At 44.5% G+C, this 72,089-nt stretch overlaps 1 protein-coding gene across 1 annotated transcript; it reads left to right on the top strand.

Moving 5' to 3' along the window:
• The first annotated feature begins 599 nt into the window (after positions 1 to 599).
• Positions 600 to 22,215, top strand: SARAF (store-operated calcium entry associated regulatory factor). Its single transcript, XM_056116793.1, has 6 exons — positions 600 to 731; positions 13,041 to 13,219; positions 17,065 to 17,482; positions 18,556 to 18,685; positions 19,282 to 19,424; positions 20,808 to 22,215. The coding sequence occupies exons 1-6, from the start codon at positions 638 to 640 to the stop codon at positions 20,831 to 20,833; spliced, it is 990 nt and encodes a 329-aa protein (XP_055972768.1). The 5' UTR covers positions 600 to 637; the 3' UTR covers positions 20,834 to 22,215.
• The last annotated feature ends 49,874 nt before the right edge of the window (positions 22,216 to 72,089 follow it).

The raw sequence follows: 72,089 nt of genomic DNA on the forward strand, positions 1-72,089 counted from the left end.
CATTAAGTTTCCCCGGAAGGCTAGTGAGAGGTTGGAAATACCATATAACTTGTTTCCATTTATTAGACACCTTTTCTGGTTTCTATGGTTTCCCTGCACGGTCTCCACGGCTGGTTTCATTGTCTCCGCCCACCGCATCTTCACGGTGTTTCTTTGTAGCGAGACTCGCGGTCCTCCCGCCCACCTCGAGGCCCCGCCCTGGCCCCGCCCTTGTCCCCGCCCTTGTCCCCGCCCTCAGCCCCTCCTCCCAGGGAGCTCCCGCCCTTGGCCCCGCCTCCCAGGGAGCGCCCGCCCTCTTCCCCGCCCCCGCTCCGCCCTTGGCCCCGCCTCCCAGGGAGCTCCCGCCCTCTTCCCCGCCCCCGCTCCGCCCTTGGCCCCGCCTCCCACGGGAGCGCCCGCCCTCTGCCCCGCCCCCGCTGCGCCCTCATTCGCTGAGCCGCGGGGGGCGGGGCCGGCAGCGTCCACTCCCGTTCCCCGACGCGCGCGCCGGGCCCCAGACCTCGCCCGCGGCTGCCGTTGGCCGGCCGCCCTCCCTCCCTCCCTCCGTCCCTCGCCCCAGCCGCGGCCGCTGCTCCGCCGCCCGCGCACTTCCGCAGGCCGCTTCCGGCCGCCGCGCATCCCCGGCCGACGAGCGACCATGGTCCGTCCCTGGGCTGCCGGGCGAGGCCCCGTCCTCGGGCTCCTTTGGCTGGCGCTGGCGACGGGCCCTGCCGTGGGCTGGAACGACCCGGGTGAGTGAGTGCGGCTCTCGCTGTCCCCTCCGCGCCGTCTCCGGCCCCTCTGCGGCCCCCTGCCGCCGTCTCTTCTCTCCGTGCCCAGCTCCAGAGGGGCCCGGGGGAGGGGGCCGCGGTGCCCAGCCCGGGGTCTCTTGGCTCCCACGAGGCCCCGCGGAGCAGCGGGAGTCGGAGCGGACCGCGATCCCGGAGCCGGGGGTCGTGTAGATGAGCGGGGCCGGCGACGGCCACGCTGCATCTTAGGGCAGAAATTCTTATTTATTTATTTATTTATTTATTTATTTTTTGCTTTTGGGGTCACTCCCGGCGATGCACAGGGGCTATTCCTGGTTCATGCACTCAGGGCTGACTCCTGGCGGTGCTCAGGGGGACCGGATGGGACGCTGGGAGTCGAACCCGGGTCGGCCGCGTGCCAGGCAAACGCCCTCCCCGCTGTGCTCTCGCTCCAGCCCCAAGGGCAGAAATTTTTCAAGGCCGATTCCTGTGTTGGGGAAGGCGGGGGGTGGGGGTCCTCTCTCAAAATACTCCCTTCTCCCCCCCAGTGGAACAGATGCCAATTTGCCCCGGGAGCACTGCAGCCGGCCTCCAGCCCTGCGTGTGGCTCCCGGGTCCGGCGTTAAAACGCAGCTGGCAATGGGAACGGTTGTGACTGCTGCGGAAAAGCTTCTATTTTTTTTTGGTGTCTTTTATGTGTTTGTGTGTGTGTGTGGGGGGGAGGGCGGATGCAATCCCGGGGCCGCAGCCTGCGGTGTGCGGCGAGGCCTACCAGCTGCCTGGGTTCTTCTTGGTTTCCGCCCCTCCCCGGAGGGCTCACCCCCCCCCCCCCCCCCCCGCCCCGGGCACCCAATCTCTCCCCCGGGCACCCGGGCACCTGCCTTGTTGCCGTGGTGGAGGCTGATGTCATCGTTGCGGCCTGTTGCGGGCACCTGCTGCGAGCCAGCGGGAGCCTCTGAGTCACTGGGCGGACTGGGCACGGTGTGTGTGTGTGTGTGTGTGTGTGTGTAGATGCAAATGGGACTAGCACCTTCCCCCCATTGCTGTTGTTTGTTTATTTTTACTGCGCATGATTTTAAAGATATGGTGGTTTACTTGTGTGTGTGTGTGTGTGTGTGTGTAAGAAAGAGACAGACACAGAAATGCGGAGCAATTTCTAGGGAAAAGAAATTGTAATGATTTCTAATATTTTCTAATATTTTCTAATGTGGTCTGAAGGATTTCAGTGGCCGGAGCGATAGGGCAGCGGGTAGGGTGCTTGCTTTGCGCACAGCCAACCGGGCCCAGGTTCCATCCCTGCTGTCCAATATGGTCCCCGTGACCCCCCCACGCCAGGAGTGGTCCCTAAGTGTGGGTCCAGGAGTAAGCCCTGAGCATCTCTGGCAAAAGAATTGTCTGAAGAATTTTTATAAGATGGATGTTTGTGCTGTTGTTGTACCTGAGTGTATAGGTACACATAACACAGACTTGCACTGCTGATGATAGGAAAGGCCTAAATTTATCAACATAAGCCAAAGGTTTATTTCTGTAATGGTCTTATTGAGTGTGGAGGTGAGGGAAAAGGTGTTATTTGCACATACCTTGAGCATCCCATTTAATTTGGCTGTTTTACTGCTAATAAAAAACATTTGTCCACCCATTTTCCTTCAGTATTCTTTGAAAGTTGTATATAAAGAAGAGACTGATTGGAATTGTAATTAAAAGACTGGAATGAAATATTAATTAAATATTAATTCCTTTTAATTAAAAGGAATTAAAAGGGTTAGGGTTAGGGCTGGAGCGATAGCACAGCGGGTAGGGCGTTCGCCTTACAAGCCTTACATGTTGGCCGACCCGAGTTCGATTCCTCCGCCCCTCTCGGAGAGCCCGGCAAGCTACCGAGAGTATTCGATATGCCAGACACAGTAACAACAAAGTCTCCAATGGAGACGTTACTGGGCCTGCTCGAGCAAATCGACGATCAACGGGAGGGCCTTTTTTTAATTAAAAAAAGGAAATTTATAGATGAATAATTAGGGTAACTTTGTATGTAAAAAAAGGAAGTAGTACTTTTGCAAACCACAACATCCAATAAGAGAGAGAGAACAAAAGGGAATGCCCTGCCACAGAGGCAGGGTGGGATGGGGGGATGGGGGGTGGGAGGGACACTGGGACCCGAGGTGGTGGGAAATGGGCACTGGTGGGGGGATGGGAATTTGATCATTGTATAATTGAAACCCAAGCACAAAAATGTGTAAGTCTGCAACTCTACCTCATGATGTCTCACTATTGAAAATTAAAACAAACAAAAAAGGAAGTAGTGGGGCTGGAGAGAGAGTACAGCGGATAAGGTGTTTGACTTGTACGAAGTCAATACAGGTTTGATCCCTCGCACTCCATTCTGATTCCAGAGTACTGGACAGGAGTGATTCCCCGAGCACAGCTGTGTGTGGCCCCAAAAAACAATAAGAACCAATTTTGAATTAACGATGAACTATTTATTTGTAGTTCTTTGTCCACTTACTGCACCAAGCCATTTTGCAGAGTAAATTATTGTAGATTTCTGTAGATCCTGTTTTTCTTTAACATTACGCTGAGGAACTATTTTATGAAGGCGTTTTATTGAGTTAATGTTCATTATGTTCTTTAGTAAAGCAATAACCATGCCTTAAATTTTCTTTTGTTTGATTTGAATGCACCTTTGTCTTTTGCTAACTTGGATCAATAATTTGTCGAAAAAAAATAGTTCTACAGAGATTACTTAAAAATCTTCAGAATTTTTAATTGAATTGTATATTTAAGGCATACATTGAGTGATGGCTTCGGGAAAAGAGTGTCATATTACTTGTAAGGAATTTACATCTGCTGAGGAGAGAAAGCTAATAAATACTGAAGATAAAAATAACCTCTCATATGTCAAAAGTGCCATGGGCAGGCAGAAGAGAATTTCACAGTAGTCATTGTTTAGGGAAGTAGTGTTCAGGTGACATTTGATCGAAGCCTGGAGTGAGTAGAGAAAATAACCCGCTCGGACCTAAATTGTAAAGGCCCATTATGTGTTCTCTGTGGAACGGTTTGTGGGTGTAGGGAGGAGGCGAGGAGGTTACTGAAGAGGCTTCTGTAAGGTAAGTTCCAAGAATGGCCTTCATTTGGCCCTGTTGGCTGTGTAGTTGATGAGAGTGCTTGAATTCTCTTCTCACCTATTCTTTTTTTTTTCTTTTTAACTTTTTGGGTTTTTGGATCACACCCTGCTTACTCCTTACTGTGTATTCAAGAAACAAATACAAAATCTGTGGCGGCTCTCTCTCACTGCCTGCATTTGGTGGTCTTGGGCCGCTTTCCCCACCCTGGGGTGGCCGATGGCAGTGGGTGGACAAAGGAGGATATGAGGGCCAGGCTGGTTGGTATCAGTCGCAGTTTATTCCAGTCTCGTCTCCATTCCTTTTCCTGATCCTCTTCCTCTATCCCCTTCATCCTCCTCTTGGATCCCGCTCCTTCATACTTCTCCTGGATTCTCCTTGATTCACCTTCACTCTCCCCCTCCCCCCCCCCCTTACAGCCTTAGTTATAGTCCAAATCATGAGGATTACACATAGGTGTGGGTGGAGCGATTGCACACCGGTAGGGCGTTTGCCTTGCACACAGCCGGCCAAGAGCAGCCAGGTTTGATTCCTCCACCCCTCTCTGAGAGCCCGGCAAGCTACCGAGAGTATCTCCCCCGTACAGCAAAGCCTGGCAAGCTACCTGTGACGTATGCAATATGCCAAACACAGTATCAACAAGTCTCACGATGGAGATGTTTCTGGGCCCACTCGAGCAAATCGATGAACAACTGGAGGACAGTGCTACAGTGCTACACGTAGATGTGGTCATACAATCAACAGAGGTAAAGTCCTTCCCTCAGGGGAAGCTTCTTCTGGACAAATTCTCATTCTGCCCAAGGGTGAAATACCATCTATGGGTGTGTTTCTCCTTTCTTTAGTCCAACAAACATAAACATTCATAATATTAGTCATTTTGTATGGACACGGTAGCACTGTAGCACTGTCCTCCAATAACATCTCACAACAAATTGTGAGACTTCGTTACTGTTTTTGGCATATTGAATTCCTCATGGGTAGCTTGCCAGGCTTTGCCATGTGGGTGAGATACTCTCGTATCTTGCCGGGCTCTCCGAGAGGGACGGAGGAATCAAACCTGGGCCAGCCGCGTGCAAGGCAGACGCCCTACCTGCTGTGCTATCGCTCCAGCCCATGGACACAGTAAGAGATACATAGAGCTTATAGGATGCCTCTTCTGGGGACATCTTGCTATAGATCTCAGACTACAGTGCTCGGGCCAAGTTAGTCTTTTCCTAACCCTAGCAGGGTCCTAATCTAGTTGTTACTTTTTGGATCATGACAGAATCTGTCCATGATCATGCTCTTAATTTACAGTTAAGTACTATGGTGCTTTGGCCTGGCCCAGTTGGCCAGGTTAGCTCACAGCTTGCCCTGGGTCCATCCAGTCCCTCTTCGGGACCCTGCTTTTGGGATGCTAGGAAGTAAGGGTGGCTGAGGCTTAAGTTGAGAAAACAGAAGCCCAGGAGTGAATATTATTCAGAGTCATTTAACTTCCAAGTTACAAAAGCATAGCATTAACTGTCTTCCTGTGTCTATACAAAAAGGACATTACTCTGAATTAATGCAAAGGACTTAAGGAGAAGAGAAAAGCAATATTTCACTTATGAATACAAGTCCAGTGTCCTTTGAAGGATCTGACCTTACAAGTTAACAGAGTTTGATTAGGAGAAGAAGGTGATTGACCAGTTGTGGAAGCAGAGCACAAAGAAAGAGGTTACAGATAAACAAAGGAATGGGAGTTTTTTGGGAGCACTGTGATGGGTGCAACCTGATAAACCTAAGCTCCCGGTGACGAGGGAGAAAAGACAAACTAATGTTATTCTACACTTACTCAGGGCTTACTTCTGGCTCTGCGCACAGCCATCATTCCTGAAGCCCTGGGGGACCATATGGAGTGCTGGGGATTGAACCTGGGTCAACTGCATGCGTGGCAAGTTGCCTTGCCTGCTATACTCACTCTGGTCCTCTTGCCCATTTCGAATGTGATCTGACATGGTATTGCGGGTGGGTTAGACTGTAGGGATGACAGAAGCAGAGAAGGCAAAGAGGATTTCAAGGTTTTTGGCTTAAGTGGTTACGAGTGTGCCTTAGTTATTATTTTCCTGCTGTGTGTATGGTTGTGGGAGAATCAGGTTTGGGGAGTATGGGTTTATTCATCTTAAATTTGAGACCTACAAGTGTTTTTTTTTTCTTTCTGGGTCACACCCAGTGATGCATAGGGGTTATTCCTGGCTCATACACTCAGGAATCACTCCTGGCGGTGCTCGGGGGACCATATGGGATGCTGGGAACTGAACCCGGGTCGGCTGCGTGCAAGGCAAACACCCTACCCGCTGTGCTATCGCTCCAGCCCCTACAAGTGGATTTTGATTTGTGAGTTTGGACTTAAGTGAACTCCATGGGTTCCTCCAAAATCTAACCAGTAAGATATGGCTGTAACCTATTTAAGAAGAAATGATTCATTTTTGGTGGTGGGGAGGGGCTGGGCTGCACAGCAGTGCTCAGAGGCTATTCCTGCTCAGGGGCAGCGCCTCAGGATTCCCTGAGCACAAATGTTATAAACGACAGGTGCCCAGGCTGGGGATTTGAACCAGAGCGCATGCAATAGACCTCCTTGCTATCTCCCTGGCCTGCATTTTTTTCTGAACTGACAACTTACAATAGGTTTAATTTTTGCTTTTTGAAATAAAAGCTTGCTCTTAAACCCTCCTATCAAATCCTATTTCATTAAGGTTTTATTCAGTGCAGTCCAAATAGATTTAACTATTAGAAAAAGGAGATTCACAGTGTTCATAAATGCCCAGGAATATAGTTTTTCAGCAGAGCAATTGTCTTCCTCTGGTACTGCAATAAAATAAGTAAATATTCGTTAGAGAAACAGTAAATAAAGATATCTTCCACACTTGTGTGTATGTCCTGCAAGGGGGCTGGAGCAATAGCACAGTGGGTAGGGCGTTCGCCTTGCACGCAGCCAACAGGGCCGACCCAAGTTCGATTCCTCCGCCCCTCTTGGAGAGCCCGGCAAGCTACCGAGAGTATCTCGCCCGCACGGCAGAGCCTGACAAGCTACCCATGATGTATTCGATATGCCAAACACAGTAACAACAGAGTCTCCAATGGAAATGTTACTGGGCCCGCTCGAGCAAATCGATGAACAACGGGAGAACCGTACTACAGTGCAGTCCTGCAAGAAATAATTGATCGTCCTAACTGTAATTTGTCTTTTCTGTTACTTATCAGCTTACTGAGGTTTTCTACATCAGAAACAATGAAAACTCTCCCCTACTGTAGCAGACGTTTTGTTCCAGTTGACTTCCACTAAAGTATAGTAACATATAGACAGAAAATATCACAGACTCTCAGGACTCAGTGGCTTTTCACAAAGTGGACAGTCTGTATGCAACATCTGGAGAGCATGGTCATGGCCCTGGTGCCTGTGTCCTGCCCTTCACCCCTCTCTTGCCTGGCCTCTCACTGCACGGATGACTGTATCTTATTTTTATTTATATTAATGGACAGCACTTCATTTCTTTTTCTCTCTTTTTGGTATGCATGTTGGGGTGGGGGGGGTCATTCCAGCAGTGGTGGCCTACTACACCTGGCCATGCTCCGGAGGTCTTGTGGTACCAGGGATTGAACGCAGGACCAGTGCATGCCAGTCAGATGCTCTTGCCCTTTGAGCTATCTGGCTCCGGCAGTTTATTCTTTTTTAATAATCCTTTTGGGTCCCACCTGGCGATGCCTAGGGCTTTCTCCTGACTCTGCACTTAGGAATTACCCCTGGCAGTGCTTGGGGGAGCATATGGGATGCTGGGACTGAAACCCAGGTCAGCCGTGTGCAAGGCAAACACCCTGTCCGCTGTACTGTCGCTCCTGTCCCATTTTATTCTTTAAGATGAATAAAATTGATAGACTTCCCGGGAAAGCTGAACAGATTAAAAAGGAAAGCAAATTACAAAAGCAATCAAAGTCAAGAATGAGAAAAACAACATGACTATCTAGTCCAAAATAAACATGATAAGGGGTCAGAGCTATAGTAAAAGCCTGTGGGAGAACCCAGTTCAATCCCGAGTACCAGTGATTCTCAGAGCACTCTTAAGAGCAACTCCTGAGCACAGAATTAGGAATAGCCTCTGAATACTGCTTGTGTGACCCCCAATATAAAAATATTTCTTTAGAAAAGGTCATAAATGTTTATTCGTATAATCCTTAGTGCAGAGGCATGGCCAATCAATTAGAAGAATAGTCTTAAATTATATATATATTTTGCTTTTTGGGTCACACCTGGCGATGCACAGGGGTTACTCCTGGCTCTGCACTCAGGAATTACTCCTGGCAGTGCTCAGGGGACCAGATGGGATGCTGGGAATCGAACCCCGGTCGGCAGTGTGCAAGGCAAACAGCCCTACCTGCTGTGCTATTATTCCAGCCTCAAAAATATTTTAAAGAAAAACAAATTGTTACCATAAAAAAAGAGGTGATATCTAATTACTTACCCATTGTTTTTTATTTAATAAATAGATTCGATATGCCAGACACAGTAACAACAAAGTCTCCAATGGAGACGTTACTGGGCCCGCTCGAGCAAATCGATGATCAACGGGAGGGCCTTTAGTTAGTTTAGTTAAATAGATTGTTGACTTTTGTGCTACACCTGGTGATGTTCAGGGCTTACTACTGGCTCTGTGCTCAGGGATCACCCTGATGAGGCTCAGGGGACTGTTTGGGGTGCCAGGGATTGAACCTGGGATAGCCATGTGCAAAGCAAGTGCCCTACCCACTGTACTATATTTCTGGGCCCCGATTTACGTACCCTTTCCCCACCCACACATAGAACCTGAAAACTCAGAATAAAATATATTTGAGAATTCCAGTCCAAAATCCAGCAAAAGCGTAGAATGTGACCCATTCTCAAAAGAAAATCAGTGTATAAACCCATTCCTGATTTGAGCCTAATGATAAGTTGAGCAAAATATATCAAGCATCTTTATATTTGTATTAAATAATGGAATGGAAGATTTGCTAGTCATAAATGAATAGGTGAAATCTCAGTGGAGAGATAAGGTCTATTTCATGAAAACCAAATACACATTTTAAAACTGAAAAATACGATATCTGAAATTCACAGTCCCCTAAACTTAGCAGAATGGTGATAGCAAGTATCACCATAACAAGGATCAACTTGAAGCAGAGTCCCACATTTTCTATTGTTTAGGAATTTTACAGTTTCTGAATGGGGTTTCTTTTCCTTTTATAGAAGCTGTGTACAGATTTTAGGTAGGGCTGGTTTGGTTTGGTAGTGATGAATTTTTTTTGGGGGGGGGGTCACACCTGGGGCAATGCACAGGAGTTACTCCTGGTTCATGCACTCAGGAATTGCTCCTGGCGGTGCTGGGGGACCATATGGGATGCTGGGAATCGAACCTCGGTCGGCTGCATGCAAGGCAAACGCCCTACCCGCTGTGCTATTGCTCCAGCCCTGATGAGTTCTTTTAACTGCTATTTTTGTCTGAAAAGTGCTTTGTTCTCCTTAGATTCTGAACTCTAACCTTTCTGGGAAGAATGTGTTTGGCCATAGTCTTTTCATTCAGTGCTTTGTATGTATCAGGTTATTCCCTTTGGATCTGTGGAGTCTCGGGAGAATTATGGTAGTTTTGTTTTGTTTTGTTTTTGTGTCACACCTGGTGATGCTCAGGGGTTATCCCTGGCTCTGCACTCAGAAGTTACTCCGGTGGTGCTTGGGGGACCATTTGCGATGCCAGGGATTGAACCTGGGTTGGCCTCATGCAAGGCAAATGCCCTACTTGCTGTACTATCGTTCTGGCCCAAATTTTGATAGCTCTATGTAGGTCCCTTATGTGTGACTTTTTTTTGCTTTTAGGATTCTCTGTTTATCTTTCATGTTTGCCAGTTAAATGGTAATGTGTCTTTTGTCTGTCTGCCTGTGGTTATATTGTTTGGAAGCCTTGAGATTCCTGGATCTAGGTGTCTTGACTCCTCAGCTTGGGGAAGTTCTAGGCTATTATTTTATTAAATAAGAATTCTGCCCCTTCAAAAAAACAGTGGAGAGGGTGAAGAGATAGTATAGTGAGGCCTTGCATGTGGCCCACCCAGGTTTGATCCCCATCACTGCATACGGTCCTCCAAGTACTGTCAGGAGTGGTCCCTTACACAGAGCCAGGAGTAAACCCTGAACACAGGTGGGTGTGACCTAAAACAAACAAAAATTTTTTTTGCCTTTACTGCCTTCTGGAGCCCAGGGTATGCGAATGCTGTCGTTTTGGTGTGGTCCTATGCAACTTTAACGTTGTCATTGTTTTTGCTTATTATTTTTTGTCTTTTTGGATGATTCTTACATTTTTACCCTTGAATTCTTGATTTTGGGGCTTCTTTCATTTTGCTGTTAAAACTCAGTGTCGTATTTTTTCCCGTTTTAGTTCAGCTAGTGTATTCTTTAATTTTTTTTTTTTTCTTTTTGGGTCTCACCTGGCGATGCAGAGGTTACTCCCGACTCTGCACTCAGGAGTTACTCCTGGCGGTGCTCAGGGGACTATCTGGGATGCTGGGAATTGAACTCGCTTTGGCTGCGTGCAAGGCAAACGCCCTACCCATTGTGCTGTTGCTCCAGCCCCTTCTTTAATTTTTTAAAGAATCATATTCCTTCCCTTAAAGAACAGCTCTATAATTTCTTTTCAGATTTTTCCTTGAGCTTTATTTCATTGATCTTTTTTGTATCTCCATCGATCTTTTGTCTTAATAATTCGGTATCCTTAGGATACTTCTTCAGGAGGCTTGCATAACTCTGTCGGGTAAGGAGTTCTTTGTGGATGTTGTCTGGAGTCATCAATGTGGGTGAGTTCTTCTGTCTCCCCACTAGGTCTGGTGTCCCACATGAGCCTGGATGGCGGCTGGGGCCTGTGTCTGACGGAACCTGGTGTGTAGCCGCGAGTGCCGGGCTGCGCGGTATACAAGGTTGAGAGGGCCTGTGCAGTGACCAGGAATCCAAGGCTGCCCGTGTCCAGCAGCCAAGAGGCTGCCTTGGTTCCTCAGCCATGGATGGAGGCTAGTGAGCTCATGCCAGGGTGAGATTAGTGGAGGCCGAGGTCACAGTTCTGGCTGTGGCAGAGTTTACTCGGGGGCTGGTGGCGACCACAGCAGACAGTAAGGACCCCTGACTAACTGGCTGCTTTTGGAGGTCCACAGTGTGCTTCCAGAATCTGTAGGTATGTGTGTGACCTTTTGGTCTACACCTGGCAGTGGTCAGGGATCAAACCCAGATCAGCTGCATGCCAGCTGCGTGCCTTTATCCCTGACACCCAGGGCTGTGGCTTTCTTGCCTGCATTCAGGTCTGCAGGATGGCCGCTAAGTTAGGATCTGTTTGGCTGTCCGGAGAAAGCACTTTTGATGATCACCTTTCTGCCTCCAGGGTCCCGAGCGCTCCTCAGGAGGTGTGCCCGCAGGTTATGTTACTGTGGAGAGTTATGAGTGAGAGCCTCATCCCTGATCTCTCGCCTCTTTGTCTGCAAGCAAGATGGAGCCTGTTAAGACCCTGTCTTTTTTTGCCTTTCCTTTCCAGTGTTGTAGGTTTGTGGCACGCTTGGTACACATCTCCTCCCTCCCTTTCCCTGTGTCTTCAGTCCCTGTGGGAGCTCCTCTGTCCCTGATGTGAGAGCTTAGATCATTGGGGTTTCAGGTTGGCTCACGTGTGCAGAGGTTCCCAAATTTATTTTTCCTGCTGCCTTTTCAGGAAAATATTTCTTACTGCCTCCTGGAAATCGACCTTTTTGTAAGTGAATAGAGACACTCCCCACCCCAGCTTTGTACTGAGAACACTACTGTCCCCTGGGGTCATTTCATTTCAGCTCGCCCTGAGGCCCACTCTGGGAAACTGGGTATAGATGAATCCCAGTTTTGGTGTAGATTTGTTGTAGCCTGGAGGAGGTGCCTCTGGCCGTCTTGTTCCTGTCTGAGCTGGGGCTGCTTTGACAAAATAGCAGAGGCCAGAAGGCTTGCCCGGCAACTTGCTGCGCAGAGTTCTGAAAGTGAGTAAGTTCACTTTACTAATTCACTTTTGAATTAGAAGAATATTCTAATTTACGGTACGGGCTTCTGTCTGCAGGTGACTGTCTTCTGATGTCCGCACATGACAGATGGGGAGGGCAGCCTCTGGTCACTTCCTCATAAGGGCACTAATGCCGGTATGGAATATCTCTCCCCTCACTTCCTCTAAAACTCATCCCCTTCCAAAGGGACTGTTTTTGGTAATACCATCAAAGTGGAAAATTCGGGCTTCAGCTTGGATATCGTGTTCCATTCAAAGTGTAGTGATCTCTAGGACCTGGCAGAGGAAAAATACTGAGTTATGCAAGATATTCCTATGAGTTTATGGTTCTGTAGTGGCTCAGTAATAATTTTTGTACTTTGTTGTTTTGAGCCACACGTGGGGTGCGTGGGGGTGTTCTTCTGGCTCGTTGCTCAGGGGTTTCTCCCCAGCAGGAACCATGGTCTTCAGATCAAACCCCGAGTCTCTGCATACAAAACATGTGCCTATGTAACGATTTCTTCAGCTCCACATTTTAACAAGCTGTGAAATATTCCACTGTATTAATGGACCAAAATTTATACATTCTGTCTACCTGTTGACAAACATTTGTCATTAAACGTACTTACGGACTATTCATGTGCATTTTTTACTGTTTCATTTCACTGTTCATCTTGTCATATAGTGTTTTAGGTAAATGAACTTTTTGATTCCGGGTTTTCAAAACAATACGTAGAACTTATGTTACACAAACAGTTTGGGACACACTTCCTTGAAATGATAGGAGGCTTTAAAGGTATAACCGCCTGAATTTTGTACAGATGGTTTGGATGTTGTTGGACTAGCTCTTTTTTTGGTTTGCTTTTGGTGGTGGGTTGGATGCAGCACACACAGTGTGCTCAGAAATTACTCCTCATTCTGCCCATGGGTCACTTCCTATTCACAAATGAGAAACCATTTGTGGTGCTGGGTCTGAATCAGGGTTGGCTATGTGCAGGGCAAGTGTTTTACCCTTTGTACTATTTCTCCAGTCCTGGAATAGCTTAGGGAAAGTGTTTTAAATTACCCTTGCTTTTGAAAGTATTTTCTGTGACAGGAGTTTTATTAGAATGAATCTTTATATTTGACAGGATATTTACTACCTGCTGCCTCTGTTCTTACTGTTTCAGACAGAATATTACTGCGGGATATTAAAGCTCTTACTCTCCACGATGATCGCTATACCACCTCCCGTCGGCTGGATCCTATCCCACAGCTGAAATGTGTGGGGGGCACTGCTGGATGTGATTCTTACACCCCAAAAGTTGTACAGTGTCAGAACAAAGGCTGGGATGGTTATGATGTACAGGTAATATCTGTTGTATCAATGACAGTCTAAATGGAATTGTTATTCATTAAGGTTTTTACTGAAATATTATCAAGTATTTTGTTGGAACACATACAGAAAATCTCAGGTTAACCTAAAATTATACATATAAGTCGGTTGTTCTTTCTCTGGAAGAAGCACATCTTCCAAAATAAATGATTTTGGTGGGGCATTTGGTGGGCTGCTCAGGACTTATTCCTGGCTCTGTGCTAAGGGGTAACTCCTAGTGGGGTTCAGGGAACTGTATAGGGCACCAGGGATTAAACCCGGATCAGTCACATGTAAGGCAAGCATCTTATTTGCACCAGTTCAAAAATGAACTGATTTTAAAGCCTCAAAATAATCATTGTGATTTTTTATTGTAATTTCTTTGTCATAAATTTCTCCTAAGACATTAAAGGATTTTCGAAAACTTACACATTGAATGGGTGTAGTAGTGGTAGACAATCTCTGCTGCTTTCCTTTTTCCTTTCTTTTCCTCAAAGAATAAAAACCTACCCTTGAGAAAAGTTAGAATAAAGGGTTGTTGAGAATTAAGTATTGGAATACATCTATCCCATTGATCTTTTTTTTCTTTCTTTCTTTCTTTCTTTCTTTCTTTCTTTCTTTCTTTCTTTTTTTTTTAAATTGAATCACTGTGTGTAACTGATAAAACAACTGCCGTGTAACCCCATCCACAGCCAGGATCCAGAGACTATAAGACCAAGCTCCCTCAATGCCCTGCCACAGAGGCAGGGTGGGATGGGGGGAAGAGGGGTGGGAGGGATACTGGGTTCAGTGGTGGTGGGAAACGGGCACTGGTAGAGGGATGGGTCCTCGAACATTGTATAATTGAAACCCAAACACAACAATTTGTAAGTCTGCAACTGTACCTTATGGTGTTTCACTAATAAAAATTAAAAAACCAAACCAAACCAAAAAACCAAGCTCCCTCAAGACTATAAAACCAAGCATTCGCGGCTGCACAACCTCTTATTCTCTAGTTCTCACTCTCAGAGAACCCAGCAGGCTACTGAGAATATCATGCCCGCATATGTGCCCGACTGGGAATACCTGTAAAGGTGATTAGAGGCTGCCCCAAAAGCCTTCATCCCTCTTGGTGAGCCCGTTAAGCTACCGACACGGCAGAGCTGGCAAGCTACCCATGGCGTACTCGATATGCCAAAAACACTAACAATGATGGTTCTCATTCCCCTGACCCTGAAAGATACCCCAGTATGCCATCGGGCTACACTGGCATGTGACAGGGATGAATGGAGACGTTACTGGCGCCCGCCTGAGCAAATCAATGAACAACGGGGTGATAATGATAGTGATAGAATCACTGTGAGATCCAGGTACAAAGCTTTCATGTTTGAGCTTCAGCTGTACAATGATTGGACACCCATCCCTCCACCAGCATACATTTTCCGCCACCGATGTCCCCAGTATTCCCTCCCCCCATCCCAGTCCTCCCCCTGCCTCTATGGAAGACAGTTTCCTCCATACTGTCTCTCTACTTTTGGACGTTATAGTTTGCCAGAATTTCCCCTCTGCTATTCAGGTCTGCCTGCCAGGGACAGGCGCTAGATAATTTATTTTCTGTTGCTGACTTTGAATATCGTGGGAGCTTTTGCAGCCGCTCACTTCTGGAATTCTAAAAGTGTAAATGGTTGGGGTCCAGAGACCGCTCTGGAGGGCGCTAATCCATCTTGGGATTCAGTCGGGAGTCTCTGGACCAGGGCCTCTGGTGCGCTGAGATGGCACCTGGAGGCAGATTGTGGATGTGACAGCCAGGACCCCAAGTGGGCGAGGAACGGGGGAGGGTAGGCCCAACTCCTTTGCTGCTGCTGTGCGGCCTGGAGTCTTAATCCTGGAACCCACATACCTGGGCCTTGCTTCTGGGACCTCGTGGTCGCCGGAGTTGCATCTGCTGCGGGCAGGGAGAGCGCCCCTGCTCCATCTGAAGTGCCTGGGTGGAATTGGCTCGGAACGAGGTCTGGAGAGTCCCGTTGATCTTTGGACACTTGACTTGATTGGAAAAATGATTTTGGCCAAACCGGTGGTGTTCAGGATTTACTCCTGGCTCTGTGCTCAGGAATTACTCCCCACGGGTATTATGTGGGGGCCACAGGGGGTGGCCTAGGATTGAACCTGGGTTGACCGTGTGTTAGTCAGCCCTATCAGCTGTTCTGTTGATCAGGCCCCTGACACTTTATAATGTTTAAGCATTGGCTCTGCAAAATAAAACAAAAACAAATCCCCCAAATACTATTTTACAACTGAAGATTTACTTCTGATGAGGGCATTTCAGTGAGCTTGGTATATTTGGGACTAACATTTCAAACTTAGGGCAAAATACCTCTCGAAACTCCAGAATTTATTTTGCTTTGGAAATGAAATAAATTTTATTAAATGAATTCAGTTTAAATGACTGCCAAACTATTTTTATTTAGTATTTTTTAAAAGATGATTTAAGTAGCTAGTTACTAGGCAAAAACCTTGTGCTGCTGATTTCTTCTCCCATCTGAAGAGTGTTCCTGTTGACTAACCCGTATACATAGTCGGTGAAATTCTGAGAGAGGTCGTGGTTACTGAGTTGATAACTATTTTGACACTATTTTCTTTCTGCTACCCCATCTCAGTGTTGTTCATTGAATTATAGAATCTTCAGGTTAGGAGTAGGAGTCTCCCACTTTGAAAATACATGTTTAGTTTTTTTTGGTTTTTTTTTTTCTTCTTTTTTGGGTCACACCCAGCGATGCACAGGGGTTACTCCTGGCTCTGCACTCAGGAATTACCCCTGGCAGTGCTCAGGGGACCATACGGGATGCTGGGAATCGATGCTGGATGTTGGCCACGTGCCAGGCAAACGCCCTATCCACTGCACTATTGCTCCAGCGCACATGTTTAATTTTGATAGAAAAAGATATTGATGGTGAAATCATTCATTAAACATATGAAATGGTATATAAAAACAAATAATATGGCATCGAAATCTCTGTCTAGTAGATAAGATAAAACAATCATGGAATATATGTAGGTGCCAACAAACTAGTATCCTTCCAGGTGGGAAAATTGACAGTGGTCAAACTGACATTAGGAAAATTGGCTACAGGGGCTGGCGTGACACGATAGCACAGCGGGTGGTGTGTGGCCGACATCCAGCATCGATTCCCAGCATTCCATATGTCCCCTGCCAGGAGTAATACCTGAGTGCAGAGCCAGGAGTAACCCCTGCACATCGCTGGGTGTGACCCAAAAAGCCAAAAAAAAAAAAGAAAAAGAAAAACCTGCTACAAATTATAGATTATGGGAGCTGGAGTGGTGGTAGAGGAATTAAGGCTCTTGCTTTGCATCCCACCAACCCTGCTCTTAATGCCTGGAGCCACATCGGGCTGCCCAGGCCCCTCCAAGGGTTGGGAATAGTCCCTGAGCACCACCAGATAAGACTCACTCCCCACCCTCAAAAAAAAAAAAACACCAAAAAACTACCCTCAAACTAAGTGTGTGTGTGTGTGTGTGTGTGTATGTGTGTGTGTGTATACATATGTATATTATGAAATATTGCATGCAACATGTACTTGTTTATGAAAGGAGTAGGGATAAAATGAACCCTTATAATACCAGCCTAGATTCAGAAACACAACATTAATATCATCAACATCTTTAAAGGTCATGATTTGCTTCCCCCATATAGAACAAACTGCTCATTGTTCTGAATTTTTATCTGATGGTCTCGTACTTTATTTTGCAGTTTCGTGACAACTCTAATGACTCAACTGATACGTATCAAATGGAAAAAAGTCTGTTGATTCTAATAGCCTGTTTCTCCTCCTCTCCAACAGTGGGAATGTAAGACTGATCTCGACATTGCTTACAAATTTGGAAAAACCGTGGTGAGCTGTGAGGGCTACGAGTCCGCTGAAGACCAGTATGTCCTGAGAGGTTCCTGTGGCCTGGAGTACCAGTTGGATTACACAGAACATGGCATGAAGAAAATGAGAGAGTCTGGGAAAGGCTACGGCTTTAGCTCTTTCTCCAATTATTATAATAAGTTGTCCTCCCCAGGTTCCAGTGGGGTCAGTGGGCTGATTACTGTGGTGGTGTTGCTTGCTATTGCCTATGGCGTTTATAGGTTGTTCCTAAGCGACAGTCAAGACCCTCCTCCGCCGTACTCTGAGCATCCTCCGTATTCCCACCGTTTCCAGAGATTCACCAGCTCAGCCGGCCCTGCTCCTGCAGGCTTTAAGTCCGAGTTCACAGGTGTGTTTCCCTAGACCATGCAGAGAGTAGGAGGGACGTTAGTTGCTACTTTCTGGAAAAGGAAATAGTTGCATTGGGAGACGAAAGCAGAGTGGGCTTCTTTTTCACTTTTTTTCTTTTTTTTTCTAAAAATTTTTGCTTTTTGGGTCACACCCGGCAATGCACAGGGGTTACTCCTGGTTCTCCTGGCTCATGCACTCCGGTATTACTCCTGGCGGTGCTTGGGGGATCATATGGGATGCTGGGAATCGAACCCGGGTTGGCTGCGTGCAAGGCAAACACCCTACCAGCTGTGCCATCACTCCAGCCCCTATTTTTTATTTTCAACTTTGACCTCTTCTGATTCTCTGTAAAGATAATTATGAAGACTGTGTAAGGCTGCCTGATTAGATTGTAAATGAAATTTGGTCATTCCCATGCGCCTTGAACTCTTTCTCATGCGATCCACAAAATTTACTCAGAATGTATTAATAGATGTCAACCTAAAGAATAAAACAGTGGGCCACCACTGAACAGTCAGGAGCAGAGGGGGGGGGAGGGGAGGGGAGGAGATCATTAACACTTTCTGACGAAAGCGTAGGAAGATATTTTTCATCAGTTGGGATAGGCAGTTTTGTTGCTGTTTGTTTTGGCCCATACCCAGCAGTGTTCAGTTCTTATTTTTGGCCCCAAGTACAGGGATCACTCCTGGCAGAGCTGGTGGGGGGAGGGTTGAGGTGGGAGGGGGTGATATGGGATACCAGGGATTGAACCCAGGTACCCATGTCAGCTGCTTACAAGGCAAATACCCTACATGCTCATTGGCACTTTGACCTCTTTCAACTTATTTTTAAATCGAATTCTAATGAGAATGAGGATGAGGATGAGTGTGGCGGGGTTTTGTGATGCCAGTGAGCAGGGCTGCTCACAGGGGAGGCATGTGTTTTGCCACCGAGGGCTTTCCTGCGTTGCTGGCCTGAGCACTGTTAGTAATGAGTGCAGATGAAATGACTGGAATGTTTTGCTGTCTTGCTTTTGTCTGCGAAGCTTTGTGTGAGAACACCCAATAACTCTCAAATTGTTTTTCTTTCTAGGGCCGCAGGCTCCACCTTACGGTTTTGGCAGTGCTTTCACGGGCCAGCAGGGATACAGCAATTCAGGACCAGGATTCTGGACTGGCTTGGGAACTGGAGGATTATTAGGATATTTGTTTGGAAGCAATAGGTAGCTTTGGCCTTCATCTCTCTCTTTCATTCCATGTTTTCCTTAAATGGTTCTTTCGCTTACAGTTTGACTGACATTGGTTTTGTTAAGGAGAATAAGTTACGGGGACAACACCCTATAAGGTCAAGAGTCTCTAGGCATCACTGTTGCATGTATTCATTGTACTTTGGCTTTCTGCACCGGCTATTGTGGCTGTCAATGAGATTTGGGAAAAGACTAGTCACCAGACATTGGAAAAATGCGAAAGCTCCCATTTGGGGAATAGCATCTTGCTTACTAGAAGAGGGATGAAGCAAGATTGCAAAGAGTTTGGGGTCAGAGTTCGCAGTGTCTTTGGGATTATTGATACTTTGTGGCTTTATTTGAATGTGAATTCCGAAAGAAAGAGCCTTTATTTCTTTCTTCCTATGTGGCAAAGGCCTTACCAGTATCAGGAACATGAAACATGAATTAACCTTCATGTACCTGCACACTGGGAAAAAACACCCAATAGAGATGTTCCTGGTCAGAAAAAAAAAGTATGTTTCTGGTTGTTCAGGGCAGGGAGAGAATAACAGTCGCCAGCAGAATGCCTGATATGGTTTCTTGTTTTACAGAGCCGCAACGCCCTTTTCAGACTCCTGGTACTACCCGTCCAATCCTCCCCTGGGCTCATGGAATAGCCGGGCGTACTCGCCACCTGGAGCAGGCTCAGGTGGCTCATATTCACACTCAGAGACCAGAACCAGAACAGCATCGGGTAAGAGTGGAGGGGTGGGAGTTCCTATTACAAAGTAGGAGAGAACAGAAGTAGTTTGTGAACTGAAGATGATTGCATATTTAGCAGTCTTGGTTGTGTTTGAAATATTAATATTTCAACCTAGAAATATTATTCCAACCCCTAGAAATATTAATAGCGTGAATACCACGTTATAATATAATTCAGATTTAGTATTTGTTTTTACTTCTGAACATCCTACTTTTTCTGATTTTTGGGCTACTCCGAACTGTGCCCAGGGCTTACTCCGGGCACTGCACTTAGGCATCTTAGCAGGGCTTGGGGGACCATATGTGCCACTGGGGATTAAATGGGGATCAAAGCTGGGTTCAAGGTAAGCACCTTACCTGCTGTAGTGCTCCTCACACACTCCCTGAACTTTCTTTTTTTGCTTTCGGGGTCACACCCGACGATGCACAGGGGTTACTTCTAGCTCCACACTCAGGAATTAGATGAGATTAGATTCCAACTGGAAGAAACCCACTTACTCGTCAGCAGTAAAATGTATCAGTGGACTGAGTAGATTCATACTGTGAGATATTGCCCAGCAATGAGAATGAATAAACAGTCGTATGCAATGGTGTTTACCAAATGCAAAGAAAGTGAGATACAGCATATGTGCAGTATGGTATTAGTATTTTAGAATCTGCATATTTGAAAACAAGCCAGCAGAAGTAACCTATTGGTGTTAAATGATATTCCAGTAGTGGTTGCTTTCAGGGAGAAGAGAGAGTGGGAGGATTTATTAAGAATATGACAACGCAGGGCGTAACGTTGGTCAGAAGAAACCGCACTCGTGGAAATGGAGTATTAAAAAATCATAAATAGTGTATCTAACAGTGATACAATAAGTCAGATGTCAAGTAAAATTGTGAAGCATTATGAAATAATCTAAGGGAAAATGAGACAAAAATGAGACTTTCCAGGTGGGAGCACTTGTTCTCTGTTAGCGTGTGTGTATCGTGTGTGTTTGCTCACTAACATTTGCTGTTGGAAGTCCAGCCCACATCACTTCTACTTATAAACTGAGGCGTTAGTGAGCAGTAGGCATGGTGGAGGCTCTGTGGGTCTCTGCTTTTTTCCCGTAGATTGAGTATTACCTGTAGCATGGTTAGTTCTCTCCCAGCTCTTTCACAGCAGGTATCTGAGACTTTAGTAGGCTGGGTGAGGGTTAGATTTGGGGGAGGCTCTTGTGGATAAATGATGCTCTTTGTCTTGAGTAGTCCTGGTCCACTTAAATGGCCCTTAATCTCCTTACCGTTTTCTTACCCCCATGCCAACAGTGGACACAGATGACTGGTAATTTTATGAGAAATCTTTAACATATTTTAAAAAAATATACAAACTTTACTCTTCTCATTCTAGGGTATGGTGGTACCAGAAGACGATAAAGATCAAAGATGGAAGTCAAATACTGGATGCAGACTTTCTGATTTTTCATCACTGTCTCTTAAAAATAAAGTGCCACGTGCTTATGACTGGGGAAAAGGGATATTCAAAAGTGCTTTGGTGTTTTGTCCTGTGTAGTTTTCTGTGTTCTGAAGCTAAGAGCTAATATATGACAAAATACTTATGTAATGAATTGTATATTAATGTAAAGATGCAGCTGTACATTACAGATTTTGAAAGTGATGGAATGGAATGCTGGAAATGTGTTACTTAATTTTTCAAAGCTGTGATGCCCTAAAAAACATTAAGAGTAAAGTCATTATACCAGTAGACCCAAGTATAGAAATTTCAGTGGTAGGTGGCTTTAGTGGATGAGTCATGATATCACAGAAGCAATTATCTCTCTGGTCTCTACAATTTGGTGTTTGTTCTTGTTGTCAAACCTTTAAACTAAGCTTAGACTGTGAATCTTACTGAAGTGTGGGTCTGGGTTGCTTCTGAGCACAGGGCTTGGGGTCCTTCAGTGACTGGGATCCCGGGAAGAATTACTTTATGCTAGGAAAAGGCAGGAAACATAAATCTAGATAGAATGTAGTTGTAGATGGTTGTGTACTGACAAAAATGCTTGAATGACCTTATTTCATTTCGTTAGATGTTTCAACAAAGGTCTTTTATTCACAAAAGCATGCAGTTCTCTGTGGACTTTATTGTGCAGTGTCTTCCAACCTTCAATTAAAGTGAGAAGAAAGATAAAAAGAGGTTATGTTTTCATTCTTTCTGCCTTCTTTTAGCAAAAGTTGTTGTTACTGTTTTTTCACCCTCTCCCCCACAAAAAGTGATTAATCATGGGGCAATTTTTTTCTCGAAATAATACTTCCTCTTGATAGCCTTGTCTTGCTACCAGTTGGCAAGTAAATGGTTTTTTTAAAAATATATATAGTATGGAAACAAGTCTCTGCTAAAAAAATTGACTTCAAAGAAAATAACTAAATTTCCAGGCCTCTCATCCTCGAGGTTTGCACATTCTCCTCAGTGAAGTTTTGTCATCCCAAGAGTCACATTTTTTCGTTTTAGAAACCATTTAAAAATAAATCCTTTCAACTGTACTCATTTGTGGAGTATAAAACAACATAATATGAGGCTGACACCTAAGGATAGTAGATACACGGGACAGATAGATTGCTCCATAGCTGGAAGCCTGCCTCATGAACAAAGGGAAGAAGGCAGCTGGAATAGAGAAGGGATCGCTAAGAAAAAGATAGAGGAATTGGTCAGGATGGGAGATATGTGCAGAAAGTAGATAAAGGATCAAACATGATAACCTCTCAAGGTCTGTATTGCAAACCATAATGCCCCAAAGTAGAGAAAGATTATGGGGAATCATGTCTGCCATGGAGGTGGGGGTGGGGGGGGAAAGGGGATATACTGGGGATATTGGTGGTGGGGAATGTGCACTGGTGGAGGGATGGGTGTTTGATCATTGTGGGATTGTAACCCAAACATGAAAGCTTGTAACTATCTCATGGTGATTCAATAAATTAAAAATAAAAACAAATCCTTCTTTAGGCATTTTAGTGTGATTTAGAGAGTTGTTGGAAGGGTATTGTGAATAGAATCATTTCTTATGAGTAAAATTTGGTAGAAAATTTTAATTTATATTAAGAGGAAACATTTTCCTCTTTTTTTTTCGTCATTTATGTTTTACAAAGTCATTCATGATGAATTGTTACATTCAATATTCCAACACCAGTTCCACCACTATTGCACCTTCCTATTATATCCAATTTTCCCAACCACCCCTTAAGCCTACCCCCATGGCACGCCCTCAATAATTTATTTTATGTTGCTTGTTATAGTTTGCAAAAAGAGTGATCAGAAAATATTTCTTTAGAAGAAAGTTAGTGAAGATTGTTGTATCTCACCATGGAGCCAGTGACCGTATAAGAGATTACTAAAATGTTGGAAACATTTTCTTTAGTTGCATTATATTAAATCCTTACTCTATTTCTCCATAATAGAAAGGGACAGTATAAAATAGAATCTAGTTTATGCCGTTCCCCCTCATCTGCTTGTTTGGGGTTTTATTTTTTTGTTATGAGTTAAAAATCTTGCATGAAGTATGTTTTACTTGGAGAACAGAAATTGTTGATTTAAAATGAATGTAGATTGGGCTTAGTGATAGTGACATACACATTAAATTTATTCAACTTTTTTTTTACCGCAACATTGGATAATCTAGTTAATTCTACCAAGCTTTCAAAGATGACCTATAACTTATTCTCAAATTCTTCCCAAAAACCGAAGAAAAGGGAGTTTTCCAAAGACATTTTATGAGGCCAGTATTACCTGCTATTGAAGTCAGATGGGGCAGCACACACAAGGGACAACTAGACCAGTGTCCCTGATGAAGGCAGATGGAAAGACCTCCCACAAAATTTTAGCTGAATTTAGCACTTAGAGTCATATATCACGACCAAGTGGGGTTTATACTAGGAATCACTTGGTCACTTGACTTCCCGTTACTCACCAATTTGCTGGAGCTGCTGCCAGTAACGTCTCCATCCCTATCGCGTGCTAGTGTAGCCCAATGGCGTCTGTTCGTTCTAGGAACATGAAGAGTCTCAAATCGATAGTTCAGGGTCTTGACGAAGAAGTCTGACCATCTTGTAGGTGGGCGGCCATGTGGTCTTTTGACGTCCCATGGAATCCGGTCAGTAACAGCTCTAGTCCAGCGGTCGTCTCCAAATCTAATTACGTCTCCAGCCCATCTGATTTTTGATGCCTTGGCAAATGAGACAGCGTCCCTGATTCTTGACTGTCGATGGAGGTTGGAACTCCAGATTCTTTCATTTGAGTGAAACGTGATACTCCAAGCATAGCTCTTTCAATTCCTCTTTAGGAGACCCGAATAGCGTTCTCATCCTGTTTTCTTAGGGCCCAGGTCTCTGAGGCGTATGTTAATGCGGGAAGCACAGTGGAATCAAAGAGATGTGCCCGGAGCCGGAGGTTCTTCGTCCTCTTAGCTGTTTCTTCGATGCCCTTGAAGGCGTTCCAAGTTGCTCTCTTCCTCCTGCGCAACTCAGGCACCAGGTTATTTGTCATGTTGACTTCTCGACCTAGGTACACATAACTGTTGCATTTGGAGATGGTCTTTCCATTGAGAGCGAATGGAACGTCAGGAATGAGACTGTTTCTCATAAACATTGTCTTCGTGAGATTCAGCTGTAGTCCGACCTTTCCACACTCACAGCTGAAGTCGGCCAGCATTTGTGCCGCTTGGCTAATGTTTGGTGTTATTAGAATGATGTCATCAGCAAAGCGGAGGTGGTATAGTCGCCGACCATCTACCTTCACTCCCATTCCTTCCCATTTCAGTCGTTGTATGATGCTCTTGAGGGTGGCACTGAAGAGATTCGGTGAAATGGTATCACCCTGCCAAACCCCTCTCTTGACATCAATAATTACTTCTTTATAGAATGGTGAGATCCTGGTAGTGAATCCGTAATACAGCTCACAAGGATTCTGATGTATTGAGTTTGAATGCCCTGATTGGCTACAGCTTCGATGACCGCTTCGGTCTCAACAGAATCAAAGGCCTTCTTTAAATCAATGAACGTAAGACAGTGGCATCTTGAACTCCTGAGAAACCTCAATGAGCTTGGTTATCGTGTGGATATGGTCAATCATGCTGAATCTTTTGTGGAATCCGGCTTGCTCACGTGGTTGTCCTTCATCTAGTGTTCTGCCAATCCTATTTAGGATGACTCGAGTGAACAACTTGTAGATGACAGACAATAGGCAGATCAGGCAATAGTTGCGAATGTCATGGATGTCTCCCTTCTTGAACAGTAGTACAATCCTGCTGGTTTTCCATTGGGACTGAACCTTGCATTCAGACAGGTAGCGTGTGAAGAGCCGAGCCAGCATATTGATGAGTGCTGATGGCAGGTTCTTCAGGTGTTCAGGTCTGACCTTGTTTGGGCCAGGTGCTGTTCATTTCTTTACTGACGAAATGGCGTGTAGGATTTTGGAAGGGAGAATGTTGGGAATGACATATCCATCCTGCAGAATTTGGTATGTGAGCAGGTGGACGTGGCTATCAAAGAGATCTGAGTAGAAGTTATGGATAATCTCCATTGCCCTTCTGGAAGATGCGATAGATCCATTAGGACGTTGGAGGGCAGTCATCTTGGTCTAGTAGTTGGCGAAGGACAGGCGGGCATCGCAAATGCTTTTCCTGGCTTCTGCCGCACCTAACAGCACTAGGTATATATAATCTTATATATACTAGGAATAGGGCTGGAGCAATAGCACAGCGGGTAGGGCGTTTGCCTTGCATGCAGCCAACATGGCCGACCCGAGTTCGATTCCTCTGCCCCTCTCAGAGAGCCTGGCAAGCTACGAGAGTATCTCGCCCGCATGGCAAAGCCTCGCAAGCTACCTGTGATGTATCCCATGTGCCAAACACAGTAACAACAAAGTCTCAAAAAATGGAGACATTACTGGGCCCACTCAAGAAAATCGATGAACAACGGGAGGACAGTGATAATACTAGAAATAGTTCGACATAGACAAATCCATCAATGTCATCTACTACACCAACAAAAGGAGAGATAAGAATCTTAAGATCACATCAGTAGATGCAGATAATACATTTGACAAGAATACATTTACATCTATAAAAACTCGACAAAAGAGGCATCAAAGGAACATATGCTGCAACCCACAGCTGACATCACAGAGGAGTATGAGGTATGTAACCTAGAATTCTACTTAGCTCGTAGAAGGTGAAGTTTTGCCTTTTTTGACAGTATTAAACTGAAGAGTATCATACTAAGTGAAATGAGATAGATGAGTATTGGGTTATGTCACTCGTGGGAGAGACAGTCAAGGCAACATGAAAATGCAAACAAACTCTTGGATTCTGAGATTACTAGGCAGGGAATGGTGCGAGGGCTCAGAGGAGGGAGGGAGCCCGTTGAACTGTGATGGGGCGGGTGGTAGGTGTGGTGTGGCAACGTATTTGAAAAGGCGTAAAACAGGACCCCTAAAATATAAAAATCTTGTAAACCACATGACCAAAATAAACTGAAAAAAAAAATAGTGTTCTTCAAAATGCTACACTGGGGCTGATAATACAGCAGGTAGGGCAGCCAAAAAAGAACAAGTAAGCATGTTTGGCAATGTAGAGGGGTGAATTGTTTGTTTGGCCTGGAACTCCTCCATTTACAGTAAGACTTCACATCTATTTCTTTTACTTTTTTAATTGGTTTTGGGGCCACCCCCAGCAGTGCTCAGGGCTCACTTCTGTCTCTGCGCTCAGCTCACTCTGGCCCCACATATGGTCCTCCTAGCATTGCCAGGTAGTGACTATATGGGCTGCCAGGGATTGATTTCAGGTCAGTTACATGCAAGAGTCATAATTCCTGTACTATCTGGTCCAATTCACTAATTTTTTTTTTTAATGGAGGAGTACTGCCATACAGCCATTGATTAAGCTGATTAAAGTGGGCATGAACTCCACATTGCTTTTTAGTTTTTAAATTTTTTAATTGCATATTCGTAAGATAGACCATTGCAAAACTGTTTATAATTGGGTTTTTGTCACACAATGATCCCATCCTTCCACCAGTGTACATTTCCCACTACCAATGTCCCATTTCCCTACCACCGTCCCAACCCCCCACCGCCACCCTCGACCTCCCTCTCTGGAAGGCACTTTCCTTCTAGCTCTCCTTTTCCTTTTGAGCATTACGGTTTGCAATACAGGTACTAAGAGGTCATGGTGTTTGTTCAGGGCATTTAGTATTTGTATCGGAACAGTAAGGCTGGAGCAGCTTTTTAACTGGCAGCTTTGGGGTACGTATTTGACTGCTGAGACTTCTGGAAATACAGGGAGGTGGGGAGATGTAGCCCATCCAAACCCAAGAAAGCCTGGAGATTTCCCTCATACCTGAATCTTCAGCAGATTATACCTTGGTGGGGTTTGACCATGGAGTCAAGCTGGGGTCTGGTGGCGATTTTGGATTGTGGAAGCAAATGGCTGCTGCCCCCCTGCAGTTTACCCCAGTCTGTTCAGCCATGCTTGGGTCAGAGATTAATCGCGGCTTTTGATCTCTTTCGAGATTTATTTATGGTTCTCTGAAATAAGGCTGATAAATGAGCTTGTATAGCTGAGCCAGAGGTGGTTTGTGGGCGTGGCTCCCATGTACCTAACTTTTTTTTTTCCTTTTTGGATCAAACCCGGCGATGCACAGGGGTTACTCCTGGCTCATGCACTCAGGAATTACTCCTGGCGGTGCTCGGGAGACAGTATGGAATGCTGGGAATTGAACGTGAGTCGGCTGCATGCAAGGCAAACACCCTACCTGCTATGCTATTGTTCCAGCCGCCCCCCACCCCCCCCCCCACACACACACACATACCTAACTTTTTATCATTGAATTTTTTGGTAAACTTTGTCACAAGTTGTTGGGGTCTGGCCAAAGGCACAGCAACAATTAATTTTGGGGCATCAGGAAGCCTGAAGGTATCACCAAACTGCTGATGCACTCGCCTCACAGGTAGAGGTTGACCTGTTTTCATCATATCCCGCCAATTCACTAGTTCTTTTTTTTTTTTACTCTCTTTTTGGCCAGAGTGATAATTTCTAACTATTATTTCATACTAGTTCCTTCCCTACCCTAACTACTCTTTGCCCCAAACATATTTGTGGAAAGCTTCTAACCACCGACCAGTCCTCATGTCCCTATTTTACCTGGTACCTTGGATATTAGTCTCATACTTTATTTTTAATATTCCACAAATTAACAGGGTCATTCTATATCTGTGCCTCTCCTTCTCATTTCACTCAACATGATACTCTCAACTTGACCATCCATTTATAAGCAAATTTCATGATCTCATTTTTTCCTAACATCTATATAGTATTCTGGCATTTACATATATAATAGTTTCTTTATCCAATCCTCTGTTCTTGAGCACTTGGGTTTTTTCCATATCACATCAGTTTAAATTAACTATAATTTGATAAAGCTCTCAAAAGTTTGGACATTTATTTATTTATTTATTTTTTTTTATTTTTATTTTTTTATTTATTGAATCACCTTGGGAAAGGTTACAAAGCTTTCAGGTTTAGGTCTCAGTCATGCAAATATCAAACACATTTCCCTTTACCAATACTTTTTTTTTACCATGAAGAACCCCAATAAAACCCCACCCCCCACCCCTCCCAGTCCCTGTGGGGCAGATGAATTCTAGTTAACACTCTATCTGCTTTGATTAGATTCATTGTTTCAATAAAAGATTCACCACTATTATTTAGAGTTTACCGCCCCCCCCCCCCCAAATCAGACATGCTGAAAAAGCATTGTGACGTGATTTGCTTTCTACAGCTGGGTTCAAGAATTAAATGTTGGTTTTGGATTTCTGCTATTTTACTTATTGACCCTGGAAGTATTTATACTGAAAGTCAGATAGTTAAGAAATTGGTTTCTGTGCTCTGGAGTCGTGGCCGTGCTGGAGAGCCGCTAGTGGGGGGCAACTGGTGGCCTCGGTAGGGCGTGAAGGGTGGACCGAAACGCCCCCTTCCCATGAGGTTTTAGTCGCCCCCACTCCCCCGGCTCATACCTGCTGTCCACAAGGCTCCCATGCGGCCGCCATCTTTCTTTCCAGAGAGGAGAAGGCGACTGGGGCAACACCCTTTCCCCTCCGGACAGACATGATGGCCTGGATTAACGCATAGTCCTTTCACTTTTCTGCTCCAAGCTGCCGGGTTCTGCATTAAGTCCCTGTGCTTCTGGGGCTGTGGCCGTGCTGGAGAGCCGCTCGCGGGGGGCAACTGGTGACCTCGGTAGGGCGTGAAGGACGGACCGGAACGCCCCCCTTCCCATGAGGTTTTAGTCGCCCCCACACCCCCGGCTCATACCTGCTGTCCACAAGGCTCCCATGTGGCTGCCACCTTTCTTTCCAGAGGGAGGAGGGCGGAAGGGACCAACACCCTTTCCCCTCCGGGCAGACATGATGGCCTGGATTAACGCATAGTCCTTTCACTTTTCTGCTCCAAGCTGCTGGGTTCTGCATTAAGTCCTTGTGCTTCTGGGGCTGTGGCCGTGCTGGAGAGCCGCTCGTGGGGGGCAACTGGTGGCCTCGGTAGGGTGTGAAGGATGGACCGGAACGCCCCCCTTCCATGAGGTTTTAGTTGCCCCCGCTCCCCCGGCTCATGCCTGCTGTCCACAAGGCTCCCATGTGGCCGCCATCTTTCTTTCCAGAGAGGAGAGGGCGAATGGGGCAACACCCTTTCCCCTCCAGCAGATTTGATGACCTGGGTTAACGCATAGTCCGTTCACTTTTCTGCTCCAAGCTGTTGGGTTCTGCATTAAATCCTTGTGTTTCTGGGGCTGTGGCCGTGCTAGAGAGCCACTCGTGGGGGGCAACTGGTGGCCTCGGTAGGGCGTGAAGGACGGACCGGAACGCCCCCCTTCCCATGAGGTTTTAGTCGCCCCCGCTCCCCCGGCTCATGCCTGCTGTCCACAATGCTCCCATGTGGCCGCCATCTTTCTTTCCAGAGAGGAGAGGGCGAATGGGGCAACACCGTTTCCCCTCCAGCAGATTTGATGGCCTGGATTAACGCATAGTCCGTTCACTTTTCTGCTCCAAGCTGTTGGGTTCTGCATTAAGTCCTTGTGCTTCTGGGGCTGTGGCCGTGCTGGAGGGCCGCTCGTGGGGGGCAACTGGTGGCCTCGGTAGGGCGTGAAGGACGGACCGGAATGCCCCCCTTCCCATGAGGTTTTAGTCGCCCCCGCTCCCCCGGCTCATACCTGCTGTCCACAAGGCTCCCATGTGGCCGCCACCTTTCTTTCCAGAGGGAGGAGGGCGGAAGGGACCAACACCCTTTCCCCTCTGGCAGACTTGATGGCCTGGGTTAACACATAACCCGTTCACTTTTCTGCTCCAAGCTGCTGGGTTCTGCATTAAATCCTTGTGCTTCTGGGGCTGTGGCCGTGCTCAAAGCTTAACTATGATTTTCAGAGAGAAACGTTAGGTGGTTTACTTCCCATGGATCACTTTGTATATAGAAAGATGTCGCGCGGCCGCTTATGCGGCCGCGTGGTTTTGAGGAAAAGTCCTAGTTCCCGCATACTCGAGCTGTGCTTGTAGAGGTTTCTGGTCACCGGGGTTCCATCTGGGGGAGGCGGGATGAGGTACCTACCCCATCTGGGACTTCCCGATGATCTCGGCTCTTTTTGGAACCTGTTTTTTTTTTTTTTTTCCTTCGGGATCTGTGGATCCCGCCCTCCATGTAGTCCTTCTCTTCGGCTAAATGCTGTCAAGATGGCGCTGGGGGGCGGGCTGTGGGCGTGACTTCCGGAATCTGAGGTTACCTGGGAGGTGTAGTCCCGGCATTTTTGAGGAAAAGTCCTAGTTCCCGCATACTCGAGCTGTGCTTGTAGAGGTTTCTGGTCACCGGGGTTCCATCTGGGGGAGGCGGGATGCGGTACCTACCCCATCTGGGACTTCCCGATGATCTCCGCTCTTTTTGGAACCTTTTTTTTTTTCTTCGGGAGCTGTGGATCCCGCCCTCCATGTAGTCCTTCTCTTCGGCTAAATGCTGTCAAGATGGCTCACTAGTTCTTGATGAAGGAAAAGGGTTGTTGGAAAGTGTGAAACATGGGTTTTTTGCTTTGAACTTCCCCCATGTTAATTCTAAAAACACTTTCCCCCCTTTATTTAAAATATTTGAAAAGAAAAGTTAGAACTTTGACTCTTCTTTTTAGATGTGAGGGTTTCCTAAGGGGGAAGGGATGCTCAAGGGGCCCAGGACGCTTATGGCAATATCAGCCACTGGACCTGGAAATCAGTGCTTGGGTTGAATTTAGGCTGGGCTGGGGGTGAGGGGTACCAGGGTCACTTCAGTTCTCCAGGACAGCACTTTGCATTGCTGGGGGGTCAGCATTGCCGTGGCTGGAATTCAATTCAGGACATTGAGCATACCTGGCAAATGTTCCAGCCTTTCGAGCTATTTCTTTGGCTCCAGAACACTGACTACTCTCCCAGAAAAACTGGGAAATCCACAGCAAAGCTGATTTTCATCCTGGGTCATTCTCACAATACTAATGTTGTGTCTCACTTTTCCTCCCTTTAATGACTGCGCACATGCTGCTTCCTAAGTGCCAGAGCTCAAATGCTTACCTTGAGTTCTGTTTTCTACCAGACTTGCACTGAGACCATTGGCTGTGAAAGTTGTTTAGAAGCTTCTCTCTTCTCTATAAGAATAAGGAACTTATTATTGAATAGAAACATGAGACAAGCTCAGTGATTGTTGCCTCCAGGAGATGATCATGACCAGGAGGAGATGCCCTCATGGAAAGGGACCTCCCAGTGTCCCTAGGGATAATGGGTTTCTGCAGTAACAGGCTGTAGCTGTAACTTGTCAGGCAAAGTGGATGTGGTCTATATTGGGCAGTAGTAGGATCTGGTTTCCAAATAGCTCTGTCTGGTGGTGCACTATTCTATAGGATATGGGTGAAGAGAAATCCCCTGGGAGAGAGAGATTTTCAGTGAGGAATTGAACATGATGAACTTCAAAGGGATATGTATATACATATATATAATCCAGTCAGTAATGGCTCTAGTCCAGCAGTCATCTCTAAATCTCATTACGTGACCAGCCCATCTGATTTTTGACGCCTTGGCAAATGAGACAGCGTCGCTGATTCTTGATCGTCGACGGAGGTCGGAACTCTGGATTCTTTCTCTCATTTGAGTGAAACGTGATATTCCAAGCATAGCTCTTTCAATTCCTCTTTGGGAGACCCGAATAGCATTCTCATCCTGTTTCCATAGGGCCCAGGTCTCTGAGGCGTATGTAAATGCAGGAAGAACAGTGGAATCAAAGAGACGTGCCCAGAGCTGGAGGTTCTTCGTCCTCTTAGCTATTTCTTCGACGCTCTTGAAGGCATTCCAAGCCACTCTATTCTTCCTGCACAGCTCAGGTGCCAGGTCATTTGTCATGTTGCCTTCTCGACTTAGGTACACATAGTTGTTGCATTTGGAGATGGTTGTTTCGTTGAGAGCGAATGGGGCGTCAGGAACAAGGCTGTTTCTCATAAACATTGTCTTCATAAGATTCAGCTGTAGTCCGACCTTTCCACACTCATGGTCGAAGTCAGCCAGCATTTGTGCCGCTTGGCTAATGTTTGGTGTTATTAAAACAATGTCATCAGCAAAGCGGAGGGGGTGTAGTTGCCAACCATCTATCTTTACTCCCATTCCTTCCCATTCCAGTCGTCGCATGATGTTCTTGAGGGTGGCACTGAAGAGTTTTGGTGACATGGTATCACCCTGCCGAACCCCTCTCTTGACATCAATAATTACTTCTTTGTAGAATGATGAGATCCTGGTAGTGAATCCGTAATACAACTCATGGAGGATCCTGATGTATTGAGTTTGAATGCCCCGATTGGCTAGGGCTTCAATGACCGCTTCCATCTCAACAGAATCAAAGGCCTTCTTTAAATCAATGAACATTAGACAGAGTGGCATCTTGAACTCCTGAGAAACCTCAATGAGCTTGCTTATCGTGTGAATATGGTCAATGGTGCTGAATCCTTTTCGGAACCCGGCTTGCTCGCATGGTTGTCCTTCATCTAGTGTTCCACCAATCCTATTCAGGATGACTTGAGTGAACAACTTGTAAATTAAATTATATAATATATAATTTAAAAATACACACACACACACACACATATATATATATATATATATATATATATATATACATATATTTTCTTTTTGAGTCATACCTGGCAATGCACAGGGGTTACTCCTGACTTTGCACTCAGGAATTACTCCTAGTGGTGCTCGGGAGACCATATGGAATGCTGGGAATTGAACCAGCTTGGCCACATGTAAGGCAAATGCTCTACCCACTGTGCTGTTGCTCCAGTCCTATATAATATTTTTTAAGGAACCTGGGACATCATACATGCTAGACAACTAACCAACTTAACTACTGGGACTTCTGTGGTTCTTCCACATCTCTACTTTTGTATAGACAGTGGTGGCTTAGGGCTTTACTTGGGTGAGCAGGCACTTGAAAATTAAAATCAGAAAACTGGTGACAAGGACCTCAGGAGAAGTAGATGTATCTTTCTGAATATACAGATGTGATTTTGGAGGTCTGATATAAAAGGGCTGGAGTGATAGCACAGCGGTAGGGCGTTTGCCTTGCACACAGATGGCCCGGCCGAGCCGAGTTCCATTCCTCCACCCCTCTCAGATAGCCCAGCAAGCTACTGAGAGTATCTCGCCCGCACGGCAAAGCCTGGAAAGCTACTTGTGACATATTCAATATGCCAAACACAGTAACAACAAGTCTCACGATAGAGACGTTACTGGGCCTGCTCGAGCAAATCGATGAACAGGAGGGCCATGACTGTGATATAAAAGGGCAACCTAAGCGGGGAGGTGTTCTTCCAGGATAGCATTTTGTTTCTTTTGCTTTGGTTCTTGAGCCACATTCAAAAACAAGAAGGTGGTCTGGGCTTACTCTGGGCTCTGCACTCAGGGATCACTCCTAGCGGGGCTCAGAGAATTTGGAGTGCTGGAGATAGAACCCCGATCAGTCATACCAGGATATCGGTTTTTATCAGGATCATTTTACTCTCTTCAGCAAGTCTTATTCTTTTTTGTTTTCTTTTAAATTTTAATGGAATTACCATGAATTTCAAAGTTATAATATTTTTTGGGGGGGTCACACCTGGCAATGCTCAGAGGTTCCTCCTGGCTCATGCACTCAGGAATTACTCCTGCTGGCACTCTGGGAACCATATGAGATGCTGGGAATTGCACCCAGGTCAACCTCTTGCAAGGCAAACACACTATCCGCTGTGCTATCACTCCAGCCCCTATAAAATTTTTCTTGATTGAGTTTCAAGCGTAAATGTTTCAACACCAGTCCCTTCACCAGTGTCTTTCATCCCACCAATGTCCCCATTTTCCTTTCCACTCCCCACTCAGCCTCTATGACAGGCACTTTTCTCTTTTTCTCCGTCCCTTTAGGCACTGTGGTTTACAATATTGTTGCTGAGATGATATCATGCAAGTCACTTTACCTGCAAGTTCAGATCCAGAGCCAATACTTCCTTCTATCATTGTCATCATGGTCCCTCCCCTGACCCTTCCCGTTCCCTTCTGCCTGCCCTACCCCCTGCACCCCTCAGTGGCAAGCTTCCTACTAAGGACCAGTTCTACTCATTTCTTTTTAATTTTTTAAATTTTTAAATGATTTGATTATTGAATTACTGTGAGAGAGATCTTTGGAAGGCTGTTCATAGTTAGGTTTCAGTCATACAGTACTTTAACACCCATCTCTCCACCAGTGTACATTTCCTGGCATGAGTATCCCCAGTTTCCCTTCCATTACCTCTCCCGCCCCGACCCCGCCCAGCCTACCTCTATGGTAGTAATTTTCTTCTCTCTCTTTTTTAAAAATTAAAAAAAAATTTATTTTTATTTTTGGTCACAACGGCGATGCTCAGAAGTTACTCCTGACTCTGTACTCAGGAATTACTCCTGACGGTGCTTGGGGGACCATATGGGATGACGGGGATTGAGCCCGGGTCGGCCGTATGCAAGGCAAATGCCCTACCCACTATACTATTGCTCCAACCCCTCTGTTTCTGTTTCTGTTTGTTTCTCCTCTCTCTCTCTCTCTCTCTCTCTCTCTCTCTCTCTCTCTCTCTCTCTCTCTCTCCCTCCCTCCCCCCCTCTCCCTCTTCCTCCTTCTCTTCTCTAGGCATTGTGGTTTGAATACAGATACTGAGGTTATCATGTATGCCCCTTTACCTACTTTTAACACTCAATTCCTCTCTAGCATGATCATTCCCAGCTATTATTGTCATCTTGGTCCCTTCTCATTCTTACCTACGCTCTGCCCCTCACAAACTTGTGGTTGATTCCAGCCACTGACCAATCCTCCTAGACCCTGTTTTTTCCTGGCCGTGGATAAATCTTCTATATATGTATATATATAATATACCATAAATGAATGTAGTAAATCCCTTTCTTTCTGACTTATTTCACTCAGCTTGATACTCTCCAAGTCTATTCATTTATAGATAAATTTCATGACCTCATTTTTCCTAACAGCTGCATAGTATTCCATTCTGTAGATGTACCATAGTTTCGTTATTGATTCATCTGTTCTTGGGCATTCAGGTTATTTCCAGATTCAGGCTATTGTGAATAGTGCCACAATAAACATAGGAGTGCAGATGGTGTTTCTGCTGTGTGTTTTTGGGTCCCCAAGGGTATATTCCCAGATGTGGTATAGCTGGGTCAAATTGGAGCTCAATTTCTAATCAGGACTACATATTGTTTTGCAAAAAGGCTGGACCAGTCTGCATTCCCACCAACAATGAAGGAGAGTCCCTTTCTTCCCATATCTGCGCCAGCACTGGTTTCTCTTATTGTTTGGGATGTGGGCCAGTCTCTGTGGTATGAGATGGTATCTCATTGTTTTTTTCATTTGCATCTAACTGATGATTAGCAACGAAGAGCATTTGTTCATGTGCCTTTTGGCCATTTGGATCTCTTCTTTGAAAAAGTTTCTGTTCATTTCTTCTCTCCATTTTTTGATGGGACTGGACTTTTTTTTCTTGTAAAGTTCAACCAGTGCCTTATATATCTTTGGTATCAGCCCCTTGTCAGAAGGATTTTGGGTGAATAATTTTCCCATTCCGAAGGCTGTCTTTGTGTCTTTGTCACTGTTTCTTTTGGGGTGCAGAAGCTTCTTAGTTTGATGTAGTCCCATTTGTTTATCTTTGTTTTCACATTCTTAGTCAGTGGGATTTCACCTTTGAAGTTACCTTTAACTTCAATATCATGAAGGGCTTTGCCTTTTTCTTTGTATCTTATGGATTTTGGTCTGATGTTGAGGTCTTTAATGCATTTTGGTCTGACTTTTATGCATGACGTTAGATAGAGATCCAAATCCATTTTTTCACGTGAAGTTGTTAAATTTTGTTAGCACGACTTGTTAAAGAGGATTTCCTTGCTCCACTTCACATTTCTTGCTCCCTTGTCAAAGATTAAATGATCATGTATTTCAGAGTGTGTATTAGGATAGTAAACCCTATTCATTGGTTGTTCATTGGTCGGAGAGTCTTTTTATTTCAATGCCATGGAGTTTTAATTACCACCGCTTTGTAGTGCAGTTTGAAATTGGGGAAGGTGAAGCCTCCTATCTTCTTTTTTTCTAAGGGTTGCTTTAGCTATTAGTAGGGGTTTATTGTTCCATATGAATTTCAGGAGTGTTTTTGTCTACTTCTTTGAAAAATTTCATGGGTATCCTTTTAGGGACTGTATTGAATCTTTTAATGCTTTGGGGAGTATTGCCATTTCTACAATGTTAATTCTTCCAAACCATGAGCAGAGGATGTGTCTCCATTTCCTTATATCTTCTTTTATTTCATGATGCGGTGTTTTGTAGTTTTCTTTGTACAATTCCTTTACCTCCTTAGATAAGCTGATTCCAAGGTATTTGATTTTCTGAGGCATGATTGTGAATGGTATTGTTTCTTTCTTTCTTTTTTTTTTGAAAAGAAGAAAAATTTTAATGTGAAAACTACAATTAACAATAAAAACACAACTAAACATAGGAAACTACATATGGCAATTACAAATATCTCTTCCCTAATAACAAAGAAGCCACCTTTATAAACAGTCTTAAAGGTCATGTGGATGGAAATAGAATAATTACACACCATAATGTATGAGACAATCCAATGGACACAAATAAGGATTTAGAAACAATCAGTGAAGCAGATCTTTTGAATGTATATTGATTTATTTTACATACTGGTAACAAATAACCCACCCTCTTATAAAACACATATGGAACATTTATTAATACTGGTCATATATTAATAAGTCACATTTGCGACCACACGACTTTTTATTTATGTTTATTTATTTTTCAGGTTACCTTGAATATCCCACCCACACGGCAGAGCCTGGCAAGCTATCCATGGTATATTTGATGTGCCAAATCTATTAAAAAAAAATGGATCTCATTCCCCTGACCCTGAATACGGCAGAGTCGAGAAGGATGTGGAAGAAAAGGTTGATAAAATCTTAAGGCAGAACTAGGCTGCCAAAACGAAGAAAGACAAAAATGATTGTCTGTACTTTCAAAGCACGTACGCTGGCATCTGATGCATCCATTGAGGACCTGATGGTATAAGTGTGAAAGATCAAGTACGACATCATTGTTCTGACCGAAACGAGAAGACATCATGCCATTTTCGACACTGGAGAAGAACTGTTTCTTGGAACATGTGACAAAAGAGGCATCGGTGGTGTCGGTATCCTTGTCAACACAAACTTAGCCATGAGCATTGATTCATTCGAATGCCTAACAACCCGAATCGGACGATTACACTTGAATAGATGTGGCTCACTGCCAGCAGTTTCTATCTTTGTTGTATATGCACCAACATCCAATGATGATAAAGGAGAAATTGAGAAGTTCTACATGGAGCTGGAGAACTTCTATAAAGAAGACCACACCTTCTACAAGATCATTGTCTGTGATTTTAATGCCAAGATAGTACCAAGAAGATCAGCCGATGAACTCCATATTGGGACCCATGGCCTAGAATGGAACGAACAGGGTGATAGATTGTCTTGAGTTCATCATGTGAACCAAGACCATCCATGGTAAATCACAGTTCCAAAAGGCTGAATCTAAACGTTCGACATGGGAGTCTCCTGGTGGACGGTTCTACAATGAAATAGACCACATCATATTCAATTGGCGGTTTTGCCTAGCCAATGTTGCTGTTGTCCCAAAATTCCAAACGGGATCGGACCACCGTCTCCTTCATGCAAAATTCTACCTCACAGAACGGGGAGAAAAGAATGCAAAGTTTAAGAAGAGAACTCCCAGAACGACCACCAACTGGGAGCTCTTTGGCTCTGTTGTAGCAACATGGGAAGATGCCCTCATTGACAACATTGATGAGGAATGCGATCGAATGATTCAGCACCTCCATGATTGTGCAAGGAATGCTGAGAGAGATAACCACAAAAAAAGGCTTTCTTCGAACACTCTTGAACTTATTCGCCAATGTGGCTTGGCACATGCCTCAGGCAACCGCAAGTGAATGTCTGAGCTGGCAAAACAGTGCAGAAAAGCGATCAATGATGACCTCAAAGACAGGAGAGCAGCAGTGCTTGTAGATGTGGCAGAAGCCGGGAAAAGCATTTGTAATGCCCTCCTGTCCTTCACCAATTACAAGACCAAGATGACTGCCCTCCGACATCCTGATGGATCTATCACATCTTCCAGAAGAGCAATGGAGAAGATTATTCATGACTTCTACTCAGATCACTTTAATAGCCACGTCCACTTGCCCACATACCAAATTCTGCAGGATGGATATGTCATTCCCAATGTTCTCCCTTCCGAAATCCAACATGCCATCTCGTCAGTAAAGAAACAAAGAGCACCTGGCCCAGACAAGATCAGACTTGAACACCTGAAGAACTTACCATCAGTACTCATCAATACATTGGCTTCGCTCTTCACATGCTACCTGTCTGAATGCAAGGTTCCATCCCAATAGAAAACCAGCAAGACTGTACTACTGTACAAGAAGGGAGACATTCACAACATTGGCAACTATCGCCCAATCTGCCTATTGTCTGTCATCTACAAACTGTTCACTCGAGTCATCCTGAATAGGATTGGTAGAACACTAGATGAAGGACAACCATGCGAACAAGCCGGGTTCTGAAACGGATTCAGAACCATTGACCATATCCACACAATAACCAAGCTCATTGAGGTTTCTCAGGAGTTCAAGATGCCACTTTGTCTAATATTCATTGATTTAAAGAAGGCCTTTGATTCTGTTGAGATGGAAGCAGTCATTGAAGCCCTAGCCAGTCAGGGTGTACAAACTCAATACATCAGGATCCTCCGTGAACTCTATTATGGATTCACTACCAGGATCTCACCATTCTACAAAGAAGTGATCATCGATGTCAAGAGAGGGGTTTGGCAGGGTGATGCCATTTCACCAAAACTCTTCAGTGCCACCCTTGAGAACATCATGCAACAACTGGAATGGGAAGAAATGGGAGTGAAGATAGATGGTCGGCAACTACACCACCTCCGCTTCGCTGATGACATCATTCTAATGACACCAAACAGCCAAGCGGAACAAATGCTAACCGACTTCAACCGTGGTGTGGAAAAGTCGGATTACAACTGAATCTCACAAAGACAATGTTCATGTGAAACAGTCTTGTTCCTGCTGTTCCATTCGCTCTCAATGGAATGAACATCTCCAAATGCAACAGTTATATATACCTAGGTCGAGAAATCAACATGATGAATGACCTGGCTCCTGAGTTACGCAGGAGGAAGAGAGCAGCTTGGAATGCCTTCAAAAGCATTGAAGAAATAACTAAGAAGACAAAGAACCTCCAGCTACGAGCTCATCTCTTCAATTCCACTGTTCTTCCTGCATTAACATATGCCTCAGAGACCTGGGCCCTATGAAAACAGGATGAGAACGCTATTCGGGTCTCTCAAAGAGGAATTGAAAGAGCTATGCTTGGAGTATCATGCTTCACCAAATGAGAGATAGAATCCGGAGTTCCAATCTCTGTCAGCGCTCAAGAATCAGGGACGCTGTCTCATTTGCCAAGGCATCAAAAATCAGATGGGCTGGACACCTTATGAGATTTAGAGGCGACCGCTGGACTAGAGCCATTACTGACTGGATTCCATGGGATGTCAAAAGATCACGTGGCCGCCCACCTACCAGATGTTCAGACTTCTTCGTCAAGACCCTGAATGATCGGTTTGAGGCTCTGCATGTTCCTTGAACGAGCAGATGCCATTGGGCTACACTCGCACGCAACAGGGATGAATGGAGACGTTACTGGCACCCGCTCGAGTAAATTGATGAGTAACAGGGTATCAAGTGATCAAGTGATATTAATAAGAGGAAAACTTCAAAATGTTTGTGAAAGAAAAATTTTTTTGTGAGTACTGCCAAGTATGGCCCCAAACCATAAAACAAATGCAAACAATCATTTCTCAGGAAAGGAAAGACATGGTATTGTTTCCTAAATAACACTTTCTTCTCTTTCATTACTTTTATATAGGAAAGCCATGGACTTTAGTGTATTGATTTTATAACCTGTCATTCTACTATACAAATCTATTACTTGTAGGAGTTTTTTGCTAGAGACTTTAGGGTTCTCTAAGTATAGTATCATGTCATCTGCAAATAGTGAGAGCTTAACTTCTTGCTTTTCTATCTGGATGCCCTTAATGTCTTTTTCTTCCCAAACTTCTATGGCAAGTATTTTCAGTACTATAGTGAATAGAAGTGATGAGAGTGGACATCCTTGTTTTGTCCCTGATCTTAGAGGGAAGGCTCTTAGTTTTTCCCCATTGAGGATAATGCTTGCCATAGGCTTGTGGTAGATAACTTTCACTATATTGAGAAAATTCCTTCAATTCCCATTTTGCGGAAAGTTTTTGTCATAAACGGGTGCTGGATCTTGTCAAATGCTTTCTCTGCATCTATTGATATGATCATGTGGTTTTTATATTTTCTTTTATTGATCTGATAAATTATGTTGGTTGACTTATGAATGAATGTTAAACCATCCTTGCATCCCCAGGATGAGTCTCACTTGATCATGGCATGTGATCTTTTTGATGAGTCATTGGATTCTATTTGCTAATATTTTGTTGAGGATCTTTGCATCGTGTTCATCTGGATAAAGGCCTATAATTTTCTTTTTTTGTGGTATCTCTGTCTACTTTTGGTATTAGGGTGATATGTGCCTCATAGAAACTGTTTGGGAGAGTTTCTGTTTCTTCAGTTTCTGAAAAATCTTGAAAAGGACTGGCAATAGGTCCTCTTTAAATGTTTGGAAGAATTTGATAGTAAATCCATATGGACCTGGGATTTTGTTTCTGGGAGGAATTTTTATTGCTGTTTCAATTTCCTTGATAGTGATAGGCCTATTCAGGTATTCCAGATCTTAGTTCATCCACGACTTCCACTACCCAGCCGTCACCACACTCCAGGACGCTTTCCGGACCCGCGCGGCAGCTCCGGCTGAGACCCACGCACAACTGAAGACCCACAGAACAAGATAAGCGGAACTCTCTGAGACCTTGGACTCCAGGCTCGGCGGACCCAGGGACAGAGCTTCTCTGCTTGCTCCCACCACCACAGGTGACAAAGGGATTCTAATCAGGAGCCCCACCCTACCCTGCCCTGTCTGCTTCCATCAACCACCCAGGGATCGAATTGTGCACAGGAGACCCACCCTACCCAGATAAATACCCCACTGGCAGACTTCCACTCTCGACACGACTTCCACTACACAGCCGTCGCCACACTCCAGGACGCTTTCCGGACCCGCGCGGCCGCTTGCGGCCGCGCGACACATCATAAGACACTAAATACCCATCTTCTGGAATTGTCATACCATATTTGATAGGGTTCAAATATGGTAACACCTACAAGGGTGATTAGAGGTCACCCCAAAAGCCTCTATCCCTCTCGGAAAGACTGGCAAGCTACCGAGAGTATTCCGCCCGCACGGAAGAGCCTGGCAAGCTATCCGCTGTGTATTCGATATGCCAAAACCAGTAACTACAACTGGTCTCATTCACCTGACCCTGAAGGCTTCACCGACATGGCAGCACTGAGAAGGATGAGAAAGGAGAGGCCGACAAAATCTCAAGGCCGACCTAGGCTGCCACAACGAAGGAAGACAAAAATGATCGTCTGTACTTTCAATGCACGTACGCTGGCATCAGATGCATCCATCGAGGACCTGATGGTACAAGCGCGAATGATCAAGTATGACATCATTGGTCTGACCGAGACAAGAAGGCACGAATCTCACCATGCCGTTTTCGACACTGGAGAAGAATTGTTCCTCGGAACATGCGATAAAAGAGGTGTTGGAGGCGTCGGTGTCCTTGTCAACACAAACTTGGCCAAGAGCATTGATTCATTCGAATGCCTAACAACCTGAATCGGACGTTTACATTTGAATAGATGTGGCTCACTGCCTGCAGTTTCTATCTTCGTTGTCTACGCACCAACATCTCATTATGATGAAAGAGAAATCGAGAAGTTCTACATGGAGCTAGAGAAGTTCTATAAAGAAGACCACACCTTCTACAAGATCATTGTGGGTGATTTTAATGCCAAGATAGGACCGAGAAGATCAGCTGAAGAACTTCACATGGGGACCCATGGCCTAGAATGGAACGAACAGGGTGAGAGACTGTCAGAGTTCATCATGTCGACCAAGACCATCCATGGTAACTCACAGTTCCAGAAGGCAGAATCTAAACGATGGACATGGGAGTCTCCCGGTGGACGATTCCACAACGAAATAGACCACATCATATTCAATCGACGGTTTTGCCTGACTGATGTCGCTGTTGTCCCAAAATTTCGAACGGGATCGGACCACCGTCTCCTTTGTGCAAAATTCTACTTCACAGAGCGGGGAGAAAGGGCTGCAAAGTTCAAAAAGAGAACTCCCAGAATGACCACCAACTGGGAACTCTTTGGTACTATTGCGGCAACATGGGAAGATGCCATTGTTGACAACATTGACGAGGAATACGATCGACTGGTTCAGCACCTCCATGAATGTGCGAGGAACGCCAAGAGAGAGATAGCCACAAAAAGTCGCCTATCTTCGAAAACTCTTGAGCTAATTCGCCAGCGTGGTTTGGCGCATGCCTCAGGCAACCGCAAGCTAACGTCCGAGCTTGCAAAGCAGTGCAGAGATGCGATCAAGGAAGACCTCAAAGAGAGAAGAGCAGAAGTACTGGTAGATGCGGCAGAAGCCGGGAAAAGTATTCGTAAGGCCCGCCTGTCCTTCGCCAACTATAAGACCAAGATGACTGCCCTCCGACGTCCTGATGGATCCATCACATCCTCCAGAACGGCAATGGAGAAGATTATCCATGACTTCTACTCAAATCTCTTCGATAGCCATGTCCACTTGCCAACATACCAAATTCCACAGGATGGGTATGTTGTTCCCAACGTTCTCCCCTCCGAAATCCGACACGTCATTTCGTCGGTAAAGAAACAAACAGCACCCGGCCCAGACAAGGTCAGACCTGAACACCTGAAGAACCTGCCGTCAGTACTCATCAATACACTGGCTCGGCTCTTCACTCGCTACCTGTCTGAATGCAAGGTTCCGTCCCAATGGAAAACCAGCAGGACTGTACTACTGTTCAAGAAGGGAGACATCCATGACATTGGCAACTATCGCCCGATCTGCCTATTGTCTGTCATCTACAAGTTGTTCACTCGAGTCATCCTGAATAGGATTGGCAGAACATTAGATGAAGGACAACCATGCGAGCAAGCAGGGTTCCGCAAAGGATTCAGCACCATCGACCATATCCACACGATAACCAAGCTCATTGAGGTTTCTCGGGAGTTCAAGATGCCGCTCTGCTTAACATTCATTGATTTAAAGAAGGCCTTTGATTCTGTTGAGACGGAAGCGGTCATTGAAGCCCTAGCCAATCAGGGCATTCAAGCCCAATACATCAGGATCCTCCGTGAGCTGTATTGCGGATTCACTACCAGGATCTCACCATTCTACAAAGAAGTGATCGTTGATGTCAAGAGAGGGGTGCGGCAGGGTGATACCATTTCACCAAAACTCTTCAGTGCCACCCTCGAGAACATCATGCGACGACTGGAATGGGAAGGAATGGGAGTGAAGATAGATGGTCGGCAATTACACCACCTCCGCTTTGCTGATGATATTGTTTTAATAACACCAAACATCAGCCAAGCGGCACAAATGCTGGCCGACTTTGACCGTGAGTGTGGAAAGGTAGGACTACAGCTGAATCTTACGAAGACAATGTTTATGAGAAACAGCCTTGTTCCTGACGCCCCATTCGCTCTCAATGGAACGACCATCTCCGAATGCAACAGCTCTGTGTACCTAGGTCGAGAGGTCAACATGACAAATGACCTGGCACCCGAACTGCACAGGAGGAAGAGAGCAGCTTGGAACGCCTTCAAGAATGTCGAAGAAATAGCTAAGAGGACGAAGAACCTCCGGCTCCGGGCACATCTCTTTGATTCCACTGTTCTTCCTGCATTAACATATGCCTCAGAGACCTAGGCCCTACGCAAACAAGATGAGAACGCCATTCAGGTCTCCCAAAGAAGAATAGAAAGAGCTATGCTTGGAATATCACGTTTCACTCAAATGAGAGAAAGAATCCGGAGTTCTGACATCTGTCGACGATCAAGGATCAGGGACGCTGTCTCATTTGCCAAGGTGTCGAAAATCAGATGGGCTGGTCACGTAATGAGATTTAAAGACGACCGTTGGACTAGTGCTGTTACTGATTGGATTCCACGGGATGTCAAGAGACCGCGTGGCCGCCCACCTACCAGATGGTCAGACTTCTTCCTGAAGATCATGAATGATCGGTTTGAGGCCCTTCATGTTCCCCGAGCGAACAGATGCCATTGGGCTACACTAGCACGCGACAGGGACAAATGGAGACGTTACTGGCGCCCGCTCGAGCAAATCGACGACTAACGGGAAGTTAAGTGATTAAGTTCATCCTTGGGACGTTTTAGTAGTCCAGGAATTTACCCATTTCTTCTAGGTTCTCTTGTTTTATCGCATAAAGACTTTCAAAGTAATCTCTGACAATCTTTTGAATTTCTGTGGTTTCTGTTGTGATGTCACCCTTTTCATTCCTGATTTTGTTCATTAGGGTTCTCTCTCTCTCTCTCTCTCTCTCTCTTTCTTTGTGAGACTTGCTAGTGGTTTATCAATGTTGTATATTTTTTCAAAGAACCAGCTCTTCGTTTCATTGATCTTTTGGATTTTTTTGGGAATCCAGTTAGTTGATGTCTGCTTTTATTATTTCTTTCCTCCTGCATGGATTGGGCTCCTTTTGTTCATCATTTTCTAAGATCATAAGCTGTGAAATCAAGCTATTTATGTGGACCCTTTTTTCTTTCTTGATAAATGCTTCCAGAGCTATACACTTTCCTCTTAATATTGCCTTAGCTGTGTCCCACAAGTACTGGAATCTTGTGTTCTCATTTGTTCCAGGAACCTTTTAATTTCTTTTCTGATTCCTCTCTAACCCACTGGTTGTTCAGCAATGAGCTGTATAATTTTCACATAATTTGATTCTCTGTTTCTGTGTATGATTAACTTCTATTTTCGCCACATAGTGGTCAGAAAATATAGTTGATACAATGTCTATTTTCTTGATTTATTGAGGTATATTCTGCACCCAGCATGTGTTCTATCTTGGAAAATGTTCCATGTGCATTGGAGAAGAATGTGTATCTGGCTTTTGGGGGATAAATGCCCTGAATATATCTACCTGCCCTCTCTCTTCCATTTCTTCCTTCAGGGACAGCACTTCCTTGCTGAGTTTTAGTCTCTTTGATCTATCAAGAGGTGATAAGGCAGTGTTGAAATCTTCAACTACTATTGTGTTGCTACCAATGTTCTCCTTGAAGTCCATTAGCAGTTGTTTTAAGTATTTTGCTGGTCCCTCACTGGGTGCGTATATGTTTAGAAGTGTACTTTCTTCCTTATGTATTATCTCTTGATTATTAAGAAATGGTCTTTGCTGTCCCTTCTAATCTTTTTCAGCCTGAAATCTATGTTGTCGGGTACTAGTATGGCCACCTTGGCTTTTTTGAAGGAGTTGTTTGCTTGGAAAATTGTTTCCCATCCTTTGATTTGAATCTATGTTTGCTCTAACTGTTCAGATGTGTTTTTTGTAGGCAGCAGAATGTTAGATTCAGATTTTTAAATCCTTTTTGTCACTCTGTGTACGTTTAGACAATTGACATTGAGAGACATTACCATCATGGGGTTTTGCGCCATCTTTCTGTAGAAGTTTGCTGTGATATTGGGGTTTGTCTTGCCTTACAATAGCCCCTTCAGTCCTTTTTATTTTATTTTTTAAAAAATTTTTGTTAGTGAGACATCATGAGGTACAGTTGTAGACTTACAAATTTTTGTGCTTGGGTTTCAATTATACAATGATCAAATGCCCATCCCTCCACCAGTGCCCATTTCCCAACACCACGGATCCCAGTATCCCTCCAACCCCCCATCCCCCTCATCCCACATTGCCTCTGTGGAAGGACATTCCCTTTTGTTCTCTCTCCTATTGGGTGTTGTGGTTTGTAAAAGAGGCAATGAGTGGCAATCATGTTTGGTCTATAGTCTACTTTCAGCATGCTTCTCCTATCCTGGGAGGATCCTCCCAACACCTTTTATTTGGTGCTTCCTTCTCTATCTGAGCTCCCTTTTCCCCTAGCATGTGTGGCTGGCCTCCAAGCCATGGTGCTAATCTCGACCACTCTTGGGTGTTAGTCTCCTATTTTGTTACTTTATGTTCCCCAGATGAATGCAATCTTTCTATGTCTATCCCTCTCTTTCTGAGTCATTTCGCTTAACATGATACTTTCCATGCAGTACCACTTGTATGTAAATTTCATGAATTCATCCTTTCTTAACAGCTACATAGTACTCCATTGTGTAGATGTACCAAAGTTTCTTTAACCAGTCATCTGTTCTCGGGCACTCAGGTTTTTTCCAGATTCTGGCTATTGTAAACAGTGCTGCAATGAACAAACGATTTCAGACGTCGCTTCGACTATACTTTTTTGCCTCTCTGGGATATATTCCTAGGAGTGGTATTGCTGGGTCAAATGGGAGCTCAATTTCTAATTTTTTGAGAATCGTCCATACTGTTTTCCAGAAGGGCTGAACCAGTCGGCATTCCCACCAGCAGTGAAGGAGCGTCTCTTTCTCACCATATCCATGCCAGCACTGGTTGCTTTTGTTCTTTTGGATGTGGGCCAGTCTCTGTGGTGTGAAATGATATCTCAATGTGGTTTTGATCTGCATCTCCCTGATAATTAATGATGTGGAGCATTTTCTCATGTGCCTTTTAGCTATTCGGATTTCTTCTTTGAAAGTTTCTATTCATTTCATCGCTCCATTTTTTGATGGGGTTGGGTGTTTTCTTTTTGTGTAGTTCAACCAGTACTTTGTATATCCTTGATATCAACCCATTGTCAGATGTGTATTTGGCGACATCCTTTCCCATTCTGTAGACTGTATTTTGGTCACTGTTTCTTTTGAGGTGCAGAAGCTTCTAAGTTTAAGATAGTCCCACTTGTCTATCTCTGTTTTCACTTGCTTGGCCAGTGGCATGACATCTTTGAAGATACCATTAGCTTCAATGTCATGAAGGGTTTTGCCAACTTTTTCAATGTACTTTATGGATTCTGGTCTGATGTTGAGGTCTTTAATCCACTTTGATCTTACTTTTGTACATGGCGTTAGGCAGAGATCTGAGCCCACTTTTTTGTATGTAGCTGTCCAGTTTTGCCAGCACAATTTGTTAAAGAGGCTTTCCTTGCTCCACTTCACTTTTCTTGCCCCCTTATCAAAGATTAGATGCTCGTATGCTTGGGGGGAGATGTCAGTATATTTAACCCTATTCCACTGGTCTACAGATCTGCCTTTATTCCAGTACCATGCTGTTTTAATTATTACTGCTTTGTAGTAGAGTTTGAAGTTAGGGAGGTTGATTCCTCTCATTTTCTTTTTCCCAAGAATTGCTTTAGCTATTCCAGGGGGCTTATTGTTCCATATTAATTTCAGGAGTGTTTGCTCCATTTCCTTGAAGAATGTCTTGGGTATCCTAATAGGGATTGCGTTGAATTTTCAGTCCATATTTTAAGGTTGGTTGTAAGTCTATGAAGCTTCTGAACTGTTGGTTATTCATGAAGTAGTGTATTGTTCCTTCAAGTCTCAGTGAGAGGCCAGCCAGATAAAACATTATTGGTGAGACATTCATTTCACTGAGTTTTTTCACTATATCCCACCACTCTCTTTGGACTGGATAGTCTGCTATAAATCTAAGGGATGCTCTTTTGTATGTAATTTCCTCCTTTGACCTTGATGCTTGCAGTTTTGTGTCTCTGTGTTATTCGTTGTTATGACTATGGTATGTTTTGGAATCTTTTTATTAGGGTCTCTTTTAGTTGGTATTCTCTGGGCTTCTTGAATCTGGATGCCTGCATTTTACAGCTCTAGAAACTTCTCAGCAATGATGTCTTTAACTGTTACTACCTCGCTGGGATTGCCTCCCTGTCCTTCTGGTACTCTGATGATTCTTATGCTGTTCTTCTTGAATTCATCACATGTGTCTCTTACTCGCCCTTATGCTATTTTGAGGTCTTTTTCCATCTTCTGTTGTTGCCTGGATGCCTTCTGCGGCTCATCTTCAAGTTCACTGATTCCATCTTTGGCAGTTGTCATTCTACTGGAGAGGTTACCCACTGAGTATTCTATTTCATCTATCAATTTTTAAATTAGTGACACTTCTGTTTTAGCTTTCTTATTTCTGCTATCATTTCTTCCTGTATTTTATTGGCTGACCATTCCACTGTTTCTTTTTTTTTCTTTTTGGGTCATACCCAATGATGCTCAGGGGTTACTTCTGCCTCTGCACTCAGGAATTACTCCTGGCAGTGCTAGGGGGACCATATGGGATGCCGGGTATTGAACCTGGGTCGGCTGTGTGCAAGGCAAACGCCCTACCTGCTGTACTATTGCTCCAGCCCATTCCACTGTTTCTTTAAGCTCATTAAACATCTGCACCATTTCATCTCTGAATTCTTTTTCAGAGAGCTTGTGTATGTGGGCATTCCCTTTCAAGGCTTCAGGGCTCTTTTCTTCTTCTACTCCTCGTGATGGGCATCTGTGCTGTTTGCCAGGATGTTGTGTAGTATGGAGGTGCATCCCTCTAGTTCACTATCAGTGTCCCCTCTCCACTGCTGGGGAGGACTCTGGATGAGCTCGGTCAATAGTGGTCTCCTCTCTCCCTTTCAAGTATATTACCTTCCTCTTTGGTGCTCCTGTGTGACTTATGCCAGGTCTCTAGTGATGAGGAATAGGATAGTGGACTATTGGCTTAATGTGGTTGGGATAGCCAAGCTACCCTTGGAAGAGTTCAGTATAGGAAACTGAGATATGGTCTAATGCACTATAAAAGGGGAAATTAACCAGCTTCCCTGGAGTCCAGGCCCCCAACCACCAGCGTACCTGTTTGGGGAGGGGCCCCACATTGGCACAGATTCTGGGTTATGTTCTGAGTCTGCACACTTCTGGAACTGGAGGGGTCCTCTCTCGCCTAGGTGCTCATATGGACACCTGTGGCTGAACAGGGAACTTCCTGCTCGCTGTCACTACTCAACTCACCACCTATTCTTCATTTCTTTGCTTCTGGACAAGTCCTCATTCTTGCCCATATAGGTCACGGAAAAAGTAACTATGGTAATGGGTATGAAACTTCTAGAAATTCTTAGCAATCGAAGCTCTCCCACACCAGAATGGATCTGACCCAGTTGGGGGTTAGTTCTTCCAACTGACAACATCAACCCTGAGCCCTGGAATTGGGGAAAGTCCCTGGGGGACATGGCAGCAATGTGGGGGAAGCAGGTTCTATCAAGCCCCTTCTGTTAGCGTGTGGCTGTGGAAGGCGCTACCTGGACATATGGCTGCCCTTGGTCACGGGTGGGTGAGTGAGTCACTCCGAAGCAGTCCTTTGTTCTGAGAAGACTCTCCTTATGGATCCTCTTAAGTAAATAAATATAGGGTAAGCAGGCATACATTACCAGGAGACACGCAGAACTGGGCCTTAAAAACTGCCTTGATAAAGCCTAGTCCTTTTAGTACCTTTTTATCAGAGAGATCAAACGTTGCTTCAGAGGAAGTAATTTTCTAAGAGACCAAGGTGACCTTTGGGAGAAAGAGAGCCTCCCTCCTTCCCTCCCTCCCTCCCTCCCTCCCTCCCTCTCTCCCTCCCTCCCTTCTTCTCTCCCTCCCTCCCTCCGCCCCTCCCTCCCTCCCTCCCTCCCTCCTTCCCTCCCTCCCTCCTTTCTTCTCTTCTTCCTTCCTTCCCTTCCTCTCTTTCTCCCTCCCTCTCTTTCTCCCTCCCTCTCTTTCTCCCTTCCTCCCTCCTTCCTTCCCTCACTCCTTCCCTTCCTTCCTGGGGCTTTTCCAGAGTGGAGAGAGCCTCAATATCTTTCCTGCCTTTCTTTGGAATTCCTGATCAGTAACTGTCTCTTGGATTGTCAGAGAGAACTTTTATTCTTACTGGACATTCTTATCTTCAGACTTGAAATGTTCTTCAAGGTATTCTCATTCTGAATTCTCTTGTTGCCATGTCTGACTCTGCAATTGCTCCAGAGTTCAAGCAGGTCACATGAATGTAGTTTGACAAGAAGGACGGTTCAAGCAGCTGTAGTCCAGGGTCTTCCCTAGGGTGGCCTGCACAGAAATGCAGACTGCAGAGAAGAGGGTTTGGACTCATCAAAGTTTCCTTTGGATCTGTTGCTTTGCAGTTACTTCAGCAGAGGAAAGGGTATGTGGGAATCATGGAGTATCCTAAAGCACCTCTTCTGAAGGCTGGGGTGCAAGTACAGGGGTCAGAGGCTCATGTTTTGCATTGGTAGAACCCCCAATTTGATTCCTGACACCCCATGGCCTCCTGAAAGAGCGCATCAGACTGGTAACACCAATTTTGAGATGTGGTAAGAGCGTTGAAAGTATGGCCAGCTATTATTTCAACCAGATTTCTTTCTAGATGGTACTTCAGGAATATGTTCAAATGCTCTGGACAACATCCTTGAATAAATGTGGGAGAGAAGAGTTGCCCCTTGAGAGGCATTGTTTCTAGCTTATCTAAAATATTTGTGTTCTGGCAGTGAGTGCCAGCCCAACTAGTTGCCACCCACAGCACAGATCTGTACCTGCTTGGCGAACCCTCCCCATCTAAACTCGCAACCCTGAACACCAGCTGCTGCCGGGACCCTGGCCTGGGGCACCTGCCTCCACTTCCGCAGAGAGCACCAGCTCAATAGCCGCAGCCCCAACCAACGGGTCTGAGGACTTGCATCTGGACTGGCTGGGGGCGTGGCCACCACTGTAGGGGGTGTGGCCTTCTCAGAAGTGGATGTGGCCTTCTGTGTGGCCGCACTTACACTTTCCACTCCTAGCACCCTCAACTAACATCCCAACTTTCATCACCTAATTCTGTAGAAACGTCCTGGCTAATTCAAACACAATAGGACAATAATCCATCGGCCTACTCCCATTCCGACAAAAAACCAGTGTACCCCCCAGAAGCTGTATAAGTCCAATATAAAAGAGCACCTCCTCCAATGCTTCACTCTTTGCCTATCATAAAACACAGAATTATGTCTGAGAGGAAGGACAGATTCTAGAAGGGGAGAAGGGTGACCACCATTGACCAACCTTATTGAGAATCCTTTCCCAAAATAAGAGGGAACAGTGCTAGTGAACTTCAAGGTTTTTACCTCTACACAATCACAACAGCATGAAGAAACAGCGCAAATATCCACTACGAGAAGAGGATGAAGAAAAGAGTCTCGAATCCTCAACAGGGGCTACCCACACATATCAGCTCTCCAATAAAGAATTCTGTGATGAAATGCTGAGGATGTTCAAGGAGTTCAAAGAATCAATGGGGGACACATCCAGAAAATTAAAGGAAGAAATGAGAGAAACAGTGGAAGGGATAGCTGAGATAATACAGGAAGAAATGAGAGCAGGAATAAGAAAGCTGCAAAAAGAAATGTCGCAAATAAAGGATTCGGTAGATTTAATTAAAAACTCACTGGGTACCCTCAGCAATAGAAAGACTACAGTCAAAGATAGGATCAGTAAGCTTGAAGATGAGCAACAGAAATCACATAGGGAAAAACATACACTGGGAAAAGACCTCAAAATAGGTCTAAGGCGAATGAGAGACCTAGGGGATGACGCCAAAAGGAACAACATTAGAATCATCAGAGTACCAGAAGGAGAGAGAGTCAACCTCAATGAAAAAACCACAGTGAAAGAAATCATTGCTGAAAAGTTCCCAGAGTTAAAGAATGCAGACATCCAGATCCAAGGAGGCAGAAGGGTGCCAGCTAAAAGAGACCCTAATAAAAACACTCCAAGGCATATCAGAGTCAGAATGATGAACACAGATGTGAAGATCCTCAACAAAATATTAGCAAATAGAATTCAACAACTCATCAAAAAGATCATACACCAAGACCAAGTGAGATTCATCCTGGGGATGCAAGGATGATTTAACATTCGGAAATCAATCAACATAATCCATCATTTCAACAAAAGTAAAGATAAAAACCATATGATCATATCAATAGATGCAGGGAAAGCATTTGACAAGATCCAGCACCGTTTATGATGAAAACTCTCAACAAAATGGGTTTTGAAGGAACTTGCCTCAAGATAGTCAAAGCCTTCTACGACAAACCCATGGCAAGCATTATTCTCAATGGGGAAAAACTAAGGGCCTTTCCTCTAAGATCAGGGACGAACAAGGATGCCCACTATCACCACTTCTGTTTAACATAGTACTGGAAGTACTTGCAATAGCGATTAGGCAAGAAAAAGACATTAAAGGCATTCCGATAGGAAAGGAAGAAATCAAGCTCTCACTATTTTCAGATGATATGATACTATATCTTAAGAATCCTAAATCCCCTACGAAGAAACTCCTAGAAACAATAGACTTGTACAGTAAAGTCGCAGGCTATAAAATCAATGCCCCAAAATCCATGGCCTTCCTATACACAAATAATGAGAGGAAAGTGACATGACAAAAATAATCCCGTTCACAATTGTGCCCCAGAAAGTCAAATACCTCGGAATCAGCCCAACTAAAGAGGTAAAGGACCCCTACAATGAAAACTGCAAAACGCTACTCCATGAGATAAAAGAGGACACGAGGAAATGGAAACATATCCCTTGCTCATGGATAGGAAGAATTGACATTGTCAAAATGGCAATACTCCCAAAAGCATTATACAGATTCAACGCGATCCCTATAAGGATACCCCTGAAATTTTTCAAAGAAATAGATCAAGCACTCATGAAATTTATATGGAACAACAAATGCCCACGAATAGCTAAAGCAATTCTTGGGAAAAAGACATGAGGAGGCATTACCCTCCCCAACCTCAAAAGCTACTACAAAGCAGTAATAATTAAAACAGCATGATACTGGACAAAAGCCAGGGCCGCAGACCAATGGAACAGGGTGGAATATCCATACACACAACCCCAAATGTATGATCATCTAATGTTTGATAAGGGAGCACGAAATGTGAAGTGGAACAAGGAAAACCTCTTCAACAAATGGTGCTGGCATAAATGGACAACCTCATGCAAAAAAAATGGGCTTAGGCCTCGGCCTAATACCATGCACAAAAGTCAGATCAAAATGGATTAAAGATCTCAACATCAGGACAAAATACATAAGGTACATTGAGGACAAGGTCGGCAAAACCCTCCACGATATTGAGGCTAATGGTATCCTCAAAGACAACACTCTGGGGCTGGAGTGATAGTACAGCAGGTAGGGTGTTTGCCTTGCATGAGGCCAAACCGGGTTCAATTCCCAGCACCCCATATGGTTCCCTGAGCACCGCCAGGAGTAATTCCTGAGTGCAGAGCCAGGAGTAACCCCTGTGCACCGCCAGGTGTGACTCAAAAAGTAAAAAAAAAAAAGACAACACTCCACTGACCAACCAAGTGGAAAGAGAAATAAAGAAATGAAACTATCTTAAATTAAGAAGCTTCTGCACCTCAAAAGATACAGTGGCCAGAATACAAAGGTAATGTACAGAATGGGAAAGGATATTTACCCAATACCCATCCGATAAGGGGTTGATATCAAGGATATACAAAGCACTGATTGAACTCTACAAGAAGAAAACATCATAACCCATGGGGTGATGAAATAAGCAGAAATTTTCCCAAAGAAGAAATCCGAATGGCCAAAAGGCACATGAAAAAATGCTCTGCATCATTAATCATCAGGGAGATGCAGATCAAAACAACAATAAGATATCATCTCACACCAAAGAGACTGACCCACATCCAAAAGAACAAAAGCAACCGGTGTTGGCATGGATGTGGCGAGAAAGGGACCCTCCTTCACTGCTGGTGGGAATGCCGACTGGTTCAGCCCTTATGGAAAACAGTATGGACGATTCTCAAAAAATTAGAAATTGAGCTCCCATTTGACCCAGCAATACCACTCCTGGGAATATATCCCAGAGAGGCAAGAAAGTATAGTCAAAGTGACATCTGTACTTGTGTGTTCATTGCAGCACTCTTTACAATAGCCAGAATCTGGAAAAAACTTGAGTGCCCAAGAACAGATGACTGGTTAAAGAAACTTTGGTACATCTACACAATGGAGAACTATGTAGCTGTTAGAAAAGATTAATTCATGAAATTTACATACAAGTGGTACTATATAAAAAGCATCATGCTAAGTGAAATGAGTCAGAAAGAGAGGGACAGATATAAAAAAGATCGCATTCATCTGGAAAATATAAAGTAACAAAATAGGAGACTAACACCCAAGAATAGTGAAATAAGTACCAGGAGGTTCACCCCATGGCTTGGAGGCCAGCCGCACATGCTAGGGGAAAAGGGAGCTCAGATAGAGAAGGAAGCACCAAGTAAAGGGTGTTGGGAGGATTCTCCCAGGCTGAGAGATGCATGCTGAAAGTAGACTATAGACTGAACATGATTGCCACTCAATGCCTCTTTTGCAAACCATGGCATCCAAAAGGAGAGAGAGAACAAAAGGGAATTGCCTGCCAGAGAGATGGGGTGGGATGGGGGGAACGTGTGGGGGTGGGAGGGATACTGGGATCATTGGTGGTGAAGAATGGGTATTGGTGGAGGGATGGGTACTCAATCACTGTATTACTGAAACCCAAGCACAAAATTTTTTTTTGGGTCACACCCGAACATTGCACAGGGGTTACTCCTGGCTCTGCACTCAGGAATCACTCCTGACGGTGCTCAGAGGACCATATGGGATGCTGGGAATCGAACCCGGGTCGGCCGCGTGCAAGGCAAATGCCATACCCACTGTGCTATCACTCCAGCCCCCTAAGCACAAAATTTTTAAGTCTACAACTGTACCTCATGGTGTTTCACTAATAAAAATTAAAAAAATAAAATAAAATATTTGTGTTCTGACCCAGTTTAACTAGATATATAGGAAATATAATATCATATATTTTCCCCCCAAGTAGATTACAATAATCATAGTAATCCACCAAAATAACGTTAGGTAGATTTATTGCTGCTCTGTTGAGAAGACACATTCTCTTATTGCAGCCTTTTGGGCAGTTACTTCCTCCCCACGACTTTATAAAGAACAGAAGCAGAGGATGAGAAAATGTTCATCTTATTTCATACAGATTGTGATAGGAAATCTTTTGCTAGACCACACTGGTTGACTGAAAAGTGACATTCAAGAACTTCCGCTCAGGACAGGACTCTGAGATGCTGCCCATGAACAGCCCCCAGCTACATATTAAACTCTAACGGCCATGATCCCAGAGGCACACAAACGAATCTCAGAACCAAGCAGCTCTTGGTAGACATCTCTTCAGACCTAATTGTTAGCATTTACATCATATGCTATTCATAACCAGCAATAAAAACCAAATTGTCTAGTGTTGCCTTTTTGGCAGGTCTAGTGTTGGGGAAAAATTCCAAATAATAACGGTGGGACTGGTGTCAAAATATTGAATGTAATCAAAGTAGAGAGAGAGTAATGTGGAAATTATCTGCCACACAGGCAGCGGTAGGAGTGGGATGGGGGTTATACTGGGGTTGTTTTTGGTAGAAAATGTGCACTGGTGAAGAGATGGGTGTTCGATCATTGTGTGATCAAGACTCAAACATGAAAGCTTTGTAACTGTTCTCACTGTGATTCAATAAATAAATTAAAAAAAACAGAACTTTCACTTATAGTGGGAAAAATCTATAATTTTTCTTTAATAAAAGGCAAGAGGAAAAATTGTCTTGGGATCAGGAAGCTGCTCAAAGGGATGGAATATCTGCTTAGTATGTGAGAGCTCTGGATTCTAGCCACTACCCTTGGAATGAAAAAACAAAAAACCCCAAAACCACAAAAATAAAGATTTGTCTTGCTGGTATTGCTTCGAGTACCACTAATTCTTGTTGGGGGTGTTTGGATTATATTTGGCCATGTTAAGGGTGGAGCTGGGAATTAAACAAGGGTTGGCTATGTGCAAGGCAAGTGCCTTATCCCTTTTAATATTCCTTTGGCCCCCTCAATACTGCCAATTCTTATAATAGTTTTGATGGGCTGCGATAGCACAGCGGGTAGGCGTTTGCCTTGCACGCATCTAATCTGGGTTCGATTCCTCTGTCCCTTTTGAGAGCCCGGCAAGCTACCAAGAGTATCCTGCCCACACGGCAGAGCCTGGCAAGCTCCCCGTGGCATATTCGATATACCAAAAATAGTAACAAGTCTCACAATGAGGGCGTTTCTGGTGCCCAATCAAGCAAATTGATGAACAAGGGGAAGACAGTGCTACAGTGCTACTTGCTACTACAATGCTACCTTAAGAATGGGTTTTAGAATCCTTGGTTTCTTGAAAATTGAGTAAACTTGAAGAGTATGTCAATTTATCTCCCATGAAAGAGAACCATTCATGGTATTAGTCTATAACCCAGGGTTATTCTATACCCATGGTCATAGTCAAATCTATTAGAATCTGTCAGGGTACAAAGAGAACCCCCAAATGCTAAATGTTTATTTTCAGCCTTGGTTATTTTTTAAATTCTTTTCTACATTTCTTCTTCTTCTTCTTCTTCTTCTTCTTCTTCTTCTTCTTCTTCTTCTTCTTCTTCTTCTTCTTCTTCTTCTTCTTCTTCTCCTCTTCCTCTTCCTCTTCCTCTTCCTCTTCCTCTTCTTCTTCTTCTTCTTCTTCTTCTTCTTTTTCTTCCTTCTTCTTCTTCTTCTTCTTCTTCTTCTTCTTCTTCTTCTTCTTCTTCTTCTTCTTCTTCTTCCTTCCTTCTTCTTCTTCTTCTTCTTCTTCTTCTTCCTCCTCCTCCTCCTCCTTCTTCTTCTTTCTCCTCCTCCTCCTCCTCCTTCTCCTTCTCCTCCCCCTCTCCCTGTCCTCCCCCTCCCCTATCCCTCCCCCTACCAGTCCTTCTCCTCCTTCCTCTTCTTACTCTTCCTCCTCTTCCTTTTCTTCTTCTTTCTCTTCCTCCTCTTCTTCCTCTTCCTCCTCTCCTTCCCCTTCTCCTCCTCCTTCCTCTTCTTCCTCTTCTCCCTCTCCCCTCCCTCTCCCCTCCCTCTCCCCTTCCCTCTGCTCCCTCCTCCTCCCCCTCCCCCTCCCCCTCCCCCTTCTTCTTCCTCTTGCTCTTTCTTTCTCCATTTCCTCCTCCTCCTCCTCCTCCTCCTTCACCTTCTGTCTTCACTAGAGGGCAACAATGCTCCTCTATAGGAAAGGAAATACAGTAGGTTTGGAACCTCTCTCTCTCTCTCTCTCTCTCTCTCCCCCCCCCCCCCCCTTAAAGATTCTGTCTGGAAATGATGTGTTTTTTTTTTCTGTCCCTCATTGGCTATAGCCAGCAACAAAGCTATACCCAATTTTACTGTAATAGAGAAATACAATCTGAACATGGGTTTGGGTATGGAAAACAAACATATTTGGTGACCAGTAGTAATGAAAGAAAACTACTATAATAGGGCTGGGAGATGCTCAACCATGAAGCAAGCATGTGGTTTGCATGTGAGAACAAGGGTCCAACCCTGACATCACAAAAGAATGTTTTTTAATTCCAAGAATATTCAAAGTAGAAAAGATGATTTTTGACCTCTGATGCCACACCCAGATGTCCTAAGGACTTACTCCTGGCTTAGCATTCAGGAGTCAAAAATCATGCCAATAATTAAAAAAAAACACCCAAACTACTGTCAACTGGGTCAAAACTCATTTAGGTTTAGCAGCAGGAGAACCACATTTTGTGCCTCTTTGCCCTGGTTCCTTTTTTTTTTTAAATTCTATCCTGGAAAAATTCTTGTCAATGTTTGACAGAGGTCAACTCTCTCTGTCTTTGTTTGCCTTAACTTTTCTTTACTTTGCCCTCACTCTTGCATAGTAGTTTACATTCTCTATCTGCTTAGAATTCTAGGTGATAATTATACTCTTCTCTACTTTGAATATTCTTGGAATTAAAAAAATTCTTTTGTGATGTCAGGGTTGGACCCTTGTTCTCACATGCAAACCACATGCTTGCTTCATGGTTGAGCCATTTCATGGCCAAATTTTGAAATTGTTGCAAAATCTGTTTATTTCTGTTGTTGTTAATTTCTTTGTTATAAACTATTCATTCTCTCAGTGTTTAATATCTTTCCCATATCTTGGTGATTTTTTTTCTTTCACTATAATGAAGTGTATGAAGTGTAATTATATGAAGTGTAATTTTATTTTATTTTTTGTCTTTTTTCTTTACAGCATCGATGTCAATAAAGATTCTGAGTGATAGCACAGCGGTAGGGCGTTTGCCTTGCACGCAGTCAGCCCAGCCGAGCTGGGTTTGATTCCTCCACCCCTCTCAGAGAGCCTGGCAAGCTACCAAGAATATTCAATATGCCAAGCACAGTAACAAGAAGTCTCACAATGGAGACGTTTACTGGGCCCGCTCGAGAAAGTCGATGAACAACGGGAGAACAGAGACAGAAACAGAGACTTTACTCAAGGCTTACTCCTGGCTCCATGCTCAGGGACCACTACTGGCAGACTTGGGGACCATATGGGATGCCGGGAATTGAACCCAGGTCAGCAGAGGTCAAGGCAAGTACCCTACCTGCTGTACTATTTCTCCAGCTCCTGAGTGTAATTTTAAATTTTGGAGCCACACTTACAGTGCTGGGTGAGTGTGTGTGTGTGTGTGTGGGGGGGGGGGGTCGTTTCTGATGTATGTGGGAGAACTGAGCAATGTTGGGAATTGAACCCAGATCTCTCTCTCTCTCTCTCATGCAAAGCATGTGCTCAGCCTGTTCAGTGCAGTCTCTCAGGCCTCACATATAATTTCATATTCCCAATTCATCTTTTTTTGTATTTCTAGAATCTGAGGATTCTTGTCTCCCATTCTATTTCACTTCATTCTAGAAAATTCTTCTCTATGTTTGGATATTATTACATCTCTCATGTTGTGTTTGTTTTGAAAATTCTATTTGGCTTTCCTTCTCATTCTCTCTACTGTGTATTTACACTTCGGATAGTTTCCTTAGCTTTATAGTCTATTCTCCTCCTCTCCTTTCTCCCGTTTTTTGGTAGTGATGAGGTGATTGGGCCAAACCTAGCTGTGCTCAGGGCTTACTCCTAGCTCTGAACTCAGGCATCATTCCTGGTGGTGCACAGGAGACTGTCTGTGCTGCTCAGGATCCAATTAGGGTTAGCTGCAAGCAAGTGCCCTACTCAATGTACCATCACTAGCCCCATAGTCTATTTCCCCTCTGAGTTGTTTCTAATACATTGTCAAATCTGACTAATGAGTTTTAGTTTCAGTTATTACATTTCTAGTTCTCAAAGTTTCTCTAGTTTTTTTTGTTCTCATGTTTCAATTTCTTTTTTAGGTTATGAATCAGACTATAGTGTTCAATTAGTATTGGCAAGCTCCCCGTGATGTATTCAATATGCCAGACACAGTAACAATAAAGTCTCCAATGGAGACGTTACTGGGCCCGCTCGAGCAAATCGACGATCAACGGGAGGGCCTTTACTTATGCTTAAATATTAAATTATCTAAAGTTTTGAGGGTCTAATTTCGCTCCACCTGCATTTCATTACATGCACGTTACTACTGCTGACTGTTGTCATGATGGATTTTCAGTAGCTTTGTGATTATACAGTGCATGCACGCACACATACACACACATTTTTAGCAAGGTTCTCTTTGTGTGAATAGTGGTGAATGTGATCCTCCCCTGTAGTTTTCCTCTGCCAGTTTTCTTGTGATGTGACCACCTTATGATCTATTTATATGTTAATTCTCTGATTTGGGACTTCTGGACTATCCTATGACAATGACCCATAATTGAATTTCAAAGAGGAAGGAATTTGTCTCCTATTCAGAATGTATTCCCAAAGAGACAAGCTTCCCTGCCATCTTCCGCCAATGAGGGGAGATTTACTAGTCTATCTTCCATGTGTCTGTGGGCACCATGGGATTTATAGTTTTTCCTTTTTAAAAAAATTTTTTAAAAAAAATTTTTATTAGTGAAACACCATGAGGTACAGTTGCAGACTTACAAATTTTTGTGCTTGGGTTTCAGTTATACATTGATCAAGTACCTATCCCTCCACCAGTGCCCATTCCCCACCTCCAATGCTCCCAGTATCCCTCCCACCACCCATCCCCCCTCCCATCCCACCCTGCCTCTGTGGCAGGGAATTCCCTTTTGTTGTCTCTCTCTTATTGGGTGTTGTGGTTTGCAAAAGAGGCAATGGGTGACAATCATGTTTGGTCTATAGTCTACTTTCAGCATGCTTCTCCCATCCTGGGAGGATCCTCCCAATACCCTTTATTTGGTGCTCCCTTCTCTATCTGAGCTCCCTTTTCCCCTAGCATGTGTGACTGGCCTAAAAGCCATGGAGTAAAACTCCTGGTACTAATCTTGTCCACTCTAGGGTGTTAGTCTCCTATTTTGTTACTTTATGTTCCCCAGATGAATGCAATCTTTCTATGTCTATCCCTCTCTTTCTGAGTCATTTCACTTAACATGATACTTTCCATGTAGTACCACTGGTATATAAATTTCATGACTTAGTCTTTTCTAACAGCTACATAGTACTTCATTGTGTAAATGTACCAAAGTTTCTTTAACCAGTCATCTTTTCTCGGGCACTCAGGTTTTTTCTAGATTCTGGCTATTGTAAAGAGTCGAAGTCGGCCAGCATTTGTGTTGCTTGGCTAATGTTTGGTGTTATTAGAACAATGTCATCAGCAAAGCAGAGTTGGTATAGTTGCCGACCATCTATCTTCACTCCTATTCCTTCCCATTCCAGTCGTCTCATGATGTTCTCAAGGGTGGCACTGAAGAGTTTCGGTGAAATGGTATCACCCTGCTGAACCCCTCTCTTGACATCAATGATTACTTCTTTGTAGAATGGTGAGATCCTGGTAGTGAATCCATAATACAACTCACAGAGGATCCTGATAATTGAGTTTGAATGCTCTGATTGGCTAGGGCTTCAATGACCGCTTCCATCTCAACAGAATCAAAGGCCTTCTTTAAATCAATGAACGTTAGACAGCGGCATCTTGAACTCCTGAGAAACCTCAATGAGCTTGGTTATCGTATGGATATGGTTGATGGTGCTCAAGCCTTTTTGGAACCCGGCTTGCTCGCATGGTTGTCCTTCATCTAGTGTTCTGCCAATCCTATTCAGGATGACTCTAGTGAACAGCTTGTAGATGACAGACAATAGGCAGATTGGGTGATAGTTGCCAATGTCGTGGATGTCTCCCTTCTTGTACAGTAGTACAGTCCTGACGGTTTTCCATTGGGATGGAACCTTGCATTCAGACAGGTACTGTGTGAAGAGCTGAGCCAGTGTATTGATGAGTACTGACGGCAGGTTCTTCAGGTGTTCAGGTCTGACCTTGTCTGGGCCGGGTGCTGTTTGTTTCTTTACCGACGAAGTGGCATGTTGGATTTCAGAAAGGAGAACATTAAGAACGTCATATCCATCCTGTGCAATTTGGTATGTGGGCAGGTGGACATGGCTATCGAAGAGATCTGAGTAGAAGTCATGGATAATCTCCATTGCCCTTTTGAAAGATTTGATAGATCCATCAGGACATTGGAGGGCAGTCAACTTGGTCTTGTAGTTGGCGAAGGACAGGCGGGTGTTACGAATGCTTTTCCCAGCTTCTGCCGCATCTACCAGCACTTCTGCTCTTCTGTCTTTGAGGTCTTCCTTGATCGCATCTCTGCACTGCTTTGCGAGCTCAGACGTTCACTTGCGGTTGCCTGAGGCATGCTCAAACCACGTTGGCAAATAAGCTCAAGTGTTTTTGGAAACAGGCTTTTTTTTGTGGCTCTCTCTTGGCATCCTCGCACAATCATGGAGGTGCTGAACCAGTCCATTGTATTCCTCATCAATGTTGTCAATGACAGCATCTTCCCATGTTGATGCAATAGTGCCAAAGAGCTCCCAGTTGGTGGTCGTTGTGGGAGTTCTCTTCTTAAACATTGCAGCCCTTTCTCACTGCTCTGTGAAGTAGAATTTTGCACGAATGAGATGGTGGTCCGATCCCCTTTGGAATTTTGGGACAACAGCGACATCGGTCAGGCAAAACTGTCGATTGAATATGATGTGGTCTATTTTGTTGTGGAACGGTCCACCGGAGACTCCCATGTCCAACGTTTATATTCAGCCTTCTGGCAGTCTGAGTTACTATGGATGGTCTTGGTCGACATGATGAACTCAGACAGTCTCTCACCCTGTTCGTTCCATTCTGGCCATGGTTCCTGATGTGGAGTTCTTTGATTGATCTTCTTGGTCCTATCTTGGCATTAAAATCACCAACAGAGAAAAAAGCAGTTCTGAGCGTCTGCCCTTCCCTCTTCACTCCTCACACGGCACCCATCTCATCCCAAATCCAGGTCAGCTCAGCTGCCAGTTCGTGGCCCGGGGACTTCCATCTCTCCCTTGAAGACCCCAGGTGTCCCCGCAGACACCTGGAGAAAAGCAGTTCTGAGCATCTGCCCTCCCCTCTTCACTCCTCATGCAGCGCCCATCTCATCCCAAACCCAGGTTTCTGTAGAGGCGTGGCCTCTTCACAAGTGGGCGTGGCTTCAGAAGTGGGCATGGCATATTTTCTGGCGGGCGGCCGCAGGTTGTTTAACCATTCTAAGGAACCTTGTCCCCAAGGAATCTAGTCCCCAACCTACTCAGCAATATGAAGAAACAAAGAAAATCCCCACCACAAGTGGAGGATGACAAAAACAATCTATAAGATTCTGTCAATACCGCTAACCTAAGGGACCTCTCTGACATAGAATTCAGATGAAAAGTCATGAAGATGTTCAATCAACTCAATGAAACAGTCAGACAGCCAGCCAGTAACACCACAGAAAAAATCGACAAATTACGCGAAGAAATGAGAGCAGAAATGTCACGATTAAAAGATTCTGTAGATGAAATGAGAAACGCAGTCTCTTCTCTTAACAATAGAATGACCGCAGCTGAAGAGAGAATCAGTGAGCTGGAAGATCAGCTGCACCAAGCCAACATGCAACAACAAACAGTGGCAAGGGACCTCAAAATAGCTCTACAGAGAATCAGAGTCCTAGCAGATGATTCCAAGGTGGAACAACATTAGAATCATGGGACTACCTGAAGCTCAGGGAAACAATCCCAAAGAAAAAAACACCGTCAAACAAATCATTGCTGAAAAATTCCCAGAGCTCCACAATGCAGCCATTCAGGTTCAAGGAGCCTGAAGGGTGCCAGCTAAAAGAGACCCGAACAAAAACACTCCAAGACATATCATAGAATGATCGATGCTGCTGATAGAGACACAATACTGCAAACAGCAAGGGCAAAGAAGGAAATCACATACAAAGGAGCACCCTTAGATTCACAGCAGACCTATCAGAGGAAACCCTCCAAGCCCGAAGGCAGTGGCGAGATATAGTAAAAAAACTCACTGAAAAGAATGCTTCACCAAGAATACTCTATCCAGCTAAACTCTCCCTCAAAATCGAAGGAACGCTACACTATTTTCTAGATAAACAGCAGCTCAGAAACTTCATAGACTCAAACCCAAATCCAAAACAAGGGCTAAAGGGGCTATTATAAGACAAGACAAACCCTACAACCACAACACACCGGCACAGAAACATGACACAAAACCCCATAACCATACTCTCTCTCAATGTCAACGGTCTAAATTCACCATTTAAGAGACACAGAGTGGCAAAATGGATACAGAGACAGAACCCAACATTCTGCTGCCTACAAGAAACTCATCTCAACAGCCAGAGCAAACACAGACTCAAAGTCAAAGGATGGAAAACAATCCTGCAATCACACAGCTCCTTCAAAAAAGCTGGGGAGGCCATACTAGTATCCAATAACATTAATTTCACCTTGAAAAAGATTAGAAGGGACAGTGAAGTCTATTTTCTCTTCATCAAGGGATACATGCAACAGGAAGAAATAACAGTCTTAAATGTATATGCACCTAATGAGGGAACAGCTAAAAATTTAAAACAACTGCTAACAGATTTTAAGGAGGACTTCGCTACCAACACAATAGTACTTGGAGACTTCAACATCGCCTTATCAACTCTGGATAGATCAACAAGAACAAAACCCAGCAAGGAATTATTGGCTTTGAAAGAAGAAATAGAAGAGAAAGGGCTTATAGACCTATACAGGCCTTTACACCCCCAAAAGAAAGAATACACATTATTCTCCAATGCGCACAGAACATTTTCCAAAATAGATCATGTGCTAGGACACAAAACATACCTCAACAGAATCAGGAAGATAGAAATAGTATCAGCCATCTTTTCAGACCATGACACACTGAGGATAGAAGTGAATCACACACAGACACGGAGAACCAAATCAAACACCTGGAAATTAAACAACACGATGCTAAACAACGAGTGGGTCAGGAACAAAGTCAAGGACGAAATCAAAAGATACCTGGAAACAAATGAGAATGAAGACGCAAACTACCAGAACTTATGGGATGCAGCGAAAGCTGTATTAAGGGGAAAATTTATAGCTCTGCAAGCATATCTTAGGTCTGTAGAAACGATGCACATAAACAACTTGACCTCACAGCTCAAGACCTTAGAAAAGGATAAACAGAAAGAGCCTAACTGAGGCAGAAGGAAAGAGATCATAAAACTTAGAGCAGAAATCAACAACATGGAAAACAAAGAAACAATCCAAAAGATCAATAAAACCAAGAGCTGGTTCTTCGAGAAAATAAATAAGATAGATAAACCACTAGCAACACTCACAAAGAAACAGAGAGAAAGAGCCCTAATAAATAGAATCAGAAATAAAAATGGGGATATCACAACAGAAACTAAAGAAATTCAGGAGATCATCAAAGACTACTTTGAAAGTCTGTATGCCACGAAACAAGAGAACCTAAAAGAAATGGATAAATTCCTGGATTCTTATCATCTCCCAAAGCTGAATCAAGAAGATATAGAGTACCTGAATAGACCTATTCACATCAAGGAAATTGAAACTGTAATCAAAAGTCTTCCCAAAAACAAAAGTCCAGGTCCAGATGGATTTACTAGCTTATTTTTCCAAACATTTAAAGAGGACCCATTGCCAGTTCTTCTCAAGCTTTTCCAGGAAATTGGAGAAACAGAAACTCTCCTGAACAGTTTCTATGAACCCCATATCCCTCTAATACCAAAAGGAAACAAAGACACCACAAGAAATGAAAACTACAGGCCGATATCCCTGATGAACACGGATGTGAAGATTCTCAACAAAATACTAGCAAATAGAATTCAACAACTCATCAAAATGATCATACACCATGACCAAGTGGGATTCATCCCAGGGATACAAGGATGGTTCAACATTTGGAAATCAACATAATCCATCATATCAACAAAAGAAAAGATAAAAAGCATATGATCATATCAATAGATGCAGAGAAAGCATTTGACAAGATCCAGCACCCATTCATGATGAAAACCCTTGCCAAAATGGGGATAGAGGGGACTTTCCTCAATATAGTTAAAGCCATCTACCACAAACCTACAGCAAATATCACCCTCAATGGGGAAAAACTGAGACCCTTCCCCCTAAGGTCAGGGACGAGACAAGGATGCCCACTCTCTCCACTACTGTTCAATATAGTACTGGAAGTACTTGCAATAGCGATTAAGCAAGAAAAAGATATTAAGGGCATTCAGATAGGGAAAGAAGAAATTAAGCTCTCACTATTCGCAGATGATATGATACTATACTTAGAGAACCCTAAAAACTCTACCAAGAAACTTCCAGGAACAATAGGCTTGTATCGTAAAGTGGCAGGCTATAAAATCAATACCCAAAAATCCATGACTTTCCTATACGCAAATAGTGAAAGAGAAGAAAGTGACATGAAGAAAACAATCCCATTCACAATTGTGCCCCAGAAAATCAAGTACCTGGGAATCAGCTTAACTAAGGAAGTAAAGGACCTGTACAAAGAAAACTACAAAACGCTGCTTCAGGAAATAAAAGAGGACACAAGGAAATGGAAATATATCCCCTGTTCATGGATGGGGAGAATCAACATTGTCAAAATGGCAATCCTTCCCAAAGCACTGTACAAATTCAATGCAATCCTTATAAGGATACCCATGACATTCTTCAAATAAATGGAACAAACACTCGTGAAATTTATATGGAACAATAAGCCCCCACGAATAGCTAAAGCAACTCTTGGGAAAAAGAAAATGCGAGTAATCAACCTACCTAATTTGAAGCTCTACTACAAAGCAGTAATAATTAAAACAGCATAGTACTGGAACAAAGGCAGAGGTGCAGACCAATGGAACAGAGTTGAATATACTGACATCTCCTCCCACACATATTATCATCTAATCTTTGATAAGGGGGCAAGAAAAGTGAAATGGAGCAGGGAAAGCCTTTTTAATAAATTGTGCTGGCAAAACTGGATGGCTACATGCAAAAAAGTGGGCTCAGATCTCTGCCTAACGCCATGCACAAAAGTAAGATCGAAATGGATTTATGACCTCAACATCAGACCGGAATCCATAATGTTTATTGAAGACAAAGTTGGCAAAACTTTCCATGCTATTGAAGCTAATGGTATCTTCAAAGATGTCACACCACTGGCCAAGCAAGTGAAAACAGAGATAGACAAATGGGACTATCTTAAACTAAGAAGCTTCTGCACCTCAAAAGAAACAGTGACCAAAATACAAAGACAGCCTACAGAATGGGAAAGGATATTCACCAAATACACATCTGATAAGGGGTTGATATCAAGGATATAAAAGGTACTGGTTGAATTCCACAAGAAGAAATCACCCAACCCCATCAAAAATTGGGCAAGGAAATGAACAGAAATTTTCGCAAAGAAGAAATCCGAATGGCAAAAAGGCACATGAGAAAATGCTCTACATCACTAATCATCAGAGAGATGCAGATCAAAACAACAATGAGATATCATTTCACACCACAGAGACTGGCCCACATCCACAAGAACAAAAGCAACCGGTGCTGGCACGGATGTGGTGAGAAAGGGACCCTCCTTCACTGCTGGTGGGAATGCCGGCTGGTCAAACCCTTTTGGAAAACAGTATGGACGATTCTCAAAAAATTAGAATTTGATCTTCCGTTTGACCCAGCTATAGCACTCCTGGGAATATATCCCAGAGAGGCAAAAAGGTATAGTCGAAGTGACATCTGCAATTGTTTGTTCATTGCAGCATTCTTTACAATAGCCAGAATCTGGAAAAAACCTGAGTGCCTGAGAACAGATGACTGGTTAAAGAAACTTTGGTAAATTTACACAATGGAGTACTATGTAGCTGTTAGAAAACATGAAGTTTTGAAATTTACATACAAGTGGTACTACATGGAAAGTATCATGTTAAGCGAAATGAGTCAGAAAGAGCGGGATAAACACAGAAAGACTGCATTCATCTGGGGAACGTAAAGCAACAAAATGGGAGACTAACACCCAGGAATGGCTGAGGTTAGTACCAGGAATTTTGCACCATGACTTGAAGGCCAGCCACATGTGCTAGGTGAACAGGAAGCTCAGATAGAGAAGAGAGCACCAAATAAAGGATGTTGTGAGACCCTCCCAGGTTGGGAGAAGCATGCTAAAAGTAGTCTATAGACCAAACATGATTGCCACTCAAGGCCTCTCTTGCAAAACACAGTACCCAAAGAAAAGAGAAAGAGCAAGGGGGAATGTCCTGACACAGAGGCAGGGTGGGACAGGGGGGATCGGGGGTGGGAGGGATGCTGGGACCCAGGGTGGTGGAGGATGGGTACTGGTGGAGGGATGGGTACTTGATCATTGTATAAAAAAAACCCAAGCACAAAAGTTTATAAGTCTATAACTGAACCTCATGGTGTTTCACTAATAAAAAAAAATAAAAAAAAATCACCGACAATGATCTTGTAGAAGGTGTGGTCTTCTTTATAAAACTTCTCCAGCTCCATGTAGAACTTCTCAATTTCTCCTTCATCATAATTGAATGTGTGCATATGCTGGCCGACTTTGACCGTGAGTGTGGAAAGGTAGGACTACAGCTGAATCTTACGAAGACAATCTTTATGAGAAACAGCCTCATTCCTGATGCCCCATTCGCTCTCAACAGAACGACCATCTCCGAATGCAACAGCTATGTGTACCTAGGTCGAGAAGTCAACATGACAAATGACCTGGCACCTGAGCTGCGCAGGAGGGAGAGAGCAGCTTGGAACACCTTCAAGATCGTCGAAGAAATAGCTAAGATGAAGAAGAACCTCTGGCTCCGGGCACATCTCTTTGATTCCACTGTTCTTCCTGCTTTAACATATGCCTCAGAGACCTGGGCTCTATGCAAACAGGATGAGAATGCTATTCAGGTCTCCCAAAGAGGAATTGGAAGAGCTATGCTTGGAATATCACGTTTCACTCAAATGAGAGAAAGAATCCAGAGTTCCGACATCTGTCAACGATGAAGAATCAGGGACGCTGTCTCGTTTGCCAAGGTGTCGAAAATCAGATGGGCTGGTCACGTAATGAGATTTAAAGACGACCGCTGGACTAGAGCTGTTACCTACTGGGTTCCACGGGATGTCAAAAGACCGCGTGGCTGCCCACTTACCAGATGGTCAGACTTCTTCATCAAGATCCTGAACAATTGGTTTGAGGCTCTTTGTGTTCCTAGAGTGAACAGATGCCATTGGGCTACACTAGCACACGACAGGGACAAATGGAGACGTTCCTGGAGCCTGCTCGAGCAAATCGATGATTAACGGGAAGTTAAGTGATTAAGTGAGTAAGCATTTTTGTTTACTATCTTAAATGTATTGGACGAGTCATCTCTAATGCATTTCTTTAGTTTTTAATTTTGTCATTGACTTAAAATTAGCTTCCACAAATTCTGTTTGGAATGAGGTGGAAGGAAGGAAGGAGAGAGGCACTGATGGGAGTGGACTAGGGGTACAGACAGATGGGCTGGCCGGGGGGCAGCCGCTGTACACGGATGCAGAAATAGGAAACAGTTTTAGACTCTGCCCATTCTGGAACCCACCAGGGGGTGTGTCCCGGAGCGTCTGGGGGGTGCTGGTGCTTCCTCCTGGTGAAGCCAAGGCCCAAGCAGTCTCCTGCTCTGTGCAGCTCCAACTGGTCTCCCCGGGTTCCCTCAGGGCCTTGGCAGAGCTGCCCTCAGCCCGAGGCCAGCAGTGTCCTGTCCTGGTGCAGGCATACGTGCTGCACCGACGCCTCTGTTCAGCCTGGGCTGGCCACGCCCTGTGCTCCGGTGCCACACGCAGCCCTGGAGTCAGTTTGCCTGCCTTCCCGCTCTGCTGCCATGCTCCCTGGTGCCTGAAGGGCACGCCGGGCTAAAGCCCAGACAGGGTACATGATCGGAGGGAGCTGCCTCTGGATAGAAAACAGAGGACTGGACTGTGAGTTCTCCAATCACTCTGCTGTGCTCCCCGGGCTGCCCTGCACTTGGCTCTGATCTGGTTCTGCAGGAAGGAGCAGGAATTTTACTCTGCTCCAGTCCCAAGGCTGCCTGTTCAATCGCCTGCCCTGGTGACTGCTGACTTTCTGGAACTGCAGGTCTGCCAGCCCCTTCTGTCAAGGCTCCCATTCTGCCTGTCTGGGACTTTCTGTCTTCAACCCTGCTGGTCTGCAAGCCTTCAGAACCCTCCTTTTCCATATGTTTCAAGCAGCCCTCTCCCCTCTGGCAGACGAACTTTCCTTCCATCCCCCTTCCCTCTCCTTCTTTCCAAAGCCTGCTCTCATAGTTGAACACTGGGGCCCAGTGACTTTACTTCCTTCTTGATCACTTGATCACTTGACTTCCTGTTAATTATCGATTTGCTTGAGCGGGCACAAGTAACGTCTCCATTTGTCCCTGTCACATGCTAGTGTAGCCCAGTGGCGTCTGTTCATTCTAGGAACACAAAGAGCCTCAAACCGATCGTTCAGGATCTTGATGAAGAAGTCTGACCATCTGGTAGGTGGGCGGCCACGCGGTCTTTTGATGTCCCGTGGAAACCAGTCGGTAATGGCTCTAGTCCAGCGGTTGTCTCTAAATCTCATTACGTGTCCAGCCCATCTCATTTTTGATGCCTTGGCAAACGAGACAGCATCCCTGATTCTTGATTGTCAACGGAGGTCAGAACTTCAGATTCTTTCTCTCATTTGAGTGAAACATGATACTCCAAGCATAGCTCTTTGGATTCCTCTTTGGGAGACCCGAATAGCATTCTCATCCTGTTTGCGTAGGGCCCAGGTCTCTGAGGCATATGTTAAAGCAGGAAGAACAGTGGAATCAAAGAGATGTGCCTGGAGCCGGAGGTTCTTTGTCCTCTTAGCTATTTCTTTGATGCTCTTGAAGGCATTCCAAGCCACTCTCTTTCTCCTGCGCAACTCAGGTGCCAGGTCATTCATCATGTTGACTTCTTGACCTAGGTACACATAACTGTTGCATTCAGAGATGGTCGTTCCATTGAGAGTGAATGGAGCGTCAGGAATGAAGCTGTTTCTCATAAACATTGTCTTTGTGAAATTCAGCTGTAGTCCGACCTTTCCACACCCACGGTCAAAGTCGGCCAGCATTTGTGCCGCTTGGCTAATGTTTGGTGTTATTAGAACGATGTCCTCAGCAAAGCGGAGGTGGTGTAGTTGCTGACCATCTATCTTCATTCCCATTCCTTCCCATTCCTTCCCATTCCAGTCATCGCATGATGTTCTTGAGGGTGGCACTCAAGAGTTTCGGTGAAATGGTATCACCCTGTCAAACCACTCTCTTGATATCAATGATCACTTCTTTGTAGAATGGTTAGATCCGGTAATACACCATTAGTGAATCTGTAATACAGTTCACGGAGGATCCTGATGTATTGAGTTTGAATGCCCTGATTGGCTAGGGCTTCAATGACCGCTTCCATCTCAACAGAATCAAAGGCCTTCTTCAAATCAATGAACGTTAGACAGAGTGGCATCTTGAACTCCTGAGAAACCTCAATGAGCTTGGTTATCGTGTGGATATCGTCGATAGTGCTCAATCCTTTTCAGAACCCGGCTTGCTCGCATGGTTGTCCTTCATCTAGTGTTCTGCCAATCCTATTCAGGATGACTCAAGTGAACAGCTTATAGATGACAGATAATAGGCAGATTGGGTGATAGTTGCCAATGTCGTGGATGTCTCCCTTCTTGTACAGTAGTACAGTCCTGCTGGTTTTCCATTGGGACAGAACCTTGCATTCAGACAGGTATTGTGTGAAAAGCCGAGCCAGCATATTGATGAGTACTGACAGTAGGTTCTTCAGGTGTTCAGGTCTGACTTTGTCTGTGCCGGGTGCTGTTCGTTTCTTTACTGATGAAATGGCATGTTGGATTTTGGAAGGGAGAATATTGGGAACGACATATCCATCCTGCAGAATTTCATATGTCGGCAGGTGGACATGGCTATTGAAGAGATCCGAGTAGAAGTCATGGATAATCTTCTCCATTGCCCTTATGGAAGATGTGATAGATCCATCAGGACATCGGAAGGCAGTCATCTTGGTCTTGTAGTTGGCAAAGGACAGGCGGGCGTTGTGAATGCTTTTCCTGTCTTCTGCAACATCTGCCAGCACTGCTTCTCTTCTCTCTTTGAGATCTTCCTGTATCGCTTCTCTGCCCTGCTTTGTGAGCTTGTGGTTGCCTGAGGCTTGCGCCAAGTCACGTTGACGAATAAACTCAAGAGTTTTCGAAGACAGGGACGTTTTTGTGGCTATCTCTCTTTGGCGTTCCTCGCACATTCATGGAGGTGCTGAACCAGTCAATCGTATTCCTCGTCAATGTTGTCAACGACAGCATCTTCCCATGTTGCCGCAAATGTGCCAAAGAGCTCCCAGTTGGTGTTCGTTCTGGGAGTTCTCTTCTTAAACTTTGCAGCCCTTTCTCCCAGCTTTGTGAAGTAGAATTTTGCACGAAGGAGACAGTGATCCGATCCAATTTGGAATTTTGGGACAACAGTTACATCGG

This window comes from Sorex fumeus, unplaced genomic scaffold, assembly GCF_029834395.1.
Source record: "Sorex fumeus unplaced genomic scaffold, SorFum_2.1 ptg000033l, whole genome shotgun sequence".
Lineage (NCBI taxonomy): Eukaryota > Metazoa > Chordata > Mammalia > Eulipotyphla > Soricidae > Sorex > Sorex fumeus.

Coding starts and splice junctions, on each gene's coding strand:
- SARAF (XM_056116793.1), top strand. CDS start 638: ATGGTCCGTCCCTGGGCTGCCGGGCGAGGCCCCGTCCTCGGGCTCCTT. Junction 17,483..18,555: donor CTTTAAGTCCGAGTTCACAG/GTGTGTTTCCCT, acceptor TTTTCTTTCTAG/GGCCGCAGGCTCCACCTTAC. Junction 19,425..20,807: donor CAGAACCAGAACAGCATCGG/GTAAGAGTGGAG, acceptor TTCTCATTCTAG/GGTATGGTGGTACCAGAAGA.